Below are 72,089 nucleotides of genomic sequence, written 5' to 3'. Positions count from 1 at the left end.
TCTAATTAATTATTGCTGGTTGTGAATTTTTACCAAGAACTATAAATGTTCATGGAAGCAGAGAGAGAAGGGAGGAAAGTAGAGTTGAAACTATACAATGTCTTCTCCCTTTTATGTACTTTTTATTTAATGTATTTTTTTTTTTGGGATTTCATTCTTTTTTCTTCTTTTTTCCTGCATTCAAAATAAATTAATGTGAAATCTGTAATTGGTCTTACTTTTTAAATTTTTCTTTTGTACCTTGTATTTATAGAAAGACTGTGATTTCTTTAATAAATAAATAAATAAAATAAATAAATAGATAAATTTAGAATCGATAATTTATCCTAAATATTTATGATTATTTATAACATCTATAGTAAGACAATTACATTTATCTGATTCTATATTTGAATTTAAATGATGGAAAAAGTTTATATGAGCTTGTATTTCTATTTTAAATTCACATTTAGAAATATATAGTGAAGATACATAAACAATTTAATTTTTTTTTTATATTTTTACTCAGCCATAGTCATGCGCCCATTTAATGAGACTTTGATCAAGGAGTCTTCGCATAAGTCGCATATTGCTTAGATAAGTCTTAGTACGAGCGCGTTATTTATCTATTAATGAAATCATACAGTCTTTATATAAAACAAGGTACAAAAGAACAATAAAAAAAGTAAGACCAATTACAGATTTCACACTAATTTATTATGAATGCAGGAAGAGGGGAAAAAATATAAAAATATACTTATTTAACATATCTCAAACATATCTCAATTATCATTTCAATTATGCTTTTATATATATATATATATTCTTTTTCTGTTGATTTAAATGATATTCTTTTTTTGTTTTTTTCAATACTACTATATTTTACTATTATTTTGTTGATTTGATTATGTGTGATTCTTAATTTGTATAATTTATATTTTAAAAATTATTTCTGTTTATCTTTTTTGCATTGCATTCTTTGGAATTTGATTATTTATTACAATTACCTTTTTTTCTAGATTGTTATTTTATGTAATTATAATTTGATCTAATTAATTTTACCATGTATTTTTATTTTTATTTATTGTGGCTTGACACGGGCATAGCCTAAAAAGCCTTAATGAGTTCATAAATATTTAAACTAGTGTAATTTTGAATGAATGAATAAATAAATAACATTGAGAAACAGAAAGACAAAATAATATTAAAAGATCGTATCTAAACCAAAGTTGTCTTGCGGTGGAAACGATTTAGCAGAAATGAGTCGGCCGCTTCGCCTAATGTTTGACAAGAGATGGACAACTCGTGTCTTCGAATGCTTACTCCGAGCAAATACCATATGAGGCTTTATAATATATAAATGAAATTATTTGGACCGTCTACGCAGTCCTCTTAAGTTACCAATAATGAACGGAACAAAAACATTTCTTACGGGCTTAGTAGTAAGTTGCCTATTTTTTTCATTGAAAAAAATGTTAACAAAACAAGTTTTAAAATTATTTTTTTTTGTTCAAACATAACTCATAATAATCTTTATTAGAGTGAAAACTCGTGTTTCGTTCGTTCGTTCGTTTTACATTAATTTTTATTTATATATGTTTTATAAATGTACTTATTTATTGTACATATTTTTATTTCCTTTTATTTTTATTTAACAATGTTTGAGTATGTTCAAATGCTTGCAGACTGGCTGGATTTTTTCCCTAGGGAGTTGTTCATTTTAAAATTTATTTCTACAGCGAGGGAAAACATTTTCGAGAAGGGAATATGGAAGTCTAGGCATTTACAGGGCTTATGACCTGTCATTGGCTGGTTGAGTGGCCGGCCAGTTTACACACTGAGTAACATGTAACACACTTCACAAAAGTCAACAGATGGAAGAGTTGAGGAAATGTGGATGTTTAAACATGGGCAGAATGTTACACAATGTCTAAAGTGGCCACTTAAACCAGCCAATAACAGGTCATAAGCCCTGTAAATGCCTAGACTTCCATATTCCCTTCTCGAAAATGTTTTCCCTCTGTGTTGAAATTAATTAAAATATTTTTATTTATTTTTTTACTTTAATTTATTTTACTATTATTATAAATTATATATACGGGTACATGTTTTCATTCCAGCTTCTGAATTACTAACGTTTTTTACTTTTTTTATTTTTTTTATTACTGGGTTATTATAATGTGTTCACTTGATTTATTTATTATTATATTTTTTGTTGATTTCAATGATACTATTAAATGACAAATAATACTCCTGTAACAGTGCTTTGCGATTTACCAAAAATTGTTATTTCACACTGGCATAATATTTAGTATTTTTACGTTTTGCGTACGATAATTCAAATAGCTGTTTAGCCACGGTACAGTTTTCCCTCCTAAAAATAAATGCATATTTGTATTTCTTAAATTTTCTTCGGTGATTCTGAAAAGATCTCAAGGGTTGGCCAAATAAAATAAAATAAAATAAAGTGTGTAGTAAAAAATACACTTTTTTTAAATACCCATTTGATTATACTACTCAAAATGCAGTGCAAACTCAGGAGTAGATTCAGAAAAGGAATAACAGGTCAATTTTTCAATTAAATGATTATGAAAATCTTTTTAGCTGGCTGAATAAAATAATAAAATCCTTATAGTACACTTTTGTTAGTGTGTGGTGAGAAAAATAACATTATTCATTTTTTATGAGTTTAATAAATCCCGAATTTAATTTTGCTTTTAATGCCGTTCAGGCGGAGTTTGTTGGAATAATTGTAAATCAATTATTAAATTAAATAATTGAGGGCATTGGATGCAAAGATAGTAACCTCCAAAAAAAATTGTTTTTGGTTATGATGTCATTCTGTAGTTTATCAACTTTATTTTTATAAAAACCATGAGTTGAGTTGTAAATGTAGTTTGAAATCATACTTCTGATGGTTTAAAAATAGTGCTAAGCAAACAGCAATATCCATCAGCCATTTTATTCGACCAATGTCAGGCTTGAGATTAAAAAAATTTAAATGGCCGTGCCATACAAATATTAAGAAAGTTTTTTGAATTTCCGTTTCTATTAAAGCTAATTTATTCGTATCTTAAAGTTTTAGTTTAGTAAAAATAACATTTCTAACATGAAGACTCTCTTTGGCATAAGTGTAGCAGTTTTTGTTATTTTTCTCGAAAACACCAAAACGGGAGTTTGCTATCTTTGCTTCCAATGCCCTCAATAAGGAAGTTCAGTGTCTTTTTTAATTTGCTAATAGAATATTAAACTAAGCCAATTTTTTTAATTTTATTTTAATAAATCGTATTATCAGCGCAATGATTTTTTAAGGTATTGTATTTCTGAAATAACTCCGCGTGTGACGTCAGAGGTTGTTCTATGACAGTTATTCCGATTGGTTCATTTATGGTGACCAAACCGGATATCCTTCAAAGCTCTCATGTCATTGGATGGTTCATATGAACCAGTGACGTCATTCAAAGTAATTCGTTTTTATTAAAATATGTATATATTATTTTTTTCGTAAATTTTTAGGAAATTTTACTGTTTAATTTAATGCTCTAATTTTTACCGCGCGCAAGAAAACATTTTTTGTATCCAATTTCCCATAGGGCTGAAGTTCCTCATTATGAAAATCTTTTAGGTTGGTTAAATAAAAAAAAAACTGGAAATGTACTTTTGTGTAGATTCGTCTGTAGTAAGAAAAATGTAATTTTTTTATTTTTTATTTTTTTTTATTTTTATTATTAATAAAACAGATAATACAAAAATTACCAATTGTACTCCCAGGAGTTATTAAAGAAACTCATCTGGGACCGTACATAAGAAAAAACATTTTTTTGACAATACATAATATCATACAAATTAATACATCCGAAATAAAAAGAAAAAAATATTGTATAAGAAACATAAAACGCCATCTTATATAAACTGCATTAATAATTATCAATATCAAAAAGATTTAAGAAATATTTTCTAATTGCGATACTTTTGGATTTTTTATTCAGTTTTTCGTGTCTTAGCTCATTGGTCAGTTTATTATGTTCGGAATGGCCAATAGTTTCCATTATTTTTATTTTTTATCAATTTAGTAAATTCCGAATTCAATTTTACTTTAAATGCAGTTCAGACTCTGCAGTACGGAAGTATGATCGCCGACTGATTATTCATATTTGTGAACAACGTCATAGGTTGCCCTTCACTTACAAGACATATTCAATTTGCCGATACTCAGGACATTTTTTTTAAAACAATCTATAGAGCGTCATTATTATAAAACAGTGCTCTCCAGTCGCGCAGAAATTTTTATCTATCCTACTCTAAATAGAAGATTTCTCATAGATATTGATGGAACCTCTTGAGGTATATAACTCATATGTAGTACACTATTGTATCGGCATTCTGCAAAAAAGCATTAAGTCAAAATTGAATGTTATTCACATCGTGTATGACTTGTTTTACTATTTTTTATATTAAAATAGTTTGCTTTATTGTATATTTTAATATTGGGATAATAACAAATCAGCGAAAACAAAGAATAAAATTAATATTTTTTGGAATGTCAGTATCTTTGATAAAAAGGATGCCAGCATATTAACTTTGAAACTTGTGCGGTATTTTTTTTTCCTCAACAAATTTACATTCTATTGATTTATCACGGAAAATAATTTGTCCTGTAGTGTAGATAAGACGGTGCGATTTTGTAAATTGTAGGGCATTTGCTGAACAATATTAACTTATCATTGTGTCGAAACAGCAAAATTTTAACTTGATCCTTTTTCGCATAATGCCCATAATATGTTTATTATTGCGTTTTGTTACTTTTTACATTATTTTTGTTTAATTTGTTTTTGAATCTTTTAAATCAATTTTTACCATTTCTTATTATTTATAATTTCTCTATATCCGATACTTCTTTTTTTTTTTATTTAATAATTATAATTACTTTTTACTATCTTTTTTTATAATCTGCAAACATTTGGAAATACTCGAAACATTTTTAATTAATTAACTGGTATAAGACGAAGAACAAAAGTTGGAAAATCGTTTTCAGGCGTTACCTAGTAGGTGAATTAGTTTAACCCGATGAATCTCATCCACGTGATAAAGGTTTTAACTTTTTTATTTCACCAAACTTAACAGACGGAAGAGTTGAGGAAACGCGTTTGTTTAAACATGGGCAGAATGGCCCTTATACCACCTAACGACTGTTCATAGGTCCTGTAAATGCCTAGACTTCCATATTTATTTATTTTAACGGGAAGTTTTCATTTTTGTTTTGTATACGGACGTAATATTAATATTAATTAATCTTGTAATAATCTTATTTTATGTCATCTTAAATATGTTGCAACAGAGAGGGAATACATTTTTGAGAAGAAAATTTAAATATGAATAATTTCCTAGGGAGAAAATCCAGCCAGTCTGCACGCATTTGGACAAACTCAAAATACTCATGTCATCTGTTTATAATCTTGCCTTTATATTAACAGGTGGTGTTATGCTGCGTGTCACTGTGTTCTGGACACCCGCGTTGTCCTGAATCCCCGTGTGCAAATATGGACATCCCGTAAGTGACTGAAAATTATATTATTTGCAGTGTTATAGTCGAGTTAAAATTTTCTTTAGATAATTCAACAGGGCTGTGGTCCCGTAGTAAGTCGCGGACTTATAGGATCAGAGATTAAGAATTGTTTACGATCAAAGCCGGTTTCTCAGTATGTGCATAAGTGCCGTACCAAAAAAAAGTGCCAGCCTCGGAACGATTAAAAATTTAAATAAAACGTTATTAAAGGAAAAATTGCTGGCTGGAACAACTTTTTTGTCACTTTTAATGCGTAAATATGTGTATCGAGGGGTTGTAGACTCGTCAGTACAAACCGATGTACTTACATCAACACTTGGTGGTGAGGTGATCGGTAGTGTATCTTCGTAATCACTCGGAAGAATTTGTCTTCAACTATGACGTCATGTTAAAGGTATGATGTCCTTAGCTTCGCATTATAATCGCGGCCCAACGCTGGGGTGGTATTCTCGATCTTCTGTACCCCTAAGAGAATAATTAATTTGAAGAATTTAATTTTTTTAAAGTGATCAAAAAAATATTTTAACCGATACGTTAATGTACTGGAGAATTTTTATGAGCTGGCGCGTGCACCATACTTACACATACGCATTGTGTAGTATTCGTGAATAAGCCCATGGTATGTCAACGCACGGCATACACATTATGAAAATAATATCTGTCTCTCTCGCGGTCAGACGCGCTTATGAGCGTGACATAGACAGCTATTGCTTTATTAATGGCTTATGATATGGTAATACAATATACACAGAATGCTTCTGCGTTCGTCTGAATTTGGTTAAAAATTATTACAACGTTTTTTTAAAATCAACATCTGTAGATTTAAAATGCGTTAGTATGAGTTTTCCGAACGCGCCAGCTTAAGTTTAATCACCAGTATGACTGAGAAATGCCAAAAATCTTAACCCAGAATTTATTGCATTTTAAGAGACGTTCAAGTTATTAGATGTAATGTGTACTAGCTAGGTATCACCGGAAAAAGAGATTTAACAAAACTTTACGTAACAAATGATCGAGGTCATCATCATCATCATCATGCCCTTTTCGCACCGAATGGTGCATGGGGCACTGAATTGGTACACTAATCGCAGCGTATCATTTCATATTAGTTTTTTTACTTAACATATATTTTTTTTTTTTTTTTTTTTAATCTTAAAGTAGGGCACACATATCATACATATTGTTATGTGTGTTCTAATAATAACATTGAAAATATATTTAATTTATAAATTGTTTATCACATATGTCTTGACCATTATTTTGGAGATAAGATCAAATGAGTATTTTAACAGGGGACAGAAACATAAATATTTACAACTAGTTTGCTTAACAATTTATTTTTGGGAGTTTTTGGACCGAAATTGGAATTCAGCTTTTATTATTTAAAAGGTGGGAAAAGAAAACATGTCAAAATACAACAGAATGGGAAGTACACATTTTAACAGATAAAGTAATAATAATAATAATAATTATGGATAACTGATATATCGCCATTTACGTAATATAATACCTCAAGGGCGCTTAACAAAGTGATTACATAAAGATATAAATTAAATTTTAACTTTTTAATTTAAGAAAAATAATGTTCTTTTTCATATTACTTTTCCACCACATGCTAAGAATTTATTCAAATGAAAGTAAGCACAATACTTGATTTTTGACAGGGAAGTTTACATACCTATGGATGAATGACGAAATATTTTAAGATACATACTCAGATAATACATTATTAATGGAATGAAGTTATTCATTTTTATAGTTAATTTTATGTTAACTATATTATTTTAGTAGTAAATAATTCAATCAAAAGGAGCTTTATTTTATATTAAATTGATCATCCATAGGTATGTAAACTTCACTGTCAGAAATGAAGTATTATGCTAACTTTATCTGTTAAAATGTGTATTTCCCACTCTGTTGTATTTTTTTTTATTTTTTTTATTTTATTTAAATCTTAAAATAGGGCACACATATCATACATATTGTTATGTGTGTTCTAATAATAACATTGCAAATATATTTAATTTATAAATTGTTTATCACATATGTCTTGACCATTATTTTAAATTTTGATATGTTTTTTTCTTCATAAATATTTTTTTCCATTTCGTAATACTTTTTAATTGCTTTAAATAAAATTGAATTTTGTGACTTTGCCTTTTTCCTAAATGGAAGTCTAATTTTGTTCTTTTCTCTAGTATTGTGATTGTGTTCATGCTGGTTCCGATCAATTTTTTTCCAAAATTCTGTTTTTTTATTAGAGTTTATAATTTTATGAACAAATATCATTGTATTGTAAAATATTATTTGTTTATATGTTAATAATTTCATTTCATTTACCATCGACTTTACCCTCGTATATCTGTTTTTTTTTCAAAATGATTCTAAAGGCTTTATTTTGTAATACAGTTAGTTTATCTATGTTTTCTTTGTTTGATAAAAATAAAATGCTACTACAGTAGTTAACGTGTGGTTCATTTCGCCATGTGTTCTTTTCCCACCTTTTAAATAATAAAAGCTTAATCCCAATTTCGGTCTAAAAACTCCCAAAAATGAACTGTTGTAAATATTTATTTTTCTGTCCCCTGTTAAAATACTTATTCTCCAAAATATGTTAAGAATAGTATAAAAACTGTAAATGTTGTAAACAATTCACAAGTCTTGAAGATGCCTACTTAAGCGAAAGCGCTCGTTGGTCAAAATAATAAAAAGTAAAACTAAACCAAGAAATTTCATTGATAAGTTTATTTATAATTTTATCATAATCATTATCTATGGAGTTTTATCAAGAAATATCAACAAAAAACATCAATATTATTTCAAATCAATCACGTCGGGAATCGAATCCGAGACCTCTTGCATGGTAGGCAAACGCGCTGACCGTTACACCACGAGGGCGACGTATAATCGAAGTATTAAAATAAATATTTGTCTTCCAGCTCTCTCATTAAGCACCTGTGGAAATATCCTCACGGTATAAGCGACGATGCCAATTGTTTGAAAAATGAGATAATCTCACTGGCCAAAGAAGCTCGTCACATGCCCGAAAAGGAGAAAAACAGAAGATATGGACTCCTGCTTTCCTTCTCTCTCTGGGCAGTCGACAGATACACCGGCTTGGTGTCTCCTGTATCACCAAGCTGTGTTTACAAAAAGGTATGTAATATCAGCAATATGTTGAGTAAGTCCAAATTTCTGTAAACACATACTGAATGTCACCTTTTACCCCCTGAGGGGATTATAATGATTAAAATCAAAACAAACCGTCACGCCGTTTCCCGATGGTGATAGGCAGAGAGGATAGAACGCCTACTCTATATTTGCATTCAGACCCCGCAACCTCTACATTAATACATATTCTCATTCACGCGCGACGATTATTCAGACTTTTGACATGTCGACTGTGATTGATCACAAATTGACAATACTGTTAGGGATACAATGAAAGCTTTTAAAGATTTTTTTGTTTTGTTATTTCCGCGGTTTGATTGGTAAGAAATATTACATTTTCGCTTAATTAGATTGCAAATTAATAATTAATTGACATGCGAAACTGAAGAAAACCACAAGTATTTTCTGAATAGTTTCAGAAAAGGGGTAAATGCTTTTATGTCCAACATCAACTTTTTAAATTGTTTTGTTTAGTTCTTTGATTAACATAATGTAATACAATATTTACATCTATACTTATTAATAACATTATTTGTTACTATGTTCACTAATTGTCTTATTTTAAAATATTTAAACTGTTCATATGTAAACTTATGTTTATATTCACTACTTATAATATATCTAACCTAGTATTTTTAACATGGAAATTTCATTAAAAAAATATTTACTCTTTTCTCATTTTTTATGTTTTCTGGCATTTATTCAAATAACTTTATTAATTTATTTAGTTTACAAATTGTAGTCTGCATTACTTTACGGGCTGTTTAATCCATTACGTAGGGCAGACTGTAAATATAAGTTCAGAGTTAACGAATGTAAAGCAGATAGCGGCTAAACTGCTGGCAGGTTCAGAAAAATAGATCAATATTATCGGCAGAAGCCGTATTCCGCAAGCGAATTGTCATATTGATAGGTGAATTCTGACATGCATTTGTACGGCTTCTGGGTGTGTAAAACAGTGCATGAGATCTTACTCTAGCAAAATTATTGGAAACATGCAAAATGATCTCTTTAAGTATATTTGGATTATATATGTGTATGCGAATGGTGATTTTATTTACAGGTAAACTATATTTTTTTTAATTTATTTATACTTTCATAGTAGGTACATAATATAATGCATATATAAATAGACGCGCAGCAAAAACTGCAATCGGATTTTAATCAAGTTTTAAGATGGTCACATGATTATAGCCTAACAATAAATATTAAAAAAACGAAATCGTTACACATTACGTCTCCATATAATAGACCAAAAGAAGATTTGTTAATATATGCACACACTCACGAATGCTTGCATATCAATCTACAAGACTGCAAATGCACAAAAATAGATCACGTATCAAAATATAAGTATTTGGGTATTATTATAGATTCCACTTTTAATTGGAAAGAACAGATAAAAATAGTTTGCAATAAGCTAAGAATTTGCCTACTTGACATGTACCTACTTGACCTACTTGACCTACTTGACCAGTGCTGAGACTAGTTTACTTGGGGCCAGTTGACCCAATTATTCAATATGGATTAAGAATATGGGGACTAAGTTTTAAATCTTATACGGATAGAGTCTTGAACTTACAGGTACAAATCTTAAAAGTTATTGTACCTGTAAAAATAAAGATTGAGGCAAAAGACAACTATAAAATATTATTTGATTTTGTTAACGTTTTGCCAATTAACAAACAGTGTCAGTATAAGAAAATGACAAATCATTTCCTCGATTGCAATTTTAAATCCAAAATAAACCACCAGATCCGACAAGTATCGGCACAGCAGCTGATGGTACCACGACAGAAAAACTACTATGGTGAAAGAACAATGGGTAGTGTAGTACCAAAACTGTACAATTTAATACCAGCTAAAAATCGTGAAGAAAAAAACCTAATTTCATTTTTAAAAAATGTCAAAAAATTATTGAACAGCAAGTGAAACTTAAGTGTATAAATATATTTTATCCTTCAATTATTATTAAACTATGTACTTACGTATAAATTTAAAAAAAATAAAATGTAATGTAACCCGCAGACAAGCTTCGGCTTTGCGGGAACAAAAATACAATTATGTTTGTTAAAATAAATAAAACTTAAAAACAAAAAAAAATAGATACTATAAATTACTATTTTTGTGTGGTTCTGTGTGATACAACAACTCTCATCTATGGAATCAACTCAAACGACGTAACTTACTGATATATTATATTGTGTAGCTATATTATGCATTAATTTAACACATAACTGATATAACAGTTTTAAAAAAATAGCAAAGTTAATTAATTCAGCATTAGGTATTCTTATAACGATTGATATTTCAACTGGCCGATTTGTTCTAGAAATGAACAATGCCAAAAATGGCCGCGTCGAGCGCCACGTGTGTTGCGAGTCATATGTCAAAAGTTTCATCTCAAAGAAAAATAGTCGGTAAGAAATTATGTTTGAAATAATGTTTTCCAAATCGAAAATCTTCAAAGAGTTGGTGTAATCTGCAAGTTTACTCTAGGAGAAAAATCCCACCACTGGGTTTTACACGTTTAAAATATAGTACACTTATTTGCATGAAGAAACAAGCTGGAGTAATCGGCTAGTTCCTTTGCTTCGTTGCTGGCGCTGGGCGCATTTTATTGAAATTAGGAGAAAAATACAAATGGTAGCAATAGTTTATAAGAAATAGTAATTGTTTGTTTGTGTATATGTGCGTGTGTATGGGCGTGTGAGTATTGTATGCATGTGACAATGTGTAGTGAATATAAGTGGACTTATTAAACAATGATTTTCAAAAATGATTTGTTTTTTATAAACCTCAATAAGAAAACCTATCAACCACCTTAAACTATAAGTAAATACAATGCAAAAAATAAGAAAAAAAAGCGTACTTGTGAAAAGCCACTTCGTATAATTCCACTTGTAAAAAAATAAAATGTAACAATAATAATTTTAAAAAATATTGTGGCGAGACATTGGCGAGTTTTGGTGATTATTTTACAGGCTGCGTACAATTCCCATTCTGCATATTTTGTTATTGTTTGAAATTGCATTTTTTATTTCAGCTTGGCGATAGCATGTTTTCGAAGTGCCCCAATGTAAAAAAGCAAGCTTTAGATGGCTACAGTTATCTCTGTCAAAATGGTACTGAATACTCAATTCGAGTCGGCATGATGGCTGCTGGGTGTCCGGTCGAACCACTCGAGGTGACAAGCCAAAAATAATTTTTATTTATAATACTAACAAAAACTTTATTCCAGAAAGCTACTACAAACTGAACAAATTATGTTTAACATTTCTTTTTATTATTTATTAATAAACAAATTAAAATACAATATTACAACTAAATACAATTTTTTTACAATAATCAAATACATATATTTACATTAACGTTTCCCATTACGTAAAAGAAATAAACAATTCTTGTGTACATAATGGGGAGTGACGTCTTACAATAGATTATTTTATTTTAATCAATAATATTTTAAAAATAACAGATGTAAATTACAAAAAAGATATTAACAATGTTTTCAATCTGTGTTACATAAAGAAGAATTATAGAAGTATTTTTTTACTTCTTTCTTAAATATATTGTATTCCTGACTGTACTTTTTATTATGTTTGTTCATTTCATTAAAGAAAAATACTCCTCTGTAAGTATAATGATGTTGTGCAGTAGTTGTTTTTAATTTAGGAATTTATATATTACCACCTGTTCTAGGTCGCGTACTTACGTTTTGAGACCTAGAAATACTACTATTTTTTTTATCTTTATGTATTTGAAGCAAACAATTCTTTTTAGTTAGCAATTTTATAGCACATTAAACATAGTTTGTGTTAAACATTGTTTGTTAGACAAAGAACTGGAACCTGTGGATACCACGGCATAAAATTAGATTCTAAGCTTTAATGGGATCCACACATAGCTGATTTATCGAACAGACTTAGTTCTGCAGCATACGCTCTTGAAAAGATTCGGCATCTTACCGATGTAGAAACAGTTAGATGGGTCTGTTTCAGTTACTTCCACAGCATTATATCTTACGGTATACTGCTGTGGGGAAGTGCTGCAGATATTGATTCTGTTTTTGTGCCGCTTGGACTATCAAAAATTTGAATCCTAGAGAATCGCTTAGAGATAAGTTTTAAGAAAACAATATATTGACAGTCACATATTAACAATATATTTATAAAATCTTGATCTTTGTACATAAAAACATTGATGATTTTAGGAGAAACAGATATTTCTATAGGTTCAACATGAGAAATAAAGATATGCTATTTGTGCCCACTACTAGACTGCAAAAAAATCATAATTCTTTTGCCTTAAACTGCATACAATTTTACAAGGTACTTCTTGAAATTCAGGCTTTTTCGACAATTTTTTTTTAAGATTTTGTCAAACACAGTATGTTTAGAAAGAGCTACTTTCGAGTCGAAAAGTATTTGCAGGACAAGACAGCTTGGCATTAGATTTGTGTTGATTTATTGATTTCAATTTGTTGATTTGAATTACGTTTGTAAGGTTTAATTTACTAATTGTTGAATTATATTGTTAAAATTTAATTGACGTGATTCATTCTTAAGGCCTAAGACACAAACTAGCGTGCTGCCGAGGTATTTTACACATCGATATACACAGTCTTACCTTAACATCCGCCTTATATTTTTTTAAAGTTTGATAATTCCAGCTCAAAATATTTCTTAAAATTGTCAAATAAATTAAACTATTAAAATAAATGTAAAACACTTTCGTTTTAAACAACTTTTTGATAAAAAAAATATTGACTGGTTTCAAAGCTACACAAGCTTCTTAATCACGATATAATTAACTAAGGAATCTAATCCCATTTTATTTTAACAGTGTTTACTAAATATTCAATCTAAACATATAGAGTTTATCTTTACAAAAACAACATGACGAAAAGACTTTGGTAATCACTGTAAAAAAAAATAGGGTAAGATTCATTTGTTAATTATACCTTGATCAAGAAGCTCGTGCAGCTTTGAAACCGGTTGGTAGAAAGAATAAAAAATACGATTTTAAAACATTTTTTAAAATTAATGTATCTTTAGAATTATTTTGGAGCGCTGTGACTGCGCGACAATACTTTAGCGTTTAGAAATATCCCCTGATTGAATTACAGCGAAAATATAATCATTTTTCAATGGTTTTAATGTTATTAGAATAAAGTTAAACTTATTCTTCTGAAATCAAAGATTGATTTTTTAAATAAAATATCTGTAACAGAGGCACGGAGCATGACATAAAAGACGTTTATGTATTTTTTAAAGTAACATACTGTATTTATTTCGCGTGGGATTTTCAAAATGTCAAACTTTTCGCTATTTTCTCACCTGAGTATGTTATATATGGAGTAAGGATTACATTATTGTGTCGTGTTGTGGAGTAGTGTTGTGTGTTAAGGGCTCTGATGTCGTTTTTATGGATCATTTATCGTGTGAGCATAGCTTGCTCAATGCGCTTTTCTAGGCTGTGAACAGAGACCCAATGAGTTAAAGAAACGTCTCTAGAAACATATTGTGGTGTGTTGTGACGTGCCATATCCCCCTCCATCACTCTGGAGCAGACTAAAAATCGTCCAATCGGGATTTTATCATAGCAACGTAATTCTGACCATTTAAAATACATAGACTTGATATGCCTCAGATAGCTCCCAACACACCACTCATAGCACGACATTATAATGGGATCCTAACTTTAGTTATTTTTTAAAGAACTTCGAGTTCGAGAACCCTGACAAGAGTATATTTCTGAATTTCTTTAAATTTCTGAAAATCTTTCTCGCTTTCTGGAAATTTTGTTCTCAATGTACACAGTATTTTGACATATTATTTTAGTGCGATGACCTTGAAGAGTGCGAGCTCGGCGACACCTTAGATAAACTTTTAGAAGAACCCAACTGTGAACTGCCCGATAGTTTGAAGGACATCATTATTAGGTTAAGTAAATCTGATGATGCTGACGATGTAGCAATTACTACAGCTTGTGCTGCCTCCATCACTAAACCTAGCATGGATTTATTTGCCGAACTACTGGAAAACAAGGAACTGCTCTCGGTAAATATTGAATATTTGCATCTCATAATCAGATTACGTTAATCCTTTGCAGGACGTAGGCTGCTCTATCTCGTCCGCCCTTTCCGGTTATGTTCTATCATCATCCACAATCTACCGGAAAACCTCCGAATATTATCCGACCATCTCATTTGTGGGCGCTCTAAAGGCCTCGTATTCTGCGGCCTCCGTTCGAGGACCCGCTTTCTCCACCTATCGTCAGACACTTGAGCGATGTGTCTTACCTATTTCCACTTAACGCTTTCCATCACATAATATACTTTGGTTTACCTTTGGATCAGTTCAAAAGGAGCTTTATTTTATATTAAATTGATCATCCATAGGTATGTAAACTTCACTGTCAGAAATGAAGTATTATGCTAACTTTATCTGTTAAAATGTGTATTTCCCACTCTGTTGTATTTTTTTTTATTTTTTTTATTTTATTTAAATCTTAAAATAGGGCACACATATCATACATATTGTTATGTGTGTTCTAATAATAACATTGCAAATATATTTAATTTATAAATTGTTTATCACATATGTCTTGACCATTATTTTAAATTTTGATATGTTTTTTTCTTCATAAATATTTTTTTCCATTTCGTAATACTTTTTAATTGCTTTAAATAAAATTGAATTTTGTGACTTTGCCTTTTTCCTAAATGGAAGTCTAATTTTGTTCTTTTCTCTAGTATTGTGATTGTGTTCATGCTGGTTCCGATCAATTTTTTTCCAAAATTCTGTTTTTTTATTAGAGTTTATAATTTTATGAACAAATATCATTGTATTGTAAAATATTATTTGTTTATATGTTAATAATTTCATTTCATTTACCATCGACTTTACCCTCGTATATCTGTTTTTTTTTCAAAATGATTCTAAAGGCTTTATTTTGTAATACAGTTAGTTTATCTATGTTTTCTTTGTTTGATAAAAATAAAATGCTACTACAGTAGTTAACGTGTGGTTCATTTCGCCATGTGTTCTTTTCCCACCTTTTAAATAATAAAAGCTTAATCCCAATTTCGGTCTAAAAACTCCCAAAAATGAACTGTTGTAAATATTTATTTTTCTGTCCCCTGTTAAAATACTTATTCTCCAAAATATGTTAAGAATAGTATAAAAACTGTAAATGTTGTAAACAATTCACAAGTCTTGAAGATGCCTACTTAAGCGAAAGCGCTCGTTGGTCAAAATAATAAAAAGTAAAACTAAACCAAGAAATTTCATTGATAAGTTTATTTATAATTTTATCATAATCATTATCTATGGAGTTTTATCAAGAAATATCAACAAAAAACATCAATATTATTTCAAATCAATCACGTCGGGAATCGAATCCGAGACCTCTTGCATGGTAGGCAAACGCGCTGACCGTTACACCACGAGGGCGACGTATAATCGAAGTATTAAAATAAATATTTGTCTTCCAGCTCTCTCATTAAGCACCTGTGGAAATATCCTCACGGTATAAGCGACGATGCCAATTGTTTGAAAAATGAGATAATCTCACTGGCCAAAGAAGCTCGTCACATGCCCGAAAAGGAGAAAAACAGAAGATATGGACTCCTGCTTTCCTTCTCTCTCTGGGCAGTCGACAGATACACCGGCTTGGTGTCTCCTGTATCACCAAGCTGTGTTTACAAAAAGGTATGTAATATCAGCAATATGTTGAGTAAGTCCAAATTTCTGTAAACACATACTGAATGTCACCTTTTACCCCCTGAGGGGATTATAATGATTAAAATCAAAACAAACCGTCACGCCGTTTCCCGATGGTGATAGGCAGAGAGGATAGAACGCCTACTCTATATTTGCATTCAGACCCCGCAACCTCTACATTAATACATATTCTCATTCACGCGCGACGATTATTCAGACTTTTGACATGTCGACTGTGATTGATCACAAATTGACAATACTGTTAGGGATACAATGAAAGCTTTTAAAGATTTTTTTGTTTTGTTATTTCCGCGGTTTGATTGGTAAGAAATATTACATTTTCGCTTAATTAGATTGCAAATTAATAATTAATTGACATGCGAAACTGAAGAAAACCACAAGTATTTTCTGAATAGTTTCAGAAAAGGGGTAAATGCTTTTATGTCCAACATCAACTTTTTAAATTGTTTTGTTTAGTTCTTTGATTAACATAATGTAATACAATATTTACATCTATACTTATTAATAACATTATTTGTTACTATGTTCACTAATTGTCTTATTTTAAAATATTTAAACTGTTCATATGTAAACTTATGTTTATATTCACTACTTATAATATATCTAACCTAGTATTTTTAACATGGAAATTTCATTAAAAAAATATTTACTCTTTTCTCATTTTTTATGTTTTCTGGCATTTATTCAAATAACTTTATTAATTTATTTAGTTTACAAATTGTAGTCTGCATTACTTTACGGGCTGTTTAATCCATTACGTAGGGCAGACTGTAAATATAAGTTCAGAGTTAACGAATGTAAAGCAGATAGCGGCTAAACTGCTGGCAGGTTCAGAAAAATAGATCAATATTATCGGCAGAAGCCGTATTCCGCAAGCGAATTGTCATATTGATAGGTGAATTCTGACATGCATTTGTACGGCTTCTGGGTGTGTAAAACAGTGCATGAGATCTTACTCTAGCAAAATTATTGGAAACATGCAAAATGATCTCTTTAAGTATATTTGGATTATATATGTGTATGCGAATGGTGATTTTATTTACAGGTAAACTATATTTTTTTTAATTTATTTATACTTTCATAGTAGGTACATAATATAATGCATATATAAATAGACGCGCAGCAAAAACTGCAATCGGATTTTAATCAAGTTTTAAGATGGTCACATGATTATAGCCTAACAATAAATATTAAAAAAACGAAATCGTTACACATTACGTCTCCATATAATAGACCAAAAGAAGATTTGTTAATATATGCACACACTCACGAATGCTTGCATATCAATCTACAAGACTGCAAATGCACAAAAATAGATCACGTATCAAAATATAAGTATTTGGGTATTATTATAGATTCCACTTTTAATTGGAAAGAACAGATAAAAATAGTTTGCAATAAGCTAAGAATTTGCCTACTTGACATGTACCTACTTGACCTACTTGACCTACTTGACCAGTGCTGAGACTAGTTTACTTGGGGCCAGTTGACCCAATTATTCAATATGGATTAAGAATATGGGGACTAAGTTTTAAATCTTATACGGATAGAGTCTTGAACTTACAGGTACAAATCTTAAAAGTTATTGTACCTGTAAAAATAAAGATTGAGGCAAAAGACAACTATAAAATATTATTTGATTTTGTTAACGTTTTGCCAATTAACAAACAGTGTCAGTATAAGAAAATGACAAATCATTTCCTCGATTGCAATTTTAAATCCAAAATAAACCACCAGATCCGACAAGTATCGGCACAGCAGCTGATGGTACCACGACAGAAAAACTACTATGGTGAAAGAACAATGGGTAGTGTAGTACCAAAACTGTACAATTTAATACCAGCTAAAAATCGTGAAGAAAAAAACCTAATTTCATTTTTAAAAAATGTCAAAAAATTATTGAACAGCAAGTGAAACTTAAGTGTATAAATATATTTTATCCTTCAATTATTATTAAACTATGTACTTACGTATAAATTTAAAAAAAATAAAATGTAATGTAACCCGCAGACAAGCTTCGGCTTTGCGGGAACAAAAATACAATTATGTTTGTTAAAATAAATAAAACTTAAAAACAAAAAAAAATAGATACTATAAATTACTATTTTTGTGTGGTTCTGTGTGATACAACAACTCTCATCTATGGAATCAACTCAAACGACGTAACTTACTGATATATTATATTGTGTAGCTATATTATGCATTAATTTAACACATAACTGATATAACAGTTTTAAAAAAATAGCAAAGTTAATTAATTCAGCATTAGGTATTCTTATAACGATTGATATTTCAACTGGCCGATTTGTTCTAGAAATGAACAATGCCAAAAATGGCCGCGTCGAGCGCCACGTGTGTTGCGAGTCATATGTCAAAAGTTTCATCTCAAAGAAAAATAGTCGGTAAGAAATTATGTTTGAAATAATGTTTTCCAAATCGAAAATCTTCAAAGAGTTGGTGTAATCTGCAAGTTTACTCTAGGAGAAAAATCCCACCACTGGGTTTTACACGTTTAAAATATAGTACACTTATTTGCATGAAGAAACAAGCTGGAGTAATCGGCTAGTTCCTTTGCTTCGTTGCTGGCGCTGGGCGCATTTTATTGAAATTAGGAGAAAAATACAAATGGTAGCAATAGTTTATAAGAAATAGTAATTGTTTGTTTGTGTATATGTGCGTGTGTATGGGCGTGTGAGTATTGTATGCATGTGACAATGTGTAGTGAATATAAGTGGACTTATTAAACAATGATTTTCAAAAATGATTTGTTTTTTATAAACCTCAATAAGAAAACCTATCAACCACCTTAAACTATAAGTAAATACAATGCAAAAAATAAGAAAAAAAAGCGTACTTGTGAAAAGCCACTTCGTATAATTCCACTTGTAAAAAAATAAAATGTAACAATAATAATTTTAAAAAATATTGTGGCGAGACATTGGCGAGTTTTGGTGATTATTTTACAGGCTGCGTACAATTCCCATTCTGCATATTTTGTTATTGTTTGAAATTGCATTTTTTATTTCAGCTTGGCGATAGCATGTTTTCGAAGTGCCCCAATGTAAAAAAGCAAGCTTTAGATGGCTACAGTTATCTCTGTCAAAATGGTACTGAATACTCAATTCGAGTCGGCATGATGGCTGCTGGGTGTCCGGTCGAACCACTCGAGGTGACAAGCCAAAAATAATTTTTATTTATAATACTAACAAAAACTTTATTCCAGAAAGCTACTACAAACTGAACAAATTATGTTTAACATTTCTTTTTATTATTTATTAATAAACAAATTAAAATACAATATTACAACTAAATACAATTTTTTTACAATAATCAAATACATATATTTACATTAACGTTTCCCATTACGTAAAAGAAATAAACAATTCTTGTGTACATAATGGGGAGTGACGTCTTACAATAGATTATTTTATTTTAATCAATAATATTTTAAAAATAACAGATGTAAATTACAAAAAAGATATTAACAATGTTTTCAATCTGTGTTACATAAAGAAGAATTATAGAAGTATTTTTTTACTTCTTTCTTAAATATATTGTATTCCTGACTGTACTTTTTATTATGTTTGTTCATTTCATTAAAGAAAAATACTCCTCTGTAAGTATAATGATGTTGTGCAGTAGTTGTTTTTAATTTAGGAATTTATATATTACCACCTGTTCTAGGTCGCGTACTTACGTTTTGAGACCTAGAAATACTACTATTTTTTTTATCTTTATGTATTTGAAGCAAACAATTCTTTTTAGTTAGCAATTTTATAGCACATTAAACATAGTTTGTGTTAAACATTGTTTGTTAGACAAAGAACTGGAACCTGTGGATACCACGGCATAAAATTAGATTCTAAGCTTTAATGGGATCCACACATAGCTGATTTATCGAACAGACTTAGTTCTGCAGCATACGCTCTTGAAAAGATTCGGCATCTTACCGATGTAGAAACAGTTAGATGGGTCTGTTTCAGTTACTTCCACAGCATTATATCTTACGGTATACTGCTGTGGGGAAGTGCTGCAGATATTGATTCTGTTTTTGTGCCGCTTGGACTATCAAAAATTTGAATCCTAGAGAATCGCTTAGAGATAAGTTTTAAGAAAACAATATATTGACAGTCACATATTAACAATATATTTATAAAATCTTGATCTTTGTACATAAAAACATTGATGATTTTAGGAGAAACAGATATTTCTATAGGTTCAACATGAGAAATAAAGATATGCTATTTGTGCCCACTACTAGACTGCAAAAAAATCATAATTCTTTTGCCTTAAACTGCATACAATTTTACAAGGTACTTCTTGAAATTCAGGCTTTTTCGACAATTTTTTTTTAAGATTTTGTCAAACACAGTATGTTTAGAAAGAGCTACTTTCGAGTCGAAAAGTATTTGCAGGACAAGACAGCTTGGCATTAGATTTGTGTTGATTTATTGATTTCAATTTGTTGATTTGAATTACGTTTGTAAGGTTTAATTTACTAATTGTTGAATTATATTGTTAAAATTTAATTGACGTGATTCATTCTTAAGGCCTAAGACACAAACTAGCGTGCTGCCGAGGTATTTTACACATCGATATACACAGTCTTACCTTAACATCCGCCTTATATTTTTTTAAAGTTTGATAATTCCAGCTCAAAATATTTCTTAAAATTGTCAAATAAATTAAACTATTAAAATAAATGTAAAACACTTTCGTTTTAAACAACTTTTTGATAAAAAAAATATTGACTGGTTTCAAAGCTACACAAGCTTCTTAATCACGATATAATTAACTAAGGAATCTAATCCCATTTTATTTTAACAGTGTTTACTAAATATTCAATCTAAACATATAGAGTTTATCTTTACAAAAACAACATGACGAAAAGACTTTGGTAATCACTGTAAAAAAAAATAGGGTAAGATTCATTTGTTAATTATACCTTGATCAAGAAGCTCGTGCAGCTTTGAAACCGGTTGGTAGAAAGAATAAAAAATACGATTTTAAAACATTTTTTAAAATTAATGTATCTTTAGAATTATTTTGGAGCGCTGTGACTGCGCGACAATACTTTAGCGTTTAGAAATATCCCCTGATTGAATTACAGCGAAAATATAATCATTTTTCAATGGTTTTAATGTTATTAGAATAAAGTTAAACTTATTCTTCTGAAATCAAAGATTGATTTTTTAAATAAAATATCTGTAACAGAGGCACGGAGCATGACATAAAAGACGTTTATGTATTTTTTAAAGTAACATACTGTATTTATTTCGCGTGGGATTTTCAAAATGTCAAACTTTTCGCTATTTTCTCACCTGAGTATGTTATATATGGAGTAAGGATTACATTATTGTGTCGTGTTGTGGAGTAGTGTTGTGTGTTAAGGGCTCTGATGTCGTTTTTATGGATCATTTATCGTGTGAGCATAGCTTGCTCAATGCGCTTTTCTAGGCTGTGAACAGAGACCCAATGAGTTAAAGAAACGTCTCTAGAAACATATTGTGGTGTGTTGTGACGTGCCATATCCCCCTCCATCACTCTGGAGCAGACTAAAAATCGTCCAATCGGGATTTTATCATAGCAACGTAATTCTGACCATTTAAAATACATAGACTTGATATGCCTCAGATAGCTCCCAACACACCACTCATAGCACGACATTATAATGGGATCCTAACTTTAGTTATTTTTTAAAGAACTTCGAGTTCGAGAACCCTGACAAGAGTATATTTCTGAATTTCTTTAAATTTCTGAAAATCTTTCTCGCTTTCTGGAAATTTTGTTCTCAATGTACACAGTATTTTGACATATTATTTTAGTGCGATGACCTTGAAGAGTGCGAGCTCGGCGACACCTTAGATAAACTTTTAGAAGAACCCAACTGTGAACTGCCCGATAGTTTGAAGGACATCATTATTAGGTTAAGTAAATCTGATGATGCTGACGATGTAGCAATTACTACAGCTTGTGCTGCCTCCATCACTAAACCTAGCATGGATTTATTTGCCGAACTACTGGAAAACAAGGAACTGCTCTCGGTAAATATTGAATATTTGCATCTCATAATCAGATTACGTTAATCCTTTGCAGGACGTAGGCTGCTCTATCTCGTCCGCCCTTTCCGGTTATGTTCTATCATCATCCACAATCTACCGGAAAACCTCCGAATATTATCCGACCATCTCATTTGTGGGCGCTCTAAAGGCCTCGTATTCTGCGGCCTCCGTTCGAGGACCCGCTTTCTCCACCTATCGTCAGACACTTGAGCGATGTGTCTTACCTATTTCCACTTAACGCTTTCCATCACATAATATACTTTGGTTTACCTTTGGATCAGTTCCCTTTCTGATTATCAATGTTATTTCAATCATAACGCGCTCAAACTAAGACTTCCAGCGCAACTTGCAACTTATGCAAAGATTACTTGATCAAAGTCATTGTCTCCATGCTGTACGTCAGAACAGGTAAGATACATTGGTCAAATACTCGAGTCTAGAAAGTTTGGGATGGAATATCTAAACGTGGAAATCTGCTAACTAAATGCCACCGAAAATCTACTACACTTGTTTGTATATCCCCGTCGACTGTTATTTGGCGACCCATATATTGTGTTTTTTGTGACCCGTAAAAAATTTCAAAGCTTTTTAGTTCATGGTTTAATTTTTCATTCGTATTCTCAAAGCACCCTCTTAGTACCCATCCAATAGTTCTCTTCCTTATCTAACTCATATAGTGTCCATGCGGCTCGACTGTGGAATCATCTCCCATCCACTATAAAATATGTTACTACCGTATCTCTGTTAAAATCACGTCTGAAGAAACATCTCCGTTTTCTTCCTTAATCGCTCCTTTTCTTTTTCCTCTTTATTGCTTTCTTCCCATTAAATAATAGTATTACGTATTGAATAGGTAATTTATAACCAAATACAGTTATTTCTATTTTTGCATATCTTTGGTTTTATTATTTTTATTTTCTATTGAATATGTTTTGTAACTTGAATTATAAAAATAAAACGTTCATTTTATTGGTTAGTTGGAAGAAATTGCCATTTGGCTATAAGCCAGCCAATGAACAATTAACATTATGTACAAAAAGTTAAATACATCAAAAATTTGTCCATTTTCGGAAGATTTTATATGAAATTTTAAATCATTCCAGTCATCTTATCTCAACTTTCAGAAATCGTCTAATCATTTTTGGTAGTAAAGCATTTCCCTTAGTATTCAAGCGTATTTTATCACCTTAAATACCCTCGATTACCTCACAAAGCCACCTAGATTATTGAAAATATTGAACAACAATATATTTTGTTATTTTAATTCCAAAGGTTATGAGGCTGAAGGCATGTCCTGCTAAAATTCCAAAGTGCTGCTGCCAGGAGAGAAAGAAAGACTTGACGAAAAAAACAGCCCTATTGAAGAAACGAGTCGATCGAATTATTAAAGACGAAATGTAAGAAATACAAGGTTTAAAAATAATTCTTTTTTTGCACCACAACTGGCTAGGAGGCCCAATTACAGTTGCTATCGGAATTATTCCTCAAAGATGGAACATATCATCAGACCACCTCCAATGCCGAAGTTTACAACGAGGATAACAGCAGATATTTGTGATCGACTATGAAAAATTTTGTATTCGGTGTTTCGTACATTGCTCAGTTTTTGACTTCGATAGCCCTTCTACAGTATCTAACGTATTAATATGTCATTGAATTCTAAACAAATTTCTGTTTCATGAAGTCAATATTGTTCGGGTGCTATGAAATATTGCTGAATATTTACACCTTTTTTAATAAATATTTTATGACAAACTTGAGAGTAATGGTACCCGAGACCTCTTGCACGACCACTAAACTACGAGTTGGACAATATTGAAAGCTGTTTCAAATTTATAACCTCAATATCTCCAAAGGTTATTTCACATTCACAATTTCGACATTGGCCTAATGATATGACAATTTTTTTTATTTATTAATTTTTCATTTATCAATTAATACATAATATTTTAGTAATGTAATTGATACACGTTTTTTTACCATACAATCTACTTTCGTAATTGTTTTTTTATTATTTATTTGTTATTTTTTGTCTATGACGTATATAAATATATATTTTGGTTAAAATAATAATTGTTTATGTTTTCCACCTATTTTTATATTATTTTTACTATATTTTTTTATCCGAACCAGTGCTGCGTACAGCATTGACTACCCGTGTATCTGAATCTTTTTTGTGACATGAAAAGTAATGAAAAATATAATGTTTCAGTGTAGAACCACATTCGAAACCAATTTGGGACCATTTTCTTTCGGTCGTAAATAAGCGTTTTGGAAAATAAGAAACAAGTTGTGGTAGAGCGGAGTTCAAACCATAGACCTCCTGATCTGAAGTCTGAAACACCAATTAGGGTACCACAACCCATCTCTTAAATTAATTCATTAACATCTATAAAAAATATTTTGTGAGATCGCAAAAATCAATTTAATGTTCACAAAAATGTTCACATCACTATCATTGAAGAAGAATCATATTATTTGTCCCAAATTTGAATTTAATCAATGATATTCTTTCTATAAAGTTTATTTTTGAAGCACTAACTTTGTGGTTATTCATTATAATAAAATAAATAAAACAACTTTGTTTTTAATCACTAATTTTTTACTATTTTTTTTTTAATTAGAGCAAAAGAACACTTAAGATGCTTAAATAATAATTATTTTTCCAAATTCGCAAATCATCTGATAGAAAATAATCATAACTTCAATAAAGACACCGAATTAAAAGTACTTCGTGTTGAAAATAAAATATTAAAATTAGACAACTTAGAAATCTTAGAAATTAAGAAAGCGATTCATAATAAGAAAAAAAAAATAATAAACCAATAAACAATATTTCTTTTAGTCCTTTCCTGTCTAGCTTCGAAAATATTGATATCAAATTACCACCCTTGTAAGGGAAAACAAACTTGATTTATTGGGTCAACGTGTAGCATTTAGTAAACATGATAAAAATAAAATAGGAATTAATTCATTAGTTACGTAAACCTTAACGAAGAAGCTTGTTCGCTTTGAAACCGGACGGTAGAAAAAAAAAAAAATTGTGGTTAAAAACAAAGTTGTTTTATTTATTTTATGATTTACTTTCTGGTCGCAAGCGTCATTTTATAGAATCATTATTTCACAAAACTATGGTAGAACTACCCACGAACGGGGTTAATCTGCCTAAGAAGAAGTTATTCTGCCTAGTGAAATTTATTTATTCTAGTACAGTCTTTCTTAAAGTGGGCTATAACGCCTCCTTGGGGGGCGCTGAAGGCCTTCAGGGGGGCGGTATAAGGCCCAGATAAAATTGGAGAGTATTCAGGTGGTCAAGGGGGCAATGACTGATTTTAAAAAAGGCTTTCAAAAGGTATATAAAAGGTACAAATTGGTCCCGGCCGGCATGACATTTTTTCATGTATCGGCATTGAAAAATGTCGATACATGAAAAAATGACAGCGAAAAATGATTCGTTTTAATTTTCTTTGTTATTAGCTTTCTGGGAGGCTCCAGAAATTCTTTTACTTTAAAAGTAAGCGGTAGGCGAAATAAGTTTCAGAATCTATGGTCTAGTACCTGTAACATATTTTTCACAAGCATTAGACAAAATATTTGTGTCATAATTTTAATTGATTTGTTCAGATGGTAGTACTGACATTTGCAAATGGCGGTATTTGTTTATTTAAAAAAATGTTTTTCTTTTTTTAAATCTGGTTTATACATATACGCTGATCATATTAGTATATAAATTAAATGAACACAATCGAATGTTTGATATCAGTTATTGTATTAAGTCCAAATTAGATATGTACATCTACATTATTATTTTTGTGTTTCGTTTTACATTAATTGTGAGGACAGAGAATTTTGATAAATAGGTACAAAGATTGTTTTCCTGTCACTGTCTTACAGATTCTTCCCCGATACTGTGCGAGAAAAACAACTGCATGCCAGACCTTTTGTTAGAATAGACAAAATCGACGTTTCGTTGTCTTGTTTTCAGCACCTCAAAACTGAACCGATTTTGTTATTTTTTTAGCCAGAGTATCAAAATAAATTTTCTGTATTGGTGCGTTTTGTGTTTTTTATAAATGTTTATGTATGTTTAGCGTGCGCCCAAAAACATCAAATAAAACTGTGCTTTTTTACGGGTTTTCGAATGGTTCTAATTTCCATAATAAACTATTTTTATAAAAACGAAACAATAGTGACGTGCCAATGTTAAATATCTATGATGTGTAAAAAAACACTGATCTAGTGCCATAATGCAGAGAGAAAATACGGGAATACGTTTGTATGAAGAAAAGTCGGTTCGCGTTTACAATTAAGATTAAACATTGTTAAGTTTACTTACAAAACTTTACTTCACAATGCTTTTATGTAACCATAGTTCAGTGTTCTTAAATAAAACCATCGACCTATTTATATACATAGACGCACACGGAACTCTCCAAAATTAGGACCCTTTACTCATGCTCAAACGCTTAGTCCTGCCCTACACGTATTTAGTCGTTCTTAAATCGCCAACCGGGTTCCGATGTCAGCTTAACATTTAATTGGCAACCGAAATGCTATGTAGTGTTTCGAAAGCCTGTAAAAACTGTTCGAATAAAAGTAAAAAATATGGTGTAACTTTCCGTTGGTAAGTAAGTACCAATTCATTTTATATTGAAAAATTATTTATGCAAGTACCAAACTCTGCTCTTCTCACCAACAGGAGAACACTTTATGTGTGAATGCGATTATGAAAAAGTTTTAATGTCGGTTAATATTAGTTTAGTATTACAAAAAATCCAGAGAAAATAAATAAATGGATAGAACTATAAGAAAATTTAAAAAATCTTATTGGGATTCATAAAAAGCGAATGTTGTTTGTAAACATTTTTTTGTGTTCGTTTTCGGCTAATGCAGCCCTGGTGAACGACGGAAAAAACATTTACGCTCCTAACTTTTTTATACTCAATAAATTGAAGATTTTAAGAGCTATAAATATACACATGGCAAAGGTGAACATTTCGCTGAAAATCGGACGCAAAATGGTCCAGTAGTTATTCAGTCTATTGAAAGCACAAATACGAACATTGCTTTGTTTGTATTATATATAGATATACTCGTATATATACATTGGCCGAAATGACAGCCGCTCAAACTTTATTATTTGTTTTAAAAAGTATACATGATTGAATCGTATATTTTTTATATGTTTTACTTTGATATATCAGCATTCAGAATGTGTCAATATCAATAAATTATATTTAATTAGAAAGACCATTAAAATCGGGTAACTCGATTTAATAAACTCTTTTATGTAAATGTATATACAACGAACCACAGTGCACAATTTGCCAATAAGGAGAATTCATGCATTTGCAAATGAATACGCAAATGATATAGATATATTTATTATAACACTTTTGAATTTTAAAAAGGAGGTTATCAATTTATTATCTCAAAATTTAAATACCTAAATAACCTAACCTAACCTAACCTAACCTAACCTAACCTGTATTATTTTTCTGACTTCTCATACTTTTAAGATTCTTTTAATATAACCGAAGGAAAACATGTACTTCTGTTTTCTCTTATGCGATATATCTATGTACTATATGTATACTCATATATTTTCCACTAATATGTAAGATGACCTTTTTATATTTTAAATTTTCTTATTAATTTATTTTTATTTTTTGCTACTTTTGTGTAAAATACATGCCTGTTCTTTATATCTATTAATTTGGCCATAAACTTGACAAATTAGAAATTCTCGAAATTATTAGATTAAAAAATAAACCCGACGTAGAATTACTTAATGAACAGATAACACATGTGCATTCTCCATTACTTTACCCATTGTAATATAATTTAATAATGACTTTTTACCCTTTGTTTTTCAGAAATCATTATTTACAAACCCACACTCCGGAAGAATGAGACACCAAAAATAAAATAAAATACTTAAACTCATTAAAATAGCATTATATCAATTCATTAATTAACCCAAAGAAAATTTGTTGATAATGATCCTTAAGATAAAAATAACTTTATTTAATTTACTTACATATAACTTTGAATTATCTATCCTTACCTCTGTTCTGTATAAATACATTTAACTTTTTAATAAAGATACCAGTCTCGAAGATGTCGCGAAAGCGATGAAACCGGTCACTGGGTATTCCAAATTTGTGGATTAAAGTGTCACTCGTGTTTTATTTATCTAATAAATCACAATGAACTTCCATCAAGAATTTTCACATACAAACTTAAATGTTTTAAAAGCTTACAAGGCTGTTTGATAAATAAAATAAAAAAATATAATGACTATCGCTCAGGGAAAATACTACAAGAGATAAAAAGTTATTTTGGGTTATTCTCACTAATGTAGGGTTGTCAAAACATTCAATAAACCAGTATGGTAATACAAAAAATATAGTATTATTTAATTATTCTTTTTTAAAAAAATATAAAAAAATTCCAAAACGCAAAAATATACTCCAAAATTTAGTTCAAGAAATTGCAAAGTAAAACTCTAGAACAAGCTGTCCATAATTATGGGAAAAAGATGAGTAGCTCAGAGTTATAATTTTCTAGCGAAGCTCTTTTTTTTTTTATTTATTTACAATTTTAAGAAACCCGTTAGGGTTACATTAGGAATTTAATATTGTCTAGTCATTTTATGTCTCGTCTAGTCTAGTTAGTTCAGTCATCATGTGCTTTTTCAGATTGATTTTAAATTTGTCTCCATTAAAAGTTTTCAAGTAGTAAGGTAGGTCGTTGTAGTGTTTAGTATTTTTGACTGTCCTGTGTTTGTCTTTGCTTTTTCAATATGATAGTGTTTTTGTTGTCTGGTGTTATATTTATGTATGTCAGCATTTTTGACTAATATTATGTCGTCGTCTTGTATGTTTCTTATACCCGTATGCAGAGACAAACCTTAAGGTGAGGAAAGTACATTCTATTGTCTTCACCTTCGGGTTATTCTCTGCATTTGAAATTAGAATGTACTTCCCTCACCTTAAGTTTTGTCTCTGCATACGGGTAGTAAGCTCTATTGCATAGAACAAAAGCGTTCCGAATTTTTGGTTTGATTTTAGTTTGGTTTGAAACTAATCATTCATAGATGGCGCTTTTATCTCTTTTACGTTTATTTTCAATGGAAATTTTACAAAACTTGGTTTGCTGAAACTTTACACTATATTGATGGTAACAAATACCATAACAATATAATGTAGGTCCTTTTCACAAAATAATGTACAAAACAAAAAATTACTTATCTTATTACAATCAATATAGTGTAAAGTTTCCGCAAACCAAGTTTTGTAAAATTTCCATTGAAAATATACTTAAAGATAGCATTTTTCAATAAAAAATGATAAAAGCACCATTTATGAATAATTTATTTATTTATTCATATTGTTCTCTTTCAAACTATAATTAATAATAAAAATAATGTGACTTCTCTGGGGTTACCCGTCCCGTGCCTAGGACATTTAACAATATACTGTTTTGAAATGTTTTTACATTTGAGAATAAACAAAGAAGACTCGCTTAATAAACTGAGATAATTAACAAAATATTCACAGTTTTAAAAACTAGGTATATATATATATGTACATCTATATTGTTTATATCACAAAACGCACACTAAAAATAACAAAAACTTAACATAAGCTATACACATGTGGAGCGCTTGATTCAATATTGGTTTGGGTGAATGAGACAATCCATTTTACTTCTACCTAGCTTAGGGTTGCCATATTTCCGTAGGATCTCGTCGGGACGTTCTGGGATGGGAATATGTTAATAATAAATAATAATTATAATAATTTTGGATAACTTATATAGCGCCATTTTCGTAATATAATACCTCAAGGGCGCTTTACAAAGTGATTATATAAAGAAATAAATTTAATTTTAACTTTTTAATTTAAGAAAAATAATGTACTTTGTCACCACATGCTGAGAATTTATTCAAATGATATGTTGTTACCAAAAGGCAATTTTATAACGGTTTTTTAGAAATATATTTGAAATGTTTTTCTTACATTTTAGTTGGTGCTTCTTGCAAAGAAAGTACCGATGGCCATATTTTTTTATGATTTAAAATTATCATATTACTGCACCACTGATTCTACAATACCTAGCAGCAGATGACATTTTTTATTGATTCTTTTCACTGCGCCAACATCAATGATATTACTTTTTTGACTATGAATGCAGGAATGGAAAATAAATACACGCTCAATTTCAAAAATTGACAAGAACAAACATTTTTCCTTCACAGAACCTATCGACTTCCACTCTATCGATACAAGTTCAGCTTCTGATGAAGTTCTTTAGATGCATCAATTGCTGAAACCATCTGCCACCTTATGTTCACATTCATTGGAAGTTTTTTGTTGATTAACAGCGTTGCACTGGGTAAGTTTAAATCGGGATATTATAGGTTTCATCGGGACGTCGGGACAGAGGGCTCAATAACAGTGACAGTCCCGCAGAGGCAAACCGTCCATATAATAATGTTTTATAGTAATTTTAATTATAAAATAATCTATATTTATTATAAATTAACGTCACTGTTTATATCTTCCTCAAAAAATAAATATAAGCTGCTAAATGCGCACCCAGCGCATTGCCCGGTTCCGATTATTGCAGCTTATTTTTTAATACAAAATGTATACTGTATTTTAACATTAAAAAACCCAGTGCGTATATTTCCTTGCTAAGTTCACTTGCAGATTACAGATATTATTTCAAGCTTCTCTATTTGGGGAGTAGCATTTCGAGCGTTATTTCCCAAAGACTATTTTCGTTTGATAGTATTCTGTTGACATATGACGCCAGTTTTTTAATCCGCGCGTTTTAGCTAGTGGCGCCTCGCTCGGTGTCGTCAATTACTTGCATTATTCATTCTCATTTTAAAAGCAAACGAAGCTGACGGTCGGCGCGGCGCAGCGCGGCGGTCACGACGGTCACGTGACATTTTTGTTGCAATATTATTGCGAATATTTCTAATGAATGTTATTGTTATGTTATGTTATGTAATGTAATATGTAAAGTTAAAATTATGTATTTTGGCATAAATAAATAAATTTAAATCTCGTCTTATTTTATTTTTTTTTAATTTTTCAGAAAAAATATATATATATAGTAAAAGAAAAAAAAATTTTGTGTGCATAATGGGAGTGACGTCTTACAATAAAATGTTTACTTTCTTTTATATTAAAATGTAAATTATAAACAAATATACGGTGTTTTTAATCAGTGCCAAACAAAAAGGAATTATGAATATACATTTTTTATTATCCTTATTTTTAAACATATTTTATTTTTTTAAACTTTTGAATACATGTACTGTCTTAAAATAATGGAGAATATACCTACATATTACGCAAAGTTATTAATTGTTGTTTGTTAGTTGGGTTATTGGTTAAAATTATTTTGATTAAAAATAAGTAGGTATTGCGTCTTCTGTTGCCAGCAGGTGAAACTGGAGCTGGAGAGATGAAGTTGTTTTTACACAAAACCATAGAAAAAGAATCCGTGTACCTGTATATACTTTTTTTATACGCATTTTTTATACTCATTTGCGAGATTACTTATATGTATGTATGTACATGCAGGTGCAAATTATGAAAAAAATTAAAGCTTACCTATAAAAAAAGTCACCGTTCGCCACTGCAGTCCCGATATATCGGGACGGATGGCAACCCTAACCTAGCTCCACTATCCATTTTTTATAGCCTTTTTCAACATTTTCTCGTTACTAATTGTTTTAATAGATAGTGGAAGTAGGTTTTAGATTTTAATTGAATAATACTAAAAACCTCTAGTTAATCAAAGTTAGTTTCTTATTTTCGTTTTGAATCACCTTAACAACATACGTGTTGGGTGGTTTCGGTTAGCGCTCGCAATTCTCAACCCGAGTACCTACGGCCCGTTGTATTGCTGTAATATGTTGCTAACGTCGTGGTCAATAATCGTAAAATGGGTTTTCTCCGTATGGGCGACTCTATAAGGTTATTATTAGTCGGTAATCGGCAAGTGTTTCTGACATTTATATCTTGAACCCCGCACAATTTTAATTTGTACTCACTTAATGGCAAAACACGCTAAACGTCGACAAACATGGCTACCCGGGAAAACGGAAATCTGTTGCCGGTTGCCACAAAAACATAACAACGCTATGATTCATTGGGTTATTGCTAACACGTGGTCACGTTAACCTGTGACGTTGTAAAGTAGTTCATTTTTATTCATATTTTTATTCATTTTTATTCATATTTTTATTCATTTTTAAGAAACATGCCCGGTACATTTATATGCTCTAATTTTTACCACGTGTAAGAAAACATTTTTATATCCGATTTCCCGTAGGGCTAAACTTCCTCATTGTGTAGCTACCGTACCTAAGAGTGCTCGCTAAATTTAAATAATGATCTTGATAAAATTATCATTATCATTAAAATCTCTTTTGTTAAGGTTTACTTTATTATTTAAATCGGGTTGTGGCCCCGTGGCTTATGTTGCGGACTCACGGATAAGAGGTCCGAGGTTCGAACCCCACTCTACCCCAACTTGATTTCCATTTTCTAATAGCGAGTTATTTACAACTCGTTGAAAATGGCCACCAAAATTTAAATATTTGGGTAAATTCTAAGAACGTTAATATGTTTTTTTTTAAATAATATTTGAACCGAGACGTTTTTATTATTCATTTATATTTTTATTCAAATCATTAGTCATGGAGTTTTATAAAAAAAAAACAAATATAAATATTATCAAATTTAAAAAGGTAGAAACGAATATAATAAATGGCAATCCACTATAATTTTACCGTGCCGTTTGGATTTATTTATTTTATTCATACAAATACATATAATATATTACAAAAAAAAAAAAAATTACATAGTTGTAATACAACATAATGGAAAGAGGAAGCATGTAGCATGAAGATTATGTGATGATATGTGTGAAATAGGCTATTCTCCGTCGGATATCACGCGACCGGTTTGTTTATTAAAAAAATCTTGTAATAATGAATATACTTAAGTGTATGAGAAAGGCTCTTTTTACACATGCCGAGCCAATCCACCCGGCCCGGTAACTTTCCGGGTACACCCTACAAACGCATACACAATGTGTCACCTTTTACCCGGTAAAATTATCGGGCCGGGTAGATTTGCGTGGCATGTGTGAAAGGGCCTAAGAGGTCGATTTATTATAATATTTATGTTTTTGGTGATATATCTTGATATCTCTATAGTTAATGATTTTGCTAAAATTTTAAATAAAGTTATCAATAAAACTTCTTGGTTTAGTATTTATTTTTTATTATTTTGACCAACAAGCGCTTTCGCCTAAGTAGGCATCTTCAAGACTGGTGAATTGTTTACAACGTTTACAGCTTTATACTATGTCTTACATATTTTGGGGATAAGGAGATCAAATAAGTATTTTAACAGGGGACAGAAAACATAAATATTACAACTAGTTTGCTAAACAATTCATTTTCGGGATTTATTGGACCGAAATAGGGATTAAGCATTTTTTTTATACAGGTGGGAAAATAACACATGGCGAAATACAGCGGAGTGAGAAATACACATTTTAACAGGTTAAATAAGCACAATACTTTGATTTTATGACAGGGTAGTTTACATACCTATAGATAAATCACGAAAGATTTTAAGATACATACCTAAATAATGCATTTGTTTATGGAATTAAGCAATTTGTTTTGATATGTAATTTTAGGTTAAATAAATTTTTAAAAAACGGAGCGTAGTTATATATTAAATAAATGGTTCAAGTCAATGAGAGTTCGATAATTTCAATTGCTGGATGATTTATTTATATTTATTTCTAATGATTCGAATTTATCTAATTTTTTCCTGTTGTTTTCAAAATGTAATCATTTAAAATTGTTTTCGCTGTCAAAAGTGTGGATTCTTTAAGTCTTGTTCCAATAAAAAGTAAAACTAACCCAAGAAGCGTTTTTGATAACTTTATGTATAATTTTATCAAAATCTCTTTTCCACTCTCTTTTCTGTACACTTTTCAATATAAATACAAGTTTTAAATTATTTATATTTTTATACTTACGCACCCACACACACGCACCCTCTCCCGCATTCATTCACACACGCACATGCACACCATTCGCACGCACCATTCATACACACACATTCACTTATACACACACATGAATACAAACGTCACTAAACTCTTTCTTTTATATATTATGTATCATTAGATTTACGGTGAATTTTTTAAATTGGCTCTAGTATTGTTAATATATTTCTACTTATTGTTTTATGTAGTAGCTGTAAAAATCCCAAATAAAATACAATAAGTAAATAAAATCATTATTTATCATAAATCAATGTATTTACTTACCAGAAATTAGTTCAACAAAATTCTTCCACAGTTGTTCGTTTATGAGCATCGGAGCAGATCAATTTCGATGATAACTTTATCCTGGCGTACACTCTTCGTGGAAGGTCCACATTTACACGTCATATTGTCATTCGCGATCTTCGTATGTTGGCTTTTGACGTGACATGGCGAACGCCGCGCGAGCCAAGGACTGAACACGCGGTTGCGGGGAAATAAAACCAATTAGACTATGAGATTGATCCTGACTATCGAATATCGAGGAGCTGATTAGTGCATGCACTTTGTTGTGAATGGCCAAACATGCAAATTGTTAAAATATACAATACAATATATTTGTAATAATTAAGACACCCAGCACACGGCCAAATCACGCATAAGTCCGCGCTTCCCACAAATTATACTCGTTTTAACATGCTTATCTTCCATAGAAATGTCCGAAAACGGTTTTTCTCTGATTTTCTTTACTATCTTTTCGCACAATTTGCTGACCTTTTACCTTAAGTCATTACGCAGCAAACGTCAAAAAAAAAATACACAAACTCGACAGCCATAAATGGAGAAAAAAAAGTATTTCAGCCATTCCGAATCGATCCACAATAAACGTCAATGTCAAAATGAAATAACCTAAAACAAATGGTTTAAAATACATCAACTGGTGCATAAAAATGGGTTGATGTACGTATTTAATCATGAACATTAAAGTTATTTCATTTCTATGATTTTTCAATGGGATTGAAAAATGCTTTGATATATGCATAGAATTAAGAATAGTCTAGAAACCGCAAACGCGCATCAAACAGAAGGCGACTAAACCACTTCTCAAAAGATTAGTTTTACGTTTTGGCCCATGAATTTTTTTGTAGGCGTCGCTCAGTACGCAACTCCCGATTTGAATTCAACTATGCCGTGTCGTGTCGTTTTAAAGTGTAGAAATACTGCTGGGTTCTGAGATCTGGGATCTTAAAGAAACAGGATGAGATCACATTTTATGTGTAGGTAGTAAATGCATGTGTAAATACCAAATGCATTACTTAAAAATTGAATTATTTTTCCTGTCAGATAGTCAAAGAAAACAAAATGGACATTTTGTTAGTGTTACCAGGGTAGTCAAACTTTGCTCATCTATCATTAGATTCTCTCATGAGAACTAATGAAAATTGGACTCACATGAACGATATTACTTTTCATACTCAATGGCATAATATAACCTATCAAATAAAATAAAAAAATTGTGTCGCACTGAATAATTTAAGTGTTTTTTTTTTTTTTTTAATTGGATCACTCTTAATGAAAGACCCTTTATTACTCTGAATGGTTCTTGAAAACAATGCAATTAGGTAAAGAAACAGAAAAATAAAATCTGAAATCACTGATATAAAACAAAATTACTAGTATAATCATAATCAAACATTGTATACACATAAGATACCCACCCTACCTTGTGATCTGATGATACTCTAAATTAAATCCTACGTTAGTTCTGAACTTAGAGTATATACATTATACTCTAAGGTTCTGAAGCTGAAATGACACGGGGTGGAATAATCTGGGCCCCGATTACAATAGAAAGTTAACAGAGTTATCTTCGACTGTCTATAAAGAAAAATCGATAATTGTGTACGATTATGAGTATATTTGCATGAACATTGAAATTATCTTTGTCGGTAACATATAATTGAACATGTTCAGAAGGAAAAAATGTATCCATATTCTGCTTTTCATACAGAAAACTTAATTTTACTTTGTAGTTGTGTTACTCTGCAGTATAGTTAGGTAGAGAGGAAAAAACGCCATATTACTCTTTCTTTGCATTCAGATCTCGCTTATTTTACATTCATACGTCTTCTCATGCACGCACGCCGAATATTCCTACTCTTGACATGTCCATCTTCAAGTATTTGATCGACTTGATCGTGCCATGTCGTTCTTGGTCTTCCTCGTTTTCTGCATCCATCAACATTCGCATCGAAGATTCTTTCAGTCGTTCTTTCGCTGTCCATTTGCTCTACTTGTCTAAACTAACGCAGCACCCCTTTCTTGATTCTGTCAATAATGCAAGTCTTAGCCTTACATAGTTCACGGATCTCTACATTTGTGCACCTATCATAAATCGTTTTACCACACATTCGCCTGAGGGATCACATTTCGACAGTATTTAACCTACTTTCATCATTATTTTTCTAATTCCATACTTTGCTCCCATACATTAGAGTTGGCACTAGAACTCCATTGTGAACGGCTAATTATGACTCCTGCGATAAACATTTGTTTGCCAAAGTAGATTTCAGTGCACCGTTTACCTTGTTCCCGACACTCATCCTCCTTTTAATATCTTTATCAGTCTTTCCATCCCTAGTAAACATACTTCCCAGATACACAAATTTTTCTACCTAATTCAGAATATCTCCGTTTACTCGGATCTCACATTTAGTTTTATTTTCATCCATTTCAAAAACCATCACTTTCGATTCATCAACATTCATAAGCAAATCGCTTTTTTTGCATACATCAAAGACTTTTGTTACTAAAAACGCAGGTCTTTTTTGCAGCTAGCAAGAAGCACGGCATCATCTGCATATAGAAGACAATTAACAGTTATACCACTCATTTTTGCTCCCATTCTTAAATATTTCAGTTCTACAGTTATCGATGTATATGTTGAACAACCATGGTGACATTACGCATCTCTGTTTGACTCCTTTGGGAATGCTAAACCACGATGTGAATGACCCATTCACCTTCACACATGCTATGCTGTCCTTATACAGTGATGCAATAGCCCTTGTCAGGTTACCATTCACTTCATACTCCGATAAAACCTTCCACAAATTCTCTCCGTCCACTCTATCAAATGCCTTTTGCAGATCGACAAATGCGCAGAAATGTTTCTGGTGTTTAGCCAGAAACTTTTCAGTCATATTTCGCAGAGCAAATATTTGATCCATACATCCCACACTCAATATTTAATCACTTTTCGTACTCTCTTAATCAGTATTCTGCCATATATCTTTCCAACAACGCTCAAAAGGCTGATAGCTCTATATCGAATCCACCCTAGAGCCACAAATTTAATGCTTTAAATGTTAATAAAATTTAGTTTATAGGGATGTTTTAGCTGAAACCTTTTTTATGGAACTATATATTTTTTTTTAATAAGTAAAGAATTTTTGTTTTGATTCTTGAATATCTTTTGAATCAAATTTTCATGTTCATTACGGCTACTATTCGGCCGGTGGCGGACGTTGGTTCTGTGCTCTCCATTTTGATTCTGTTTTTCGAAGTCTTTATTGATCGAAACACATGTCATGTGTTTTTTTTTTCTCACGACACAAAATACACCAGTATCTCAATCACAAATAACTATCGACGTGATAACTTCACACCGTGGTTGTTTATGGTATTTCCGATCATAATGGAACACCCGTGAACTCCCAATATGAAATGTCAAAATATTTACGTTTCGCGACGTATAATCTTGCTGCGCAATCACATATTTTAATTTCACCGATTTTTTGGTGTATACATAGACCAAAACTTAAAATGGAAAGACCATATTAGTGAACTAGTTAAACAAATTAGAAAATGTATGTACATATTAATTAGATTAAGTAATATTTTAAAAATCAATCATTTAAAAATAGCTTATTACTCAATTGTACAATATTTGTTATAATATGGTATTTTAGGATGGGGTGGTGCATATGCCAATATATTAAACCCTCTTAAAATAGTACAAAGATTAATTATTAAAGTAATATTAGAAACCCTCAGCATCCAATACGGGAAGTCTATATAAAATATCTAAGGTTTATTCAGTAGACACTCTTTATAAAATAAATTATATTATACAAATGTATAAAGAAGAAAAAATAAAAGAATTTGAGATGAATAAGTCACTCAGATACCAACATAATATTAAAATTCCTAAATTCCATACAAGTCATGGTCAAAATAGGTTTATCTTCAAAGGTGTAAAAAATTATAATAATCTTCCTAACGAACTAAAAACTACTAAAAAGAAAATGTCAATAAATAAATTTTAAGTTAATCTAAAGAAATTTTTTGAACACGTGTAAAAACAACATTAAATTTTAATTAGTATGAATGTATTATTGTTTTATCTTTATATATACTATGTTTTTTTTTCTTTTTCATGTACTCGTATTTAAAATTATATAAACTCTTATAAATAAACATCTAAAACAGTGTAAGTCACTCTCTATGCATAAGAGTTAGTAGCTTTTTTTGGAGAGTTATAGTGATAACATTTACTAGATGTGTTTACGTACATAGATATGTTCAGAATTTTACAAAAACACGTACTTTTTATGAAATTTTTTATTTATAATAATGCTTATTATTTCTTACTTTTATTTTTTTATTTTTTTTTTAATAAACTTATTACTAAGTTTAAAAAAAATTAGGAAAATATTCCTAAACTGAATTTTTTATTTATTATTTATCACGCTATTTATTGCATTTAGCCGGCGGTTAGCAAGCCAGGTGTTAAGATTAGCAGTCGCCATAGTAATTGTAATTTAATTTTCACTTTTTTGTATAAGTTACTCCTACCTTTTTTGCAAATGCAATATATTGTATAATTTTTATCGTAAACGCCGATTTTTCGCCAATGAACTGTATTTATTTATGAGGAAAACAAAAAACAAACCGACACGAGCGTTGACTTACAGATTCAAATGATCACGAATACGATAAACAACCATGGTGAGAAATTGTTATAACGTCGCTTATTAGCACGTCGATGGTTATTTGTAATTGAGCTACTGTAGCTCAAACACAAATAACTATCGACGTGCTTAAAAACATGCTGAGTATTCGAGCGACCACAATGAACAATAATGAACACGCTTAAGTCAACGCTCGTGTCGGTTTGTTTTTTGTTTTCCTCCTGTTGTTTTTTAGTGAATAGTTTGTTCGAATTCGTAAAATAATTTAAAAAAACAAATTTGACGTTAGCCAAACCAACAAATCAAGGCTTCATTTTGGTTGATACAAATCTATTAAATCTAATAATCAGTTTCGATTTAAATTGGCGACTCGGTATTCAAGTATATTATGTATTCGTGAATATCGACCAGTTATTTTTATCTAAACTCAACCGGACAGCGTCACAATACACTACCGCATTCATTCCACGAACGTAGACTGGACCTCGACTATTCATATAATCGTATACTAATAGGCGTAGAATTTGAATGACAGACTACAGCCTTAACCTAGAACTTGCTGAAACTAAAACAAATTTTCTTTAAACATTTGATCAATTGTTTTGTGATCTATTTTTTATTTGCGTAAATTATTTGAGCAGTTGGGTTAGTTGAACAATCAAATGGCACTTGAATCAATAACTATTTCCTAAAAACGTAATTCTTAATTTACTTGAAATTAGTCAATTTGATAACAGCAGTAAAGAAATTGTGTAGTGTTATGTAAAGGCGGAAATCAAACTTATAACACTGTTTAGATTAGATTGTTTATTCGGTAGAGTTACGTAATGCTTTTGAGCATAAATGAAGAATTCAGATAAAAAACTATTACATTGTGCGAATGTGAAAATTCAGAACAAGAAATTCAATAAAATACTTTAGGGGTCTTTTTATATTCTTAACTAAGCAGGTAAGATCAAATTTTAGAAATATCCAAGCAAATGCGGAAATCAGCATAACTTTATAAAAGCCTAAGGAATATCTTAAATGCTCAACTTATGACGCAAATTAGCTTTACTTTTTACCAAAACACACTATAGTATTGCAATTTAGCTTAGGGAGATTGCTCTCGTTCAATCCTTGAACCTGTGAAAATACCACATAAATGTATCATAATCGTTCTCAAAAAAATATTGAGGTAGCTAGCAGAAAATCGATTCGCTGAATTTAAGATATTGGATATAAGACAGTTGTTTGTGAGGTGCCTACTGCTTAAATTTTATAATAAATTAAGTGAGGTCGAAAAAATTCAACAAAATATAAATACTCGTACAGCAACACAATTTAACTGTATTGTCCCACGTGTATCATTACTGTTATATTAGTAAAAAACTACTTGTACTTCAAAATCTCCATCTTAGAACAGGCTGAGCCATATAAGGTGGAAACTATCCTAACCAGAGGAAGCTCAGTATTAATTTTCCAATTCGCTAGTTATATAAAGATTCCCTGGTATTAAATATGTAATGAATAAATTAAATAAATTTATTTTTAAAAAGAATGAAAAGAGTGATACCGGCTTATTGCTCAGCAGAATTGTTGTGAATATGAAATCTCTACAGGAAATGAAATAAAGGTGTGTAGATATATCGAAAATGTATTTATCTTTTTAAATCCTATTAACATGGCACGCGTGGTTTATATTAATAATAATGAGTTTATTATGATATAATATCGTATTAATTAACCTGCTCGATGTTTAATTAAATGAAATCGCGTTCCTTCGGAAAATAGTCTTTCAACATGATCAGCAAACGTCTGACGGTCTTAGCTAGCATCTTTTTGGTAAGATTTGCTATACCTTTTAATATTTTAAATGTAACATATTACAACATTCAGCTCTAAACGTTGTTTTCAATCCATGATATTTTTTAGTTTTTTAACAAATAAAAAACCAACGAATTAAACTCCATTTTTAAAAACGTCAAAATAGATCTCGACACAAGTATTTGTACCATCTGAATGATATGCACCGAATATACGAAAACGTTGCAAGATTACTCTATTCAAAAAGAATATGTATTCTTAGACAATACGCCGCGCGCGTCATCCGTTTTTTTCACGTTTTGAAGGTATCAATATTTTTTCTCCCTGACTTTCCCAATGTTTATGTTTTTACTCCGTATAGGAATATCTGTACTTCAGGCCAACTGCTTGTGAAACCTGATTTTTATCATTTGAATTATTTATATTAAACTAATATGATATTATTTTTTATACATTATTATATACTTTGGGTTTATATTAAATATGAGTTTGTTCATTTTGAACCAGCGCAACGTACGCGTATTGTCATACCTACCCAGATTATTGATATTACATCGTATTTAGGGCCGGTTGCATCGACAAAAGTTGGGTTAAAGTCAGGGCTAAAGTCAAATAAAAGTTACTTTTATGTCAAAATGCGTTGCATCAAAAAAAGTTAACTAAATATTAACAAAAAAGTTACTTTTTTTTGACCGGCCGCCAGGGGACCGTTTAAAGTTAAATGCGATCTGCCATCTGTCAAAAAAGCGTCGTGAGTGTTGAAATCTATTGATCGATCTGTGAAAAGTTGCACAAAATGTAAATTTTATCTGATTTTTCGTCTTCCGATGATGAATTTATCATCGAGTATATTCTAAACCGAAAAAAAAACTGTTCGAACGGACCATTTTTTGTGGGAAGAGTCCGACTTTATCGCAAGATTTCGAATGTCAAAAAAGTGAAGAACTAATAATTATTTGAATTTTTAATTGTTAATTATTTTTCAAAACACATGACTTGATCATCAGCGGCGTGGTGTAAAATAAATCTAAATCATCACTGTTTTGAAATGCTGTTTATTTATTTTTAAATAGAGCTAGATTGAGCTCAGCTAACTCCTTCTGGGCATTTAAGGCTGCCATAGTTGCCCGAAAAATGTCATTTTTTTGCTCTATTTCTAGAGTAAAAAGTTCTTTATTTTGTTTTAGCTTTTGCTCTTTTAATTTTTTATCTAGAACCAAAAGGACGATGTCCCTTTTGTTATTTTCTTCTCCGAATGCGCAGTGTTGCTTCGCCCTTTCACACACACTGAAAATTGGAACGAAATTTAAACGTTTGTGCCCAAAGACGCGTCGCGGGGCATGTGTATTGCTACATGTAAATAAAAAAGTACGTGCTTGCGCAAAAATCCCAACAATTTTTAGGGTGAAACTTGAACCTTTACAATGGCAACATTCTTAACTTTAACTTAACTAAAATATTGTTGATGCAACGGAATTTTTCGGTTACCAGATTTCGAGCCTTAACTAAGTTTAAATCTTACACTTTAAACAAAATTTATACAAACTTTGATGCAACCGGCCCTTACTGCATTTTATCGTAACCTCGTTTAGTTTTTAGTTTAGGGACTCGTTGCACATTATTCATGCAATATGTACCAATTAAATTTTAAAATAAAACGATTTTTACAGAATAAGGTTTTAAAATTTACCATACTTTTTAAAAATACAATCTAAGCATCATTACATTACTTAAAATATTTTTAAAAGAGCTTTGAAAGTGGGTATAAGTTTATTTTTTTACCATCACACATCTTACCAAGCTCTCTCCTATACCCACTTTTATATAAATACACGTATCAATTTCTTTTTTTTTATTTACGCAAACACACACACACACCCTCTCACACATTCATACACACACGCACATGTACACAAACGTCGCACTCATACATTTTTTTAATTTGTTTAATCAATACAGTTTTTTAAATGATACATGTTTTTTTTTCTATTACAATCTGCTTTCATAATTTTTTTATGTTTTAACAGTAACTATCCATAAAAAGAGAGTAGCTCTTGTGCTTGGAGAGTGACAAACACAATTTTATTTATTTAGTGATTTTAAGTATTAATTTCGAACGTACATGAGAAAAAAATGAAAATTTTACGAAATAAAAACATAAAATAATAATCAATTGGCTCTCGGGTTCAAAATTCAAAAACTCTCTAAATTTACTTTGAATTTATATACTGATTATTAGTTTATTACTTTTAATAGTGTTTTGGTAATTGGGGAGATTGTTATACATTCCTTATAATTTCTACCCACTTATTTATTTTTACTAGATTGGTAAAATAATCTTCACTGACATTTAATGCATTTTTTTAAATCGTTTATTTACATAAAGTGCACCCCCGTTGGTAAGAAAAGCAGAGTTTTACGTTTGCAAAAACTATTCTTAATTAGAATATTTATTATTTTAAGTTATGGAAAAGTTATATTTTTTTTTTGCGTTTATTTGAACGGTTTTTACACGCTTTCGAGACACAATCAGGCCTTTTTGTTTCGAATTAAATGTCAAGTTCACGTCAAAACTCGGCTGGTGGTTAAATAATTACTAAAAATGCATTAGGCATAACTGATCGTCTGTCCCTGGACTGGCATCTAAAGCATAAGACTGGTCATCGTACCTTCATGTAACAAAAAAATTATCAAGATACCCTGCAAGTTGTATACCAATGCAGTGCCCTATGCACCATTAAGTGCGGAAAGGGAATGATGATGATATATACATATGTGGCGGCTTCCGTGGTGTAACGGTCAAGACACTTGACTCACGCACGGAAGGTTCTGGGTTCGATTCCCGATGAGAACACAAAAATTCAACGTAATTTTTCTCAAGTCTGTAGCAAGCAATGTAGGTGTTCTGCGAATTAATTCACCACCTCCTGGCCTGTTGTGGTGCAAATAAATAAATCATGACAAAAGGTTTTATTTACATGAGAAATTGTTAAAAATGTAAGTACTTGGCAAGTCACCTTATCGATCCGCCGCGCCGTTTTATGTATTCAAATATAAATTAAAGTAAATGAATATTTAAAAAATCTAGTCAGTAAATTAATAATAATTAAGACTAGAAACAGCGTTGCCAACCTTACAGATTTTCCGATAGATCTACCGATTTCAGAGGCAATTCGACTGAAATTTTACCTGACCTCAGGCGCAGAAAATCATTCCAGAAATTATCACATTGCGTAACAAATTTTATAAATAAGAAAAACGACGAAACGTTTGCGTTTGTTTAAATTACTGAATTTGAATTTAAATTAAATGATGTAACCATATATCAATATTCATTTTCATACCTGTGAATTATTGGAATAAGATGAATAGTTATATGATAGATGTAAGAATAAATTATGTAGATATCCATACTTTCACACCAATATTATAAATGCGGAAGTGTGTTTGTCTGTTTGTTTGTGTTTCAGTAATGTCGCAACGGGGTAACCGATCTGAGTGATTTTATGCATAGAAATAGCTAAAGAAATGAGAAATAAGGCTATTTTCATCTCGAAAAACCTCTCACTCCCTTGGGAAAATTCCTAGGGGAAAAATGAATTCAAATTAAAACAATAACGACGCTATGTCGACATAGAATAAAGGGTTATCGTATTTTTTCCATAGCGATAAATAGATTTTTTGATATCGACCGTTGTTGAAGAAAATGAAATAACCCTCATTGTTTGAAAAACTGTCTTTTTTTCATAAAACGTTATTTAATATTTACCCCCGATTTTAACCCGTAAATAAAAAAAGATTTTTTAAAAACTAAAAAATACATTTTCTTGAAAAAAATCAAGCGTAATATAATGATATTAGGGCTTTTGGATTATCAAAGTGTTTACTCATTCGAATTATGAAACCTAACATGCTCAATGCTTTGGAGGTAATTTTATTGATATGCGATTCAAAAAGTAGTTTTGAGTCTAAATCAATCCCAATATCTTTAAGTTCGTTCTTTATCATCAGTACGTTATTGTTTTATTAGACACTCAGAAGGATATCCAGTTACCAGACTGAAGGGCTCGCCCGATATCCGATATCCAGCCAAATCGCTATCCGTTTCATTACTATACTAGTTTATCATCTTATTAGGTATGTCAAATTAAGCAAAATTCCACTCCGGTACAAGATCAATAGAAACATTAAAAAGGCAATTAACTGAAAGTCGATTAAAAGCTAAGTTGACATAATATTCGTAATAACTGTCGTAAACAGTTAATTATGCAATTATGGGATGGTGTGTCAATATTGACACATAGTTTTATTCATCTTTATATACTCGGAAAGTTCTAGAGGAAGGCAGTCATTCAAGATGTTCGGAAGACAGTCCATGGTTCTTGCAACGGTTACGCTGGTAAGAAAAATCGAACTATTTTATTTACTTATCATATCATTAACATAAAATATGTATTCTCAAAATACTTAATGCTATAAGTGATGTCCCATCTGTTGCAATGAATTTCTTTTTATGTTCCCAACCATGTCACCAGAAGTCAAAATCTGCTATTTATTAAATCTTCTAAGAGCAACTTTTGTTTTTATGCCCCAATGTCGAGAATGTGTAGATTAGTCAATCGGCATAATTTAGCTCAAAGTCTTAAGTCTTTCGTTTTGATGAATATATTGTATACTATTATTGTATTTCTCTTGTTTGACTTTGCTACATAGTTTTATGTTCTTTTTGTTTAGTTTCTTGCATTTATGTTTCTTCATGTAACTGTTGTAATTGGCTTAAGCCGTGTATATAATGAATAAAAAAATCATTTAAACAAATACATTAATATAAAGTTGCTTTGACTGTCTAACCTCATTCTAAGACAACCACTATAAAAAAAACAGTAATCAATACAAACTCAAAAATCCAAAATAATCTACTTAAAAGACTTCCATTTCGTGTACCATAGATGGCATGGATTTTGTCTTGTCGGTCTAGAGACCTAGATTTTGTCTTTTGGTCTTTAGACCGACATGACATAATCTTTTGTTTTACACAGACAACCCATCAACGAACTATTTAAAACAATCTACAATACCTAAAATATAGGAGCAATATATCAATAGATTTACCGAGGCTAATATTTTTCATGACAATATATGTAAATTTCAGTCAAAAGTCATAGAAATAGAAGTATTGAGAGAGGCAGATAATAATTTATTTGATTATTCTATACGTCTTTTTCATTTCTTATCTTTTACATTTTTTATATTTAACTTAAATTAAATTAATGTCTTAAGTGTAAACATTTTTTTGGTATGTGCATGGGTGTCCCACACTAATATACAAAGAAATAGTCAATTTATTTTGTACATAGGTACTGTTTGTTTACCCAATAAAATAAATTAATCAAATACAAAAACTAATTTGAAACACCATTTTTATAAAATGATGGAGTTACATAGTAAAAGTAATAAAGATCTCCAAATTTCAATTAACAAAAAAAAACAAATAATATGAACATGTATTGTGTGGCCATTTATCGGCCATCATCAACCCCTCAGACTCTCCGCGACCAATTTCACTAAGGAAAGTAGTCAGTAACTTCTTTGGCTTATGGCTCTTACAACATGTCCACGGTTTTGGCATTAGCAATACATATTATACAGCTTTCGTGGAGTATTATCTCTGTACTAAAGAAGTTCTAACCGTTTGTCGGGAAATCAGATAGCTATTGGAACTCCGAGTCTCGTAATAATAAGGAACTGATGGGTCTGTATCTCTGTTAATGTAAGTGACCACTCGAGTGTTATAATACTTTGAAATCATCATCATCATCATCAGCCGTCTCTTGTTCAATGTTGAACATAGGCCTCCCCCTTTAGTCTCCATATTTCCCTATCCTGAGCCAACCGCATCCAACCACTTCCTGCAACTCATCTTATGTCATCAGACCACCTTTTCTGAGGCCTGCCGACACTTCTTCTACCCGTTCTGGGTCGCCATTCCAGGACTTTTTTGGTCCATCTAGAGTCTGTGATTTTGGCTATATGACCAGCCCAGCTCCATTTCTGGTTGGAAGCCCTATGGACCACATCGGTGATCTTTGTTCCCGCTCTAATCCATGTATTGGTTTTTCTGTCTCTCAACGAAATACCCAGCATTCTCCTTTCCATGGCTCTCTGTGTCACTGATATTTTGTGTAATTTTTTTTTCGTGAACACAAAAGTTTCACAGTCATATGTCAGTACAGGGAGACACAAGCATAAAAAAGTTTCTTCTTTAAGTAAATTAAATACTTTTTAGGATAAATGAGAGCTTACCAAAGGCGGCCCATGCTAAACCTCGCCTTCTTTCTATTTCTACCTCTTGATTATCTTTGCCGAGCTTTATTTCATGTCCTAAGCATTTATAACTTTCAATATTTTCAATTATTTCTCCATTTACTAAGACGTTACATGATTGGTTTGCATCACTCAGTACTTTAGTTTTTGAAGCATTCATTTTCAAGCCTATTTTCAGGGATGCTGTATTAACTTCGTTTATCATGTTTTCGAGTTCTTTCTCATCTTTAGCAAATACTTTGAAATATCAAACATTTAATATACATCAATAAATTACATTAATAGGGGTTGGATGAGCAGTTTTATGTAGATAGTAGATACCATATCGTCGGCCTGACTTGTAGAACTCGTAAAAATTGTAAACATAAAATGCCAAAATATAATTTTTGTCCATTTGTGAATTTACGAGTTTTATAAGTTTGAATGACAACATAATGTTGCATAGTTGGTCCCTAGAACAATCATTCATTGCCTACATGAGAGTATAAAATTGAACCCTTTAGAATATAATATACATCTCCTAACCTATTTTATAAAGATTTGTATATACAAGACTGATCCTATCAACATTGCAAAATGACATTTACGAAACCTGTAATGTAATAAATAGGTGCGAAGGTTTTCACGATCACTGTTAATAACATTTTTCTTTTTTGGGTGATACCTTGTGTGAGATGGATTTGTTCCGACGTTTCGGCTACCCCGAAGTTCACTCAGTTTACCCTGAAGATGGCTCCGCAATGGTAGCCGAATCGTCGGAAAAAATCCAACACACCGGTATTACCCAAAAAGGAAAATATTTATCTGTAATGTCAATTATAATAGCGGGTTATTCCTTTAAAAAAAAAATGTATTTATTTTTATTACTTAACTGATACTTATTAGGCCTTACTTATAAACCTGGTATAATGTTACGCCTGGGCATAGTGGTAAAATTAGGATGGGAATACCATATTTATTCTACCACAATGGTAAGGATGGTACTCCCATGCCTAGACGTAACTTTACACCAGGTTTATAAGTAAGGCCTTGTATACAATTATTTATTTTTTTATTGATTCACTCTTTTTAAAGACACTCTACTTTCCGATATAGATGTTTGTATTCAACAGAAGATAGACCCAGCATCCCTGATATATTTATACATCTTTAATCCTTATGATACAAATTGTTCTGAGTTGCCCTGATTCGTGTTAATTGATGCCTGTGTTAAATCAGAAGGACGAAAAAACATTTAATTCAATATTTTTAGTGATTTGAAATTTAAAAAAATATATTTGTTTTATTTTTCATACACATTATTCAAACAGAAAAATTCATATGGATATGTATTTTTTTAATTAATTCCCAAAAAATATAAAACACTCATTTCCTTGATTTATCAGATATTATTTTATTCAAAAGTCAAAAGGCAAAAGTAGACTTCTTTTTTGTTTTGTTCTAGAACCTTGTATATATACATTTTTAGTAGATATTTTAACGTTTTTTCATTATGTATTTTTGTATTATTTAATTTTGAATTCATTCTTATTTGGCATATTATTTATAAATCCTATTTCTTATTATAGTATAGAGTGAGTTTCTAAAAACCATATCTCAATTATCATTTCAATTATGGTTTTATATTTATTCTTTTTCTATTGATTTTAATGATACTACCATTTTTTTATTATCATTACAAATCTTAATTTATGTTTTAATATTTATATCTGATTTTCTTTTTTACATTGTATTCTTTAGAATTTTATTATTTATTACTTTTACTTTGTTTTTCTGGATTGTTATTCTATTGCATCACATGTCATTATAATTTAATCTAAATAGTTTTACTATGTATTTGTTCTTGTTAATTATTTTGGCTTGACACGGGCACAGCCTAAAAAGCCTTAATAACTTATTAATAACTTCATTTAAATTTAAACAAGTGTAATTTTAAATTAATTAATAAATAATTAAATAAATGAATATAGTACTTTCCAGCATTTCTTGTATTGAATACTTAATTTATTTCGCACCCGGAAACTTTCCGTACAGATACGTACGATATAAACAGTTTTCGTGACTACTGACAAACTTTCATTGTCATCTAAGAAGAAGCATAAAAATAGAAAACTATTTTCAGACGTTACCTCACGGGGTGTGGACACCATATAATATTTTATTTTATTTTATAGGCCTTGTTGGTCGGTGTCAACTCCTCGAAGAGCTCAAAACACCGATGCCCTGTTTCGCAATGTAATTATTACGGGAAAGAGTAAGTGCAACCCAATTAAAATTTATTCAATAACGCCTTTTAGTGTGTAAAAATGATTGTCAACAAAGACTGGATTCCACTATTTAAGGGGTTTATTGATTTGGTCTATTGCATGTGGTTTTGTTTACATAATTAAATGGTTTTCGGTTCTCGACTAGCTGGGAGTTTCTTATGTTAAATCAGGACTTTTTTCATTGTTAGAAACTAAATAAATTACTGTAATATGTTAAAACTAGTCAAAAAGACTGTAAACGTTACAACAGAGATAGAACATTTCTGGGAGGTTATTTCGTGCTTTTGCAAAAAGGATCTTTAGCTTCACGGGAAATTTTTATTTCACGTACAAAATCAATCGTTTCACTGTAACACTGTATAAATAAATTGTGAGTTTTTAAATAATGATAGGTACTAGAACAGAATTTAAAAATGCTGTTTTAGGAATTTCAGGAAGTAAATAATTCAACAATGTTTGATTATGTCCAAATGCTTGCTGGCTTGACTGGCTGGATTTCCTCCCTTTGGAGTTGTTCGTATTCAAATTTATTTCAACAGAGAGGGAAAAAGTTTTTAAGATGGGAATATGGAAGACAGGTCATAAGCCCTGTAAATGCCTAGACTTCCATATTCCCATCTCAAAAACTTTTTCCCTCTCTGTTGAAATAAATTTGAAGTAAATAATTATTAAAAGCAGCGGCATTAAGTGCTATATAATATATATTTTGTATATAAGTTAATTAGCTCTATCTAAGTATTTGTCATTTTCGTGCTGTACAATATATATGTCATATACGAGTATAAATATTGTCCGGTTAACCCTAGTGACATAATATAGTTAAGCTTTAAAGTTAAATGAGAGAAAAATAGTTTTAAAAATACAGTAAAAAGCATAATAAAAAACAATAATAACTCAAAAGTACATAAAATCAGAAAGCTGCACTCACTCGATTTGGTTTTAGTATGTTCAAATCATATTTTTACACCGTATATCTAGTAGATTTGGGAAAAACCTATGGCAAAACCCAATAAAAACTAATTTTCCATCATGCCTCTTGTATCCTGGATCCTCTCCCTGTATCCTTCCAAACTTCTTACCTGAACCGTTGCATTCTTTTTCTCATCATGAAGAATTAGCGTCACGGCTAGGAGCTGGCCACGCGGGCGGGTGACAGGGGTGCAACCCTCAGAGGGGCGCACTTTGCAGACCCACAGCCTTATTTTCTCTTTCTCTTCTTAGAAAATAAGTATTGGGGGGCGCAAAATTGTTTCCAGGGGCGCTCGTGACCCAAGCTACGATGCCGCGTAGAATGTTATAGAAGCAATCCGTTTTATATGTACCTTATTGGAGTCTACATTCATGACGCAGGAAAAGAATTCAGTTCTTGGTTGATTTAAGATAAAAAATTGAACGTCAGTTTTTAGGAATAATAAGTATACATAGGACGTTGTTCTTGTTTGAGGGTAACATTATAAACATTGGCTTATTAAAAATAAACGAATTGAGCACAATTTTACTTTGCATTGTTTTTTTCATCCAATGACATATTTATAATAATTACGTGTTTAAAAAAATAATATATATATAAATAATCCTTCTGTACGTGTGATGTCACTTAACTCCCACGAAACGGCTTAACTGAATTATGTGCGGTTTTCAGAGAAATGTAGATCTTTGCGCTGCGAGTGTTTATAGATATTAAAATCTTCAACCTAATATGTAAAAACGAAGTTAAGAGTATAAATGTTTTATTCATCGATCTATAATCGTTGCATTCGAGGAGAATACACATACAAAAAATGGAAGGATGTTGTTTTTTTGGGCATAAAAAAATGATTCTAAATGTTTACAAACAGCATTAATTTTTTGTGGATGTCAACCAGATTCTCTCCTTAAATTCTTTATAATTTCTGCCCATTTATTTCTTTTTACTGGATTTTTGGTGATATTGCGCTTTTTATATTTTGCTTTGGGCAACAGAAAATCACCCAATCACGAAACGAAAAAATTGAAATGTTGAACTTAAATATATGCATAGTTTATCGAAAATTCGAATGTCAAAAATACGTTTGGTGAATCAGCTCATAGCAGGCAATCCAATGTTTGAGCAGGACAACGTCTGTCAGGTCCGCTGGTTTATTAAACATTTATTTATAAACAGTTTATTTTGACTTTTTGATCACTTCTGACTCCATGTTTAATTATTGTCCAAAACTTTAATAAATAAGCAATAAATATTTTTTTAGTTGCTTGATTCATACCTTACCTTTTTTCCAGACTGTGTGTCATAAGTCTATGGACTCTCCCAAACAAAATGAGTCCTCTGGTTGAAGAATTCGCCGCAACCATAATGAGCCTGCTGAGCGTCAGCGACGAAAGGCTCAATGCATTGCTTATGGCGCAATCACTGTGGGCTATTGACCATATCGCTGGGCTGTCTTCGGGAGTTCATCCGTCTTGCATTTATGGAAATGTAATTAAGTCATATATATTATAACTTCTTGACATTTGTTTAGTTTGAAGTTGTTTCGGTACTTACACAAATAACTTAATATACTCCTTAAAATATAGCTTGATCAAAATGACAGCTGTCAAAGTAATATAATTAGTGATGAGAAATTACTGAGCACTGGTCAAATCGATTTTATCAGTTTTTTCATGCAATCATGAAACTCTGTTTCCGAAAATTGATATAAAAACGCAAAAACAAGCCTATTTTAGTGTGTACTTATTAGTGTGTGTATTATTCACCAAAAAAAAAGACATTTATACTTTTTTTCATGAACAACATCAAATGGTTTTTTTATTCAATCAATTTAAATTGATCAATTAGTCCCATCTCTAACGTTTTTGCTAAATGATGTAACCTTGTAAGAACGTCGTTAATAATTGGGTTTATTTTAGTTTTTTTTTAGTTTTAAAACTGATTTTATATATTTATGTTCAATCAATCAATCAAGCGTTGTATTAAAAAAATTAATTGACACGCCATATACGAATGATTTTTTGTGCGTCAATTGTCAATTGTCAATATAAATAACTCCTTAGGCGTTACTACAAAGTTATGTCGTCACTTTTTCTGACAAATGTCATTCTAATCAAGCTAACTTTACACGTGTATTAGAGTGGGCCGATGATGTATTAAGTTTTTTATTTTTTTAGACATCAAAGTAAAAGGGCTCTAAAAAGTTGCATTTTGGATCCCGTTAAATGTAAAAATTATTTTTTAAAATATTCCATTCTACTTTTGGCCCTCAACCGAGGTTTGAAGATTACAACTTCCTAAACATTTGGTTAATTATCTATATTGATAAAATTATTTTTTGTTAGTAAAGATATAACCGAATCACATTACAAATTCAAATATGTTTTAAAACTACGGAAATGTAAAAAGTTTACACTCCGCGGAACTGATTCCGTTGAGCGCCTGGCTAATATTGACGAAAACAATGGTGCATTAAAACAATGCTACCCATTTATTACAAAATAAAGTGCAACTCACGCCCTTAGATGCTTATTTAATAAGGTTTAATTCACATAAAAACATTTAATTGGACTGATTTTCTTACTTAAATACGAAATGACAGCCGGTTTAGTGCAAAAAATTGACTTTTTCTAAAACTTCAAGCTCTAGTTGAGGGCCAAAAGTAGTATCAAATATTTTTTTTAATATTTTTTGCATTCCGAGTGATCCAGAAGGCAACTTTTTAGACCCCTTTCATTTAAAAATTCGGAAAAGAAAATATCGGCCTACCCTAACGTGCACGTAGCTTGTTCATAAATGTACACAGAAATATGGCATAGTAATAAACGAAAAATGTTTTTAAACAACATTTCATTCAATTATGCACTGACATGGCCAGTCTAGAGGTTTACGATTATCTGATCATGACATGTCTTTCTTAATTGCGTTCGTCATTCACCTTCGCAATATTTATTTTCATTTACCATTTTTTCACCATCTTTGTGCGCAGGGGCTTCTATCTAATTTCATACATCTACAAGTTTGCCTTATATATTTTCAGCTCGTCAATGAAACAGTTGCACCGTCTAACGTCCCTGAAAAATTTAAGGACACCATCAAGATGTATGGATCTTTGTGTAACAGCGCTACTAATTATTCCACCTACGTTGGACTAGTTGCCGCAGGATGTCCCGTTGAGACGCCAAAGCAAATGGTAATATATTTTGTTCATTTTCTTGATTACCTATTTAATAACATTAGCAAAAACTCAGAGTAGAGTAGATATGACACACACAGGTTTTGTGCTTTAGAAACAATTGATCGTAGTTATTGCAGAAAGCCACAATTTTGAAAAAATGAGATATTGATGTTATCGGGTGCAGTAAGGTCGATTCTATGTTCTGCTAAAAACAGCCAGACCGCTTTCATATAAAAAACTGTATTAGTCACCTCTGGAAAAAGGTGTCGATCACAAAAACGGCATTTCTCAATTTTTCTCAACACCCACAAAACTAGAAAAATCTTATAGTACTTTAAAAATCTTTTGAACTGGTCAAATACATAATAAGATTCTTGTTTGTAATATTTAAAAAAAACTTATGTATTCATTGTTTATCGTTTGTTAAAGTCAAAAACATTCAAACTATTGTATAGATTTTATAATTCACTCTTTTCACAAAATGGCTATTATCTCAGTTTCACTGCTGGCTGTGCTTTCTGTATATTACGTTCAATTGTCATACTGTGTTTTTACTTGTGATTATTTCCGTTTTTCATAAAATATATGTAATCGTATCTCTAAAGTGTCATAAATCAAAATATTACAATGGCAAATAACTGCTTTTTTGTTTATAATGGCAGCTTAGCCATCATATCCGAAAAGAGAGACACAATTAAACGTAGTTATGCAAAAAGCAACCACGCAGCAACTTATAAAAATAAAAAAAAGATTTTAGTTTTATCACGTTCATCATTCATTCATTATACCCTTTCCGCACCTAATGGTGCATAGGGCACTGCATCGGTACACCAATTTCAGCGTACCTTGATCATTTTTGTTACATGAAGGTAAAATGATGAGTCTTACGTTTCAGGTACCAGTCCAGGGACTATGAAATATTCTAGTGTGAAAACACCCTTTTTCATAAATATTTCATATCAATCTTATCGGGAATCGAACCCGAGACTCTTGAATGGTAGGCAAACGCACTGACCATTACACACGAGACACGAGGTTAAAAATACGTTATCACGTTCAGGAAGGTCAATTCTATGTTCTGCTTAAAACAGCCAGGAAGTTTTCATGCAAAAAAAAAACTGTAATAATCACCTTCAGAAAATACCACGATGTCAAAATGTCATGAAAATGAATGTCACCTCATACATTCTGAGTTTGTATGAGGTTCCATTCCTGGCCGTTTTTTGCGAAATGCATATTTTTTGTTGTGGAATTAGCCAGACTTAAAAAAATCACTAAAATTCCTTTAAAACATAATTTAATTATCATCATTAAAATTGATTAAGTGGTTCTGAACGATTAAATAAGAAAACTAAAGTAAGCATAAAATAATATAACTAATACATAATGTCATGACACTCATCAGAGTTTTACTAGAGCTGGCTGTTTTCTGCAAAATGCACATCTTAGCCAGACTCAAAAACTGATAAAATCTTGTCATATACGTAACTAAATTCTTCTTTGTATTACAAGAAAGACGAATGCATGCATTATTCATCATTTGTCAAAGTAAAAAACATTCCAACTGTTGTTTAGATTCGATTACTCACCTGTTTCACAAAAGTGCTGTTATCTCAGTTTCACTTTTCTATGGCTGGCTGTTTTCTGGATAACTACGATCAAAAGCTGGCATAACCACGAACGCGTTAATTATTGATTGTAATTACCAGTACAGAAATTCACTGATAACCATCATGTGTATGGGGTTAGTGGAATCTAAAAATAACAATGATTTAGTCAAATTTGTTTTATGCCACTGCGTGGCACTGAACTGAAAAAACAAGTATTTCGATCGGGATTATTATATTTTGGTCAAAGAACTAAATCAATAAAGAGAAAAAAATTCACATCTTCTTTTGCTGTGAATACACTTATCGTTTTGAATTCTTAGGAAATGGGTGAACCTTGCCCGATGTCAGACAACTTTGGCAAGCTGCTGAATGACCCGAAGTCCGAAATTCCTCAAGAAATGGTGTCAGTCCTCACTCGTCTTGCGGAGTCTGAAGACCCTGACGACCGAGCTATCGCAATGGCATCTGTAGCTTCCGCCTCCAAAGCCAGCATTGATATATTCGAAAAGCTGCTTCAAGAGGATGCTTTCTTGAGGGTAAAGTATTATTTTTCCTTTTATCTTAAATAATAATTTTGAACAATTTCAGATAAATTAGTCATTTGGAACTCGTTGGAAATGGCCTTGGAAATTGAAATATTTGGACAAATCATAAGAACATAAAAAGGGCATTGTGAAATCAACAATGTTTGGTATTGCATCTTGCAACACATAATATATAGCTTTCAAAAAATTTAATCAGTTTTTATCATCATCATCATACCCTTTTCGCATCTAATGGTGCAAAGGGCACTGCATTGGTACAACAATCGTAGCGTATCTTGGTCGTTTTTTGTTACATGGTGGTAAGATGATCAGTCTTACGCTTCAGGTACCAGTCTAGGGGCTATGAAATATTCTAGGGTGAAAAAAAATATTTTCAGTTTCAGTGCTGCAGAGCAGCGTTTGTTTTATAATTAAAAAAATACGTCCAAGAATTTGTTACCCACTAAATCTAAAGACAAAATCAATATTTCATATTAAACCATGTCGGGAATCGAACCCGAGACCTCTCGCATGGTAGGCAAATGCTCTGACCATTACACTACGAGGCCGACTAATCAGTTTTAGAGTACGTGAGTACGTTAGATGTGAATCTAAATATAAGAATGGACATGCGAATTGAAAAATTTCTGAAAAGTATCATGAATAAATGTTATTTTAGTTCAATTACCAAATTTAGTTATATTACAATTAGTCAATTACCAACATGTAATTTGTTTTTACTTAATTTATGAACTTATACATTGTTCTATTGACGAACTTTCATTTTATTTTTTAAAAAAATTTGAGTTTGTGTCCAAAACGTGCAAATAATCATCATAAAATGCTTGTCGCGCAATGATTTTTTTCCTAAAATACTCTTGGGAATAGGATGTAAAATTACAAATGCACAAGTTTCTTAAATCACTTAAATCTAATTTGTAAGAGAATATCTATACTTGAGAATATATAACTTGATATAATCACAAAAACCAGATAAAAGTTTTACAATATCTAGTAAAATTTAAAACAAAACCATTTTTTAATTATCTGAATCTGCTCCTGCTTGCTATACGGTACCCGTTGAAACGGCTTTATTTTTGTTTTATTGTGCTACGTGTTCTATCTATACTGTTGTATTTAAATATTTATATAAATAACAAAGTGTAAGGATCTACATTAGTATTTATCATCATCATTATTATTCCCTTTACGCACATAATGGTGCATAGGGTACTGCATGGGTACACCATTCTTGATCATTTTTGTTACATAAAGATGATCAGTCTTACAGATATTCTAGTGTGAAAACACCATTTTAAATCAATATTTCATATTAACCATGTTTGGAAACGAACCCGAGACCCCTTGCATGGTAGGCATTTGCGCTGACCATTCATTCATTCATATTACGTTCATAGTTAAAGCTCTCTATTGCTCACTTGTTTTCCTCCTTAAAAATATGCCTCCGCGATCTGGTCTCCCTTCTATGTAGGCCGGATTATCATATCGAATCGGTGCAACATTGTCTGCTTAGAAAATCAGCATGGATGATTTGCCTCGAAAGGGGAGACTAGACTTACGGAGAAATGGAGTCAATGATAAAAATCTCAATTGTACAAAAACGTAGAAATAACATTGACTCCATATTTATGTTTAATTTACTAAATGGCTTAATTGATGGACCATCGTTACTGGTGGCATTTAATGTTCCGATCCACCGGCTGCGAAATAATAATGTGCTGCTCCTTGATCAACACAGCATAAACTATGGCTTGCATGCACTGTTAACGAAAAGGCGGACTGTAAATGAAAATCGAATTTCATTCAGTTTTGTGAATTGGGAAATATTTGAGAAAGGATAGGAATATGGAATGAATACCTACCTTTAATATAATCTGAAAGTTCTTTAATTTCTGGCACTGGATCTTAAAATGAACTATAAAATGAGACAATGTTTTCCACGACGCGCGATGATTCCAACCATCTTTTATCCGATTTTATGTCAAGTCAAAAATGTTGTTTTGTTTTTGTTCTAAATCCGAATCTTCTAATTTTTAATATCTTCTATCTTGATGTTAGGTAGGTACCATAAGGATGGGTCAAAGGAAGGATGGGAACGAAAGTTAATCGGCCAGGAATAGTATCGATCAATGCTGTTATTTACTTAACATGCACCAATGTCCCGATTGTGTCGCATTGTCAAATAGAGACAAGATCTGGACTGCTTTGGTGTTAGTCTTTCTAGATTTAAACAGTCACTGAGATAGACCAGATCTTGTCACATGGTAGTATTTTTTTTGTCCTAGCTTTAATTTTCTTTAGTTGTATTTTATTTCAATTGTAGCTGTATGGATTAAAGTGTGTTTGCCATTGTTCAATGGACTGTATAAGTCCGTAAATAAATAAATAATTTTATTAAATAATACAATAATTATAATTTTACCCTGGTAAAAATACTTAATGGTACACAGAGCCAATTTAAACATATAACCAAAAAAACATGCATTTTTTTCATGCACAATAATCTTTGTTCAAGAAAATAAAATTGAAACAAAGCAAAATAAACAATGATATACAGTGACAAAAACAACAATGAATCATCCGAGCAGTTTTTAAACCTGGGTAATTGTAGTAGAATGGATTACCATGTTTGACAAATTATTCTAGTTTGACACCACTCTGCTACAGGAGAATCTTTCTTGGGGTTCAATTTGAATTGAGATCGATTTTTATCTTTGTTTTTTAGGCAATCCAGTTGAAATCTTGCGGCATTCGGGTGCCACGGAAATGCTGTGAGCTGAGAGAAAAACAATTGAATCTCAGGAGTCAGGAGCTGAATGCCGCAGTAATCAAACTGTTGGAAAAGGAATACCAAGTTGAAATGTAAACACTGAAGACTCGCTTCAACAAAGAATAGCATTCATCGATTACCACCTGGGGTCAGTTCTATCAATGCAGCCTTTTTACTTCAGTTTATTGTTTTTTATTTATCTACAACTCTGTGAGAACTAAAAGTCAAGAAACTTGATAGTTTTTGGACAATATCTCGTATTGTTCTAACATCACAGTTCAAATATTGCTCTATCGACAAATATTACATGTCAAGTCCATTTACTGAATAATAACATGTCGATGTTACTCAACAACCGATCAGTCCTTCATCTTCTCTTCTTAGAAGGCCACTAGAATGGGGCATGGAGCTTTGCGTCGGAACACCAAATGCAGAGTATCATAATCATCTGTTGGTGATGGTAGTGTAATTAATATTACGCTTAAAATGCCAATCCAGGGGCAGTGAAATATTGCAATGTAAAACCATCTTTAAAATAAATATTTCGTGATGACCCCGCCAGCAATCGAACCCGGGACTTCAAACGTGGTGGGCGAATGCTTTAACCATTATACTACAGGGCGGACTTATCCTCACTGGATTTTCTTATTCGAGATTTTTACTTGAGTAGCAACCGAGTAAAAATAAACCCGTCCTCGATTAAGATTCTATTCCACACACAGATCTGTATTTTCCTCTGTTGTTTTTTATATAGAACGCTTTTTTTAGAGCGTCTGGATTTTATAACAATGTTTTGTTTTTGAAATTAATTTTGTATTTATATTGTTTATTAATTAAGGTATAACTAGGTGTTCAAATTTTATTTGTACAACTATCTTAAATAAATACAATACAAATATGCGGTGAAAGCCTCCACATTATTTCATGTTGGCAATAGTTGGTTATCACTATCAATCGAATGCTATTTTTATGACCTAATGCTGTTACATGGTTTACGCAATGATTTGTGAAATTAATAATAATTAAAAGAAGCCACTTCAATATTTATTGTACAATACCAAATTTTAGATATAATGACTGTAAATTATTTTGAATCTTATTAAAAGTACAACAATAAGCATAATTTTTATTGAAAAATCCAGTAGGATTCTGTTTATCCGAACTCCAGCGATCCGGGTTGCCAAATATCCAAACAGTTATCGGGAAAAGAAAAAATGAAGGTGTTCTTGATTTCAATTTGGTTTCGCAAATTAACCTTAAGCAAGTTTTAATTTGATTACAATTCGCTGTATAAATTCAAAAGCAATCAAATCTGGCACTCATTAATCCGGATAATTGGGGCTTCACTGTATTTATTCATAGTATTAAACAGTTTGTTATTTCGAAGCCAAATAAACTATTTTACCAACAAATTATTTTATTTTGTTGAATAAAAAACAACCTTACATTATGATATATCAACTTATAAAATTAATACTTATTATAAAAGAAAGAAAAATTTCATAAAAATAATTAAATTCAAATGAAATCACATTTTATTTAACTGTATCCACAAAACAATTAATTACATATTTATCTTCAGAGATATATGTAGGATTTTGTGTTGTGAGTTGGAGTTCCTACCCCAGTTGGAGATCGACAGAAAACACGAGGTTGATGTTTAATGCGTATTTATTGAATGTTGAATAAGAAATTTACGTGGAGCTCGAGAGTAATGGCGATAATGAGTTGGACTAACTTCACTTGGATTACATGCTGGATATGAGTGACTGCGTTGAGCTGACTCTTTGGGCTGACTTGCTCGGGCTGACTGACGTTGCCACACCCTGTGGTCTCTTTGTAAGCCGCGTTTCTTTGTCCTTTATGTCTCTATGGTGGGAATGAAGTTAATGTAATGCTGGACGTTGCTCTTATGGAGATGGACGTTTTATGTGAAATTCTGTTAGTCTGGCAGAATATGTTATACTATATTCAATGTTAAATGGTGACTTGCTTCCTCGGTCGTTGTTCTATGCTTCAGGTGAAATCATTGCATATTTGTGTATCATCGATCAATGGACTATAATCCCCACATACCTATATATTATTTTTAAAGAAGGAAATATGAATATCAAAAGGCATTTATTTATCAGGAGCCGTGTATCACAATGAGAAGTTAACAGAGTTACCTTCAGTAGAGTAAAATATTTTATTTAAAAACATGTTTACTTATATATTTTTAAAAAATATATCTGTAGGATTTAGGTTGTTGAGGGTTGGTTGGAGTTCCTACCCCAGTTAGACAGAGAAGACACGAGATTGCTGTTTAATGCGTATTTATTACAAGTCGAATAAGATACAGCACTTGGTTTTTTTTTATTATTTTTTTTTTATATAGGAGTTGCTTTATTATTTACCTTGCTTATAATATACAAGGTTTATATTTCAAAAGTGGATTTTTCTGCAATTAAATTTCTTTAAATTGATCTAAACTGTTGGGATCAGGAGGGATATGCTAATGTGGGCCAATCAGGAACTTCTCAGCATTTGCTTATGTGGAGAGGAAACCACTCAAAACTCTTCAGGAGAAGCCGGCCTGTTGGCAGTAGTCAACAGGCCTTCCGTTCCACTAAAGGAGTGTTCGGCATTTTCTTCCCTACTTTGGTTTATTTTACCAATAGCCTGCACTATATTGATCATGTATAATACTACCTCTCGTGTGAGTTCTTGGTTGTGTAGCATGAGCGTAGCGACGGTGATAGGTTGAAGAGATTGCACTTGAACTACATGCTGGAACTGAGGGACTTCGTCGAGCTGGTCTGACTGACTGAACTGAACTCGTTGGGCCAACTGACTGGCATTGCGTCCTGCGGTCTCTTTATAAACCACATTCCTTTGTAGTTCATTTCTTCATGGTAGAGACAATGTAAATGTGCTGCTTAACGATGCCCCCGATTTCACGTCCAATACTGATACAGTTGCATTAAATGTGATATTGGATTCTACAGGCAATTATGACATTGCTTTCTTTGGTGATCACACTATTTCAGGTGAAACATTTTAGCACGTGTGGGTCATCGATTATGGACTATGAACCACATAAATCTCTCAACCATATTTTAAGTTTATCTGAATTTTTGTAAACAAGGACTGGATTTAACTCCCTGGAGAACTGATAATTTTAACATATTACAACAGAGATGAACAACATTTAAGAGAAGGTAATATAGAAGTCTAGGCATCTATAGCTCTTATGACCTGTCATTGGCTGATTAAAGTGGCCACCTTACACACTGTGCAACGTTAACCATTCTGAACATATTTGAATATCCATATTCCTTCAATTCTTTCATCTGTTGATGTTTGTGAAGTGCTGAAACCTTTATTTATGCTGGTGAGATTCATCTAATGAAATAACTTCACAAACATCAACAGATGAAAGAATTGAAGGAATATGGATGTATAAGTTCAAATAGGGGCAGAATAGTGAATGTTACACAATGTGTAAAGTGGCCACTTAAACCAGCCAATGACAGGTCATAAGCCCTGTAGATGCCTAGACTTCTATAGTACCTTCTCTAAAATGTTCTTCATCTCTGTTGTAATATATTAATATATCTCTGTCGGTAATCTGTAAACTGAAATTTAAATTAAAAATCATAAAAATAAATACATTTTAATACATCAGAATCAGAGTAAGAGACGACTTTATTGAAATGTAGTAATAAATGGTTTATTATATTGATTTTTTATTGTGTTTTTCTTTTTTATTTGGACAAATTTTTATTTTTTTATGTGTAATATATTTTTGATGCCCATAGGATTTTTTTTTCCATAGTAATAAGTGTTTTTATAGACCAGAGATAATGTAGAACTATTACTAGTTTTATAGACTTGATCTTTGACAGCTGTACTTGTCAGTTGGTATAGTGTTTAGCTCCAGCAAGTTGATCTTATTTGTGTGTTTTTGTGATTGTTTCCAAAGTTTTTTTACTTTTTTAGTGGATGCTGGTAAAGGAGTACTTCCCAGATAAGTCAAATCCATCTTTATTTTATTATTTTGATCTTCATTTCAGTTTTTAAATTTCATACTTCTAAAATTTTCAGTTTCAGCAGTAAATTGCAACAATAATTCTTTTGTTTTTTTTTCACGTTTTACAATTTTCTATTTTTAAATAATTTATTTTTGTGGGAATGTGGAGAGGTTGAAAACGTGACGTAAGGAACCTCCCAATATCCCCTCTATATATTCATCAAACGCTACATCATCCTCTTCCCCAATTTTACCAAATAAAATAAGAAAACTGTGCAAAAATGATTCTGTCAAAAATCTTTCAAATAATACCTCAAACGTCTTAAACTCTATTTCTCAGTTACTTTCAACATCAAATCAACCTTCATCTAGTAGATATTATCATTAACAAATATACAGAAAGATTCAGTGGACCTTTCTGTGTTTTTGTCTGAAAAAATGTTTTTCCCAACTTATATTTTTCATTAAATGTCATTGAACTTGGTAAACTCCTACATTCTCTAAATATTCCCAAAATCGCACTTCGTACGGGAATAAAATGTATTGGCCGAAATCGTGTATCTGTACAATTTGTCGAGTTTTTAGCAGCAAACGCATTTATAGATAATAATAGTTGGGAAACACATAGGTATAAATTGAACGTAGTTATACAGAAAGCAGCCAGCCATAGAAAAGTGAAACTGAGATAATAGCCATTTTGTGAAAAGAGTGAATTATAAAATCCACACAAAAGTTTGAATGTTTTTGACTTTAACAAACGATAAACAATGAATACATAAGTTTTTTTTTTACATATTACATACAAACAAGAATCTTATTGTGTATTTGACCAGTTTAAAAGATTTTTAAAGTACCATAAGATTTTTCTACTTTTTCTGCAAATTGAGAAATACCGTTTTTGTGATCGACACCTTTTTCCGGAGGTAATTAATACAGTTTTTTTTTTATATAAAAGCGGTCTGGCTGTTTGTTAGCAGAACATAGAATCGACCTTAGTGCACCCGATAACATCAATATCTCATTTTTCCGATATTGTGGACTGGCGGCTTTCTGCATAACTACGTTCAATTGTTTATTCCATTTCATATTGTCTATTGCATGGGTCTGGTCAGGGGTATTTCTTTAGAGTGGACTCACGGGGAGATAGTTAAAAATGTTGAATTACTAAATGACACTGGAAAACTTATTCAACCTCGCAGAATGTCGAAAAAGGTGACTTTGCCTGTCGATCAAAATTTTTCATGGGTACCCACCTAAACAGTCCTTCTAACGTTACAGGGGCAAACTTTACAGAAGAAAATATGCACTTTTATTCGGCAATAGATGTTGAACAATATTTACCAAACAATTCATTGTTTTTCGTGTTATGTTAAGAATAAATTGTCTGTTATTCAATACAAATGCTTGAGAATTATCCTGGGTGCGATAAAGTCTTCCCTCACTAATGCTCTCGAATGAGAAGCGATTGATCCCCCTTTAGACTTAAGAAGACAATATTTATCTGACATATATATCATAAAATGTCAAATCAGTAAACGAGGAAGACATGTCACGACCAAACTTAACAAATACTTAAAGATAGACTTATCAAAAATCGGAATAAACGTTGTGCGTCCGTGAGATATATGCATGTAAAAAAGGCGAGGTCTGCATGCAGACATACTAAAATGGCATTCTATCATATCTGCCTACCTCTAGGGAGTAACGGCGTGACGGGTTTGTATTGTTTTTAGAATAACCAGTATTTAAGAAAAAATGAACACCTCTTAAATGCTAATATTTTCAGCATATTATTTTTATTAAACTTTTCAAAATATTTTCAGCAATAGCTGCCGTCAATATAACAAACTACTTTCATTTTATTAAAAAGTATTATCTAATTGCATTGTTATTATATAAAAAATTAATTGCATTAATTATTGTTAGTACGACTTGAATGTGACGCCTTTTTCAGTTGTGTTTTCAATCTGTTTCCTATAGTAATGTGCTGAATAGAATTGTCTTCATTTTTTTTTACATCGAGATAACCTTGTCCCTTTAAACCTGAAAATTAAAAATAATAAAAAATGTTATTTGTGAAATCAAGTTACATAGTGTGCAATCGTCATCAAACCCTTATACACACCAGTTGGCGCATAGGGCACTGTATTTGCTCACCAAATACAGTGCATGTTGATCGGTCACATGAAGGTAAGGTGATCTACCTTAAGCTTCAGGTGCCAATCCCAAGTACAATGAAAAAATACGGTGTAAAACTACTTTTTAAATCAATATATGAAGGAATCGAACCCAGAACCTGAAGCATGATAGACGAATGCGTCAACCACTATACTAGAAGGCAGACCTATCTCCACTCTATTTCCAATTTCAGGATTTTCACCTGAAAGTAGCGACCGAGTCAAAAACACTCGTCGAGGAATAAGGGTCCATTTCATACACAGAGCTGTATTTTTCGTTCGCTCGGACACGGAACTTCTTTAAAAAAACTCTTCTGTAATATTTTTTCAACAATTTTACATTACCATTCCATTTTTAATGTTAATTCGGGACCAAAACATTTAATCAAATTTAAATAATTAAAGCGATATTTTTAATATTTAAAGCATTCACTTTATGGTCAAACATTTAACTAAATGTTATTATATATTTGTATGTAACCACTTACCGACGATATCGACCGGTTTCGAGATGCACACGTCTCCACGTCAGGACAAACAACCTTTCAATACAGCCCATTATACGATGTTCCATTGCAATGATCACCTTATACATATTAAACTCACGCCCTTCCCTTCATACCCTCCCTCTTTTTTCAACTATTTCTCCTATAACATCAAACATTTTCATAACCTTATCAGTGCATGTAAGGGTTGCCTACTAAAGTATTTTTGTAGAACAACTATGGTGAATGATGTAATAACTTATATTTATGAAAAGTTACCAATTAAAAATACTTTGTACACAATAAAAATACTTAGTGGTGGTCAATGAATAATTTAAATCAAAACTATGGTGAAGGTGTATAGTGGGTTTGTTGTTGATTTAACTAGTGTCCTAACGAAGAGGCGGGTACGTCTCGAAGCCGGTAGACATAGAGAAGTCGGTTGTGTACAAATATTTAATAACATTATAACTTACGAAGCAGGGACATGAATGCTCTCACAGCGACCATCCGTTCGCTTACAATTTCCGTAGGAATTTCTTCCCTATCAAATAGTCGGCTCAATGTTAGAGGCCGAACACGCTCATTTTTGGCACGACACACTTTGTCTAAAAGTGGGTACGCATCCCAGGCATCTCTGAAAATGATTACAAAAAAAATATTATTTATTTATTTCATGATACCAATGCCTGTAAGACTTTCACATACACTTGTTTTAAAATTATGCTAATTTTATACCTAAGTCAGTATGTTTTTACATTAAACGCATTTTACATAATGCAAAAAAATAGCATACATACGTATTTTTTTGGCGTGATTCCTATGTAGGAATAATGGATTTATCGTAGAATTTCGTAGAGTTTATCGAGTAGTCCAGAAGGAGCGTAGAATCATATTTGAATACATCGGACAATGTCTAAAAAAACCCCAACTTTCACCGCGCGCATGCTTGAAGTCGCCGCGTAATGTTGCCAGATCGCGAAAAATATAATCATAATACAAATGTACGATAATTACATTTTTAAAAAAAGATTTTTTTTATTTCTCTAGAATTTTATTGTACACGCGGAAACATTGATTGGCACAAGAGAATAGATAAGTAAAGGGTCATTTAATTAATGAACTTTGAACTTAAAAAATAAGGAAATTTTATTTTACGTAAAGCACATGTTAAGGCGGTTCATCCAGCCAAACACAATTTCATTTTCGTTTTAAGACGGTAGTGAGTTTTAAAAAGAGACAGCAATATATTTGTCCGTGCGCGCGGGTGAGTCAAGCTTGGGTAAAGTTAAATACAGTATGCCCGCTAAGTACCCGCAAAAATGAGATTTTTTTTACCTGCATGGTCATGAATTTGAATTTGAGTTCCAATAGTTCCTTTTGAAAACTATAATTACTTTTGCAAGATAAATAATATGTATAATGTTACAGTACGGACTCACGGCTCAATTTATTTATTATATTTGGATTATAAATTTGTTCTCACCTATCATTAATTTTCGTATAAACTATTTTTTTTACATCGTTTTTGGAATATTATTTATTCCTTAGTCTTAATATATCAATGTGGTGGATACGATTTAATGCATAAAAAGTATACAAAAAAAAAACAATATTTTATCATCAATAAATATTTTATTATTTATCCAGATACATATCCAATTACATTAACAAATATATTATTGCTGATAAAAAAGAAAGTAAAAAATACCATTTAATTATTAATAAAAGCACACATATTCTATCTAATACTTAAGATATTTTTTGTTAAAGCTACACTTTATTCACAAACAAAATAATAAAAGTAAAATATAATATACTTGTTATGTCTTTAAAAAAAAAACATTTATTGAAGTCAAAACACCGAAATTTGCATACAAGGAATATCTACCACCGATGTTAATTCCTCTAGATGAGAAAATCCGCTACCTATGCTCATAATTCCCGAAACTATCGCGTGATTTATGTCAATTTTATTTGATTCATTACGATCTGAATGTATCGAAAATATTCTATTGCACATTTCACATTTCACAACAAATGTGCTATAAAAACCTTTCCGAACTTCAGATCTAAACTTTAAATTTATAATGGAGCACTGTAAAGCATTGTCATGTTTTGCGATTTCTTGTAATTGTTCAAAAAAAAACCCTAAATCAATTATTCTTCGTCCACTAATACTAAAATGAGTATTGTCGTCTTCTTTTTTTTTTACGTCCAAACAATATCCAACATCTTCTTCAAGTATTGTTTCAGATACCTGTTGAAAAAATAAAAAAAATATATATGGCATTTGCAATATCTAACAGTGCACAAGACAATAAAATAGGAAACATTATATTATTATGTTCAAATTTTATTAACATAATTGAGTTTTCTAAGAAAAGAACCCTTAATGAGGAACGCAATTAGCTGTGGTTTTAATATGCATTTTCAATCACCAAAAAATCCGAGTTTGACTCAAATAAATATGTAGTTCCAAGAATCAACAGTGCTTATCATGGAGTGTGCATAAATGTTTCGGTGAATTCTATTTTTAATAAGCTAGTGATAATTAACTCAGTAGGTATATAAATTAAATGATTTATTTCATTTTTTGGTAATATTATTACTAAAAAAAAAAAAAACTAAAACCAGCACTATATCCAGAATGCAAAGCTGAGATAAGCTTTGTAGAACAAAATAAAAAAAAGTCTTTTATGATGGTTCGCTCGTGCGGAACGAATAAATGATGGATGTAGAAGTCGATGAAGGTCGAGAAGGACGTGGCATGATCAAGTACAATAAATATTTGAGTTGTCCCATGTCGGAAAATCGGCGTGCGCGCATGAGAAGATGCATGAATGTGAAAGAAGTATGCCACGTGTGCCAGGACAGAGAGGTATAGCGTTCTATTCTCTCTGCCTACCCCTTTAGAGAAATGGCGTGATGTTTAGTTATTTAGTTAGTTATTGAGCATAGCATAAATATGATGCGAGTATGCCTAAATTTATAAGTACAACAAGTGCTTGAAAGTGGACATATGAATTATTCTCGTGAAGATATATGATGCCAGGATAGATTGGTGTGGCGTTCTACCTTCTCTGCCTACCCCTTTATAGAAATGCCGTAATGACTAGTTACTAGTTAGTTGTTTATAATCAATTATATTAGGTAATTAAATTTATGACAATACATACGGTTGAATGAAGAGTATCGTAATTGTAATTTTCTCCATCATCAGCTTCATTTAAACTACTGGAAACAATATGCTTGTCTGTAGAAGATCTTTGGGCAGCAAATTCCCTTTTCCTGAAACACGTTTATTGTTTAGGTGGGTAGAGGTATATATATATATATTTTTTAAATGCACTTACAATCAACACAACATCAAGTATCCATCAAAGATGTTGCTACATTATCTCTGTTTAAATCACGTCTGAAGAAAAATCTCTTTTCTACTCCTTAATCTCTCCTTCTTCCCTCTTTTTTTCATTTTTCCCCTTGAGTAATAGTTTTGATCTAAGGTAATTTATAAACAAATACGTTTATTTCTATTTTTATGTGTTCTGTAACTTGAATAAAAAAAATAAAACTATTATTTTATTGGTTGGTTGGAAAAAAATGCCATTTGGCAATAAGCCCGCCAATGTACAAATAACATTATGTACAAAACGTTAAATAAATAAATATTTATTGGATAATTCAAGGCCTCAGAAAACAAATCAATCAGTTGGTAATGTCGTTTCAGTTTCTATGAAGCTCTGCGCCTCATATATAATATGCTAAAGAATACTCGATTCCGAAACACACTGTAGTTATACATGCGAAAATATAAAAAAAAATTCTTACCTATTTCTTTCTTCATTTATCTTGTCAAATCTTTTGGTCTGGTTACGATATTTATGTTTTCTTGTAAAACCTTTAGCTTTAATTGTTTTGGAACCCATTTTTAATTCAAAAACTTTAAAAAATCACAGAAGAAACGTCCCGAAAAATCCGACACAGAAAACACGTCCGTACTCGGTGAACGCCCGAGAGAACTGATACCAAACTGTACGTTTAATATATGATTGATTCTCAATGAAAATACATGATTTTATAATATTAATTACATATATATTTTAGCATTTTTTGAAAAATAAAAAATATATGTAACTAGAAAAATGTGTGTTGTATAAAGAAATGTTAAAAAAAAAATCAATTTTAAAAGTAATATACATAAGAAAGAGCCATTTAGTTTAAACAATTTAACCCAAAATGGACTCTGAAAGAATTGTATTTTACGAAAATTATATGCTTTTTTTCAAAAAACTAACTCATCATCGGCTTAGATAAATAATAGATCTTTCAATAACTACAATAAAACATGTTACAATATATTATCTAAATAAAGATAATTTGTGTTGAAAATGTTGAAAAAAACGAAAAGTGCACTTTTCCTTGCAATTTTTTAGTCAAATAAAATTTTAAAAAGAAATTTTTACTTCATCAGTTTACTAGATAAATGTTTAATCTTTTATGTGGTTTTAAAAAAAAAATGTTATACTTATTATTAGACTCTAAATTTTAGTTTGAAAACTGCCTTTTTTTGCTCCGCGCTGGATGGATCGCCTTAAATAATATTTGATGCCATTATGTTTTAGAGATAATGTCGGTCAAATTTCCACCACGGCGTTGTTTAATCCGAGGGGTCCGATTGTCGTTAGTTCTCTCATTAGATGAGCAAAGTAGCGTAAAAATTTGACAACCCTGGCAACACTAACAAAATGTCCATTTTGTTTTCTTTGACAATCTGACAGATGAAAAAATAATTAAAATTTTAAGTTATGCATTTGTTACTTACACATGCATTTGCTACTTACACATGGAATGTGATCCCATCCTGTTTCTTTTTTATCCTAGCAGCATTTCTACACTTTTAAATCGATACAAAATAGCATAGTTGAATTCAAATCCGGAGTTGCGTACTGAGCGACGTCTACAAGAAACTAATGGTCAAAACGTAAAACTACTCCTTAAGGAGTAGTTTAGTCGCCTTCTGTTTGATGCGCGTATGCGGTTTCTGGACTATTCTTAATTCTATGGTTTATTTATTGTGTATGCAGACAATTGGTAGAATTCCATATTTAATTTGGTAATGAATCCAAAATAAAACAAGTTTATTGGATTATAATTCTACTTATACAAAGGGTATATTGTGACGCGTGACACGTGACATACCCTTACAAATATTTTTAAATAATGGAAGGTTTTTCCCCAATATAACCAAAATATTCTTCTAATATACTATACCCTATACCATAATTAAATTTTAATTACTCTACTTATTTTGGCTTGTATAGAAATCTACAAACATAAAATAGCAATTATTTTTAGTATATAAGGAAACTTTGTAAATATTTAAGTTAGTTTGTTTGAAAATGTCCTAACAAGACGAAACGCGTCACAATATACCCTTTGTATATTTTATTTATTTATTTATTTTGTTCACTAACGCCCAAAAGGCATTTACAAAAACTAAAAATGAAATACATGCTAACATACTAAATAATAAACACAGAATATCCAGAAAAATATATGAAATTAGTTAAAAAGGATATAATAAAAAAAATTACAAAGTAAAAAAAACAGTAACAACAAAGGTATGCAAGAAAAAACAGTAAGCATATAAACAAAAAATGCAAAGATATAAACTTATGAAATAAATTCTGTAAAGCAAACAATAAATAAAGTGTTACGGTAAGCAAGAAAGACATTTTTAAGTTAAAGTAATAAACAAGCAAGCATATATTATCACGAAAAAATAATAAATAAAAATATGTATCTATGAAATGCGTATTTGCCAATACTACAGTGCAATTTGATATAATAGTAAAAATAAAAAACAAGTATAAGGTAATAAAAATAAACAAGTATTTTTTTTTTAATTTATGAAATTGAATGGTCAATAATAGTTTGACGAGCAGCTACAAATAAACTTGATATTGTGGACTTATAAGATGGTAAAGAATTGGACAGAATGTCTGCAGCCGTTCCATAAGTGTTACCTAACCTATGCACTATGCAGTCTCGGTATCAATGAATTGTTTTGTTGATTGGAAGAAGTACTGGAGCAATGAAACAATAAAGTACTCCCAGTATTGACAGCAGGTACTCTAAAATAAATCAATTCAAGTATTTTATAAAAAATAAAATAGAATTATAATTCAATAAACTTGTTTTATTTTGGATACATTACTAAATTAAATTTTCTATGGTTTATTGCAAAACAATATTAAGAGTTGCCTTATTCCCACATAAAATCTTACATACAAAAAATATTACAAATTAAATTCAAGAATACTCACGATAGGTATTTAGCCTTCATATTCTGA

At 31.1% G+C, this 72,089-nt stretch overlaps 3 protein-coding genes across 3 annotated transcripts in view; 2 read left to right on the top strand and 1 right to left on the bottom strand.

The window, feature by feature from the left end:
* Window positions 1–19,556: 19,556 nt before the first annotated feature.
* On the top strand, window positions 19,557–24,142 carry LOC148280495 (uncharacterized). Its single transcript, XM_088228281.1, has 3 exons — window positions 19,557–19,633; window positions 22,290–22,508; window positions 23,799–24,142. Exons 1-3 carry the CDS (start codon window positions 19,598–19,600, stop codon window positions 23,925–23,927), a joined length of 384 nt encoding a protein of 127 aa, XP_088084407.1. The 5' UTR covers window positions 19,557–19,597; the 3' UTR covers window positions 23,928–24,142.
* A 21,602-nt stretch (window positions 24,143–45,744) lies between these two features.
* LOC148280494 (uncharacterized) lies at window positions 45,745–60,471 on the top strand. The gene is made up of 6 exons (XM_088228288.1): window positions 45,745–45,797; window positions 49,897–49,976; window positions 52,249–52,444; window positions 53,997–54,149; window positions 56,065–56,280; window positions 59,015–60,471. Exons 1-6 carry the CDS (start codon window positions 45,756–45,758, stop codon window positions 59,153–59,155), a joined length of 828 nt encoding a protein of 275 aa, XP_088084414.1. The 5' UTR covers window positions 45,745–45,755; the 3' UTR covers window positions 59,156–60,471.
* An 11,587-nt stretch (window positions 60,472–72,058) lies between these two features.
* LOC148280493 (uncharacterized) overlaps window positions 72,059–72,089 on the bottom strand; it is a 17,722-nt gene continuing 17,691 nt past the window's right edge. The window contains exon 11 of the mRNA XM_088228279.1: window positions 72,059–72,089. This exon is cut by the window's right edge and continues 539 nt beyond it. Within this exon, the coding sequence (XP_088084405.1) occupies window positions 72,059–72,089 (31 nt within the window).

The sequence above is a fragment of the Micrasema longulum genome, unplaced genomic scaffold (assembly GCF_059751315.1).
Source record: "Micrasema longulum isolate JH-2025_06_02 unplaced genomic scaffold, ASM5975131v1 h1tg000575l, whole genome shotgun sequence".
NCBI classification, from domain to species: domain Eukaryota; kingdom Metazoa; phylum Arthropoda; class Insecta; order Trichoptera; family Brachycentridae; genus Micrasema; species Micrasema longulum.
Note: the sequence above shows the minus strand (reverse complement) of the source record. Positions and strands in the feature narration are given on the sequence as shown.

Excerpts from the sequence above, each read along its gene's own strand:
- LOC148280494 (XM_088228288.1), top strand. The coding sequence starts at position 45,756 with ATGTTCGGAAGACAGTCCATGGTTCTTGCAACGGTTACGCTG. Across the intron at positions 45,798-49,896 it reads TTCTTGCAACGGTTACGCTG|GCCTTGTTGGTCGGTGTCAA; the intron begins GTAAGAAAAATC and ends TTTATTTTATAG. Across the intron at positions 52,445-53,996 it reads CGTCTTGCATTTATGGAAAT|CTCGTCAATGAAACAGTTGC; the intron begins GTAATTAAGTCA and ends ATATATTTTCAG.
- LOC148280495 (XM_088228281.1), top strand. The coding sequence starts at position 19,598 with ATGATGGCTGCTGGGTGTCCGGTCGAACCACTCGAG. Across the intron at positions 19,634-22,289 it reads GTCCGGTCGAACCACTCGAG|TGCGATGACCTTGAAGAGTG; the intron begins GTGACAAGCCAA and ends ATATTATTTTAG. Across the intron at positions 22,509-23,798 it reads AAAACAAGGAACTGCTCTCG|GTTATGAGGCTGAAGGCATG; the intron begins GTAAATATTGAA and ends TTAATTCCAAAG.